This window comes from Notechis scutatus, chromosome 2, assembly GCF_049901735.1.
Source record: "Notechis scutatus isolate UNSWTSFEM ecotype Mainland chromosome 2, rNotScu1.2, whole genome shotgun sequence".
Taxonomy (NCBI): Eukaryota; Metazoa; Chordata; class Lepidosauria; order Squamata; family Elapidae; genus Notechis; species Notechis scutatus.
The window spans coordinates 139,828,610-139,900,698 of NC_142010.1; the positions used below are offsets into that span (position 1 = coordinate 139,828,610).

The 72,089-nt window shown below is 42.5% G+C and overlaps 1 protein-coding gene across 4 annotated transcripts; it reads right to left on the minus strand.

Moving 5' to 3' along the window:
* Positions 1-12,798: 12,798 nt before the first annotated feature.
* Positions 12,799-46,655, minus strand: CALCOCO1 (calcium binding and coiled-coil domain 1). Of its 4 annotated transcripts, none has more exons than XM_087956403.1 (17): positions 46,511-46,652; positions 43,455-43,497; positions 38,133-38,247; positions 34,116-34,270; positions 33,253-33,355; positions 32,568-32,767; positions 31,278-31,436; positions 29,435-29,613; positions 28,603-28,693; positions 28,333-28,488; positions 26,150-26,404; positions 24,113-24,238; positions 22,225-22,320; positions 21,995-22,106; positions 15,318-15,532; positions 14,327-14,433; positions 12,799-13,236 (listed from the first exon to the last, which is right to left on the minus strand). In XM_087956403.1, exons 4-17 carry the CDS (start codon positions 34,254-34,256, stop codon positions 13,041-13,043), a joined length of 2,136 nt encoding a protein of 711 aa, XP_087812529.1. In that variant the 5' UTR covers positions 34,257-34,270; positions 38,133-38,247; positions 43,455-43,497; positions 46,511-46,652; the 3' UTR covers positions 12,799-13,040. The 4 variants fall into 4 exon arrangements, with proteins under 4 accessions (XP_087812529.1, XP_087812531.1, XP_087812530.1 ...); XM_087956405.1 differs by having other exon boundaries at positions 29,465-29,613; positions 46,511-46,651; XM_087956404.1 differs by lacking the exon at positions 38,133-38,247 and having other exon boundaries at positions 29,465-29,613; positions 46,511-46,655.
* Between the last annotated feature and the right edge of the window lie 25,434 nt (positions 46,656-72,089).

The following is a 72,089-nucleotide window of genomic DNA, read 5'->3' on the forward strand; positions in this document are numbered from 1 at the left end:
TAGAACTCAGTCTCCTAAACCGAATTGGCTTTTTAAAAATTATATCACCAACTATAGTAATGATGGGGACACTTTTGGACAACCTGAAGAACCATACTGGGGGCAGGTTGTCCTGGAACTTTATGATCACTAAGACTAGGATCAATCAATATCCCAAGATCTTTTTCCCAAATGTCATTTTCAGTGCAACTGCCTTTTGCAATTGATAATATTTAGTGGTGTATCTTCAGAATTAGATTTTAAGGTAGATCTTGTTTAGCTCGCACTATTTTTCTTATATCATGTGATATGGGGGACAGACAGGGGTGGGATTCTACCAGTTCGCACCTATTTGCTAGAACCGGTTGTTAACATTCTAAGCAGTTCGGAGAACCGGTTGTTAGAAGAAATTACTGGCCTAATCCTGTAAGGAAGGCAGGAAGGAAACATTCTGGTGTTGCTTACAGAAACTGCCTCTCTGTTAACCCTTGTTACATTCTTGGCAGGACTGGACTTTCTATCTCAGGAAGTTCTCTGGAGTTTTTCCCCCTCCTTTGCTGGTACTTTGCTTGTGTGGAGTGACCATTCAAAGTTACAATGGCACTGAAAAAAGTGACTTATGACCGTTTTTCACACTTACGACTGTTGCAGCATCCCCACAGTCACGAGAGGCCAGGCGAGGAGATGCGTGCCTCGATGTGAGTGATGTTGAGTTGGCCACATTCAGCCAGTCACATGACCACCAAGCCATGCCCACCAACTAAGCCACGCCCACAGAACTGGTTGTTAAAAAATTTGAATCCCACCCCTGGGGACAGAGGAGATGAAAGAAATCTACCTAAAGCTACCATTTCAGTCCAGTTTACTTGGGGATTTGAACACAGAGAATGTACCGAGTAGCTACAGATAGGATTGCAAAAGCATCTTGGCCAGATTTTCTCAAGTTCACCTTCAGATACTTTGGGTTTCAGCTTCCATAATCTTCCAGCTAGCATGGCCATTAACCTGACTCTCAAAGGCTTACACTTTGAGTTGTTAAGTAGTGGTGTAATGGAGCAGGAACACTGGTAAGTGCAGAAGCTAATAAATTGGATATTATGATATGTATTTCTGCTCTTTTGCTTCTGATTAAATCTATGTCAAAGTATGCCCTTCAATTTTCAGGGGTTTTCCCTAATCAAAAATAGTTTTGTTTAATTTCTCTGAGTGTTTCAGAACCAACTTTAGTCTTGCAAAGAGGTGGAAAATGCTGTTGCTTATGCCTTTCTTAAGCTGGTAAAACTCAAAGGGAACAATTCCCACATGATTCCTTTGGAATTGAATTGATTTTGTATCTGAAGGTGACAAGAGAGATGATTATACGATAAAAGAAAGGATATGAAATAAAGGGCATTCATACATACTACTTGGTCACAATGTTAAGTTCAGGAGCCCTGCATACATCTGTGAGAATTTCTCTGAAATATTCTTTTTCTTTAAAATATTTTTGAAAGCTCATCCTTTCACATCAAACTGGACAAGAATGACTGGGAGAAAAGGGACATTCTCCCTTCCCCCTCTAGTTTAGACATACAATAGATTTGCACAATTTCTATTTATTAATTTGCTTCCCATCTCGCCACAGCCAGCTCTGGTTGGTTTACAACATAAACAATTGTTTGATTTTTAGACTATCCTGGGGATGCAGGTCTCCAACGCTATCACCTTTAGCTATTGGGAGTACTGAATTTACCTCTAAGAGGCTGGCCACCACCTTCACTTTGTTTCAGAACAGATAATAAAAAGGAAAATACCTCTACTCATTGCAGAATTGTATTATTTCACAAACTCATCTAATTCATTCTGTGTAAAGGCATTCTGTAAGGTCATCCACTTGTTTAATATTTAACCTATGGGGAAAACTGAATTTTGAATGTATTGATTTTGTATCGACCAGGTCCCAGAGTCCAACTTCCAAACAAGTATGCTTAAGTGCCTTTCTCCTTTTGAAATTAGTGGACTTCACTATAATTGTTTTGTGTTTCAGTGGCATTAAGGGACTTTTAGAAAAGCACACTGTAGTGATAAATTATTTTTAAGTTATATTCCTGTCTTCTCCCTCTTCCTAGTTTAGAAAGCAGCTGGTACATTCCTGAACCACCCAAATACCCAAAGAGCAAGATAACAAATTAAATCAAGGAGCAGGCAGGCAAACCCTTGACTCTGTAAATAAATCTGAATCCATTTCTGAGGGAATTCTCTTACAAGTCCAATGTTTGGCACCCATTTCTTATCCATCCATATTTTCCAGCCACTGGATCATCCTTGTAGAAATTTCTTAGCACAACACCTGGCCTCTCTGAAGCCAGCTGACTACCCCTCCTGCCCAGCTCAGTCTCCATCTTGTTCACCCCAGATAATTGCAGCAGCCATGAGTCAGGTTGTATTAATGATCTATAGATCCCAGGTCACCCATTGCGCTTAAGACTTGGATTGCAACACTCCATTACTATTGGCTATACAAGGGCAGAGCTTCCATCCGTACAGCCATAAATCTAGCCTCGTTGGGCCATCACTCAGCCGCACTCTGCCTGTCCATCTTCACCTGCCTGTGGGTCTTTTGTATTTTACATTTCTAATTAAATAAAATTACACACACAGACACCCGACACAGACACACACTGGGAAAGAAAGGGCGGAGGGATAATGAATTCCTCAATGATTTGCTGTTATATTTTAAAGGGTCCATAAAAGCCAAGGGTGATAAAAATTGATTTTGTCGTTATCTGCTCCAGTGCTGGAACAGGAAAAGCTGTTCCCTCCTTCCCAGGCATGCTGGTTTCCCCAGCTGGGATTTGGCTATGGTGAGGAGTTACAGCAAACTGGGACTTACTGGGTAGGAATTAACAGGCACGGCTGAAGTAGTTTTTCTGGACTAGGCCAGAAATACTGCTATGGGCTTCTCAAAATACCAGGGAGCAGAGATGGTAGAATGCACTGATGCTGCATTGATGTGAACTGCACAGATGAAAGAGCAAATACATACTGAACAGAATGCAACTATTGGTTTTACTAATTGGGATTTTATATGTGCTGCTGCCGAGGATGAGGAGGATGGAGATGATCCTGGATGTACTAGATTCCCTGCAGGACATTCCCTGATTCTTTGCCTCCTCCTTTCTGCATGGAAAGTGACTTCCTGAGAGAAGTAGGATTTACCTCACTTAAGCTCCGCTTTCTAACCTCATCAGATATATTAGATGGGATTGCAGGCTATGGGCTTTGCCATGGGCATCACTTTCCCCTAAGGGAGGGCTGCCCTTCTTTACTCTTGTCATCCTGGCTCTTGTTTCTTTCTTTTTTTTCCCTGTGGGAGAGGAGAAAAGAGGGGATGCTACCATTGAGGTCCGTTGGCTGCCATTCTCAGCTCGTCTGTTCTTTCTGTTTGTCGCATGCAGAAACACACGGACCAGGGCTCTGGAGGTAGGAGTGGCCTTCCTGAAGGCTTCCCCAGGGGTCGATCTACCCCATCCACTTCACCTAGCTTGGATTGTAAGACAAGGCATAGATTTCAAGTCCCAAGTTTCCCCAGGTTGGGAAACATTGAAATGGGCAATCTGCAAGAATGACTGATACGGAATAATTTTACTTGCTTGCTTAATTTACTTGCCGCCTGGCCTCAGCGTGGGGCTACTTTAGGTGGCTTACAACAATAAAAAGAAAGAGTGTAAACAGAAGTAAAATAACAGAGCGATAGAATAAACAATGAAATAGAACACAACGAGAATACATCAATATGATAACCAAAGGGGATGGATGGGTGGAGAGCAGAGAGTGTGTAGAGGAGGTGAAGTTTGCCATCAATCCAGCAGCCGCTTCTGGGGTGGAACTCCCTCCATTTGGTCCTCAGGACAATCATCAGAGCCAAGTTTTCAGGCTCTTGCAGAAGGATAGAAGGATGGGGTCAGATATTACCTCAAAAGGTAAGATGTTCCAAAGCAGAGAAGGCTCTTCTTCTGGACTCTGATAAGTTGGGAGTTCTTTTGAACAAATCGATCCGAAGGAGGCCCTCTCTGCCAGCATGAGTAGGACAGGTTTGTTCATTAGGTTCCAAATTCAAGCAGCCTTCACTTGAACCAAAGTCTATTGGCAATCGTAGTTTTCTGTCTGGCTATATGAGAAGGAAAAGGAATGCCAAAAAGAAAAAAAAAAGTTGATGCTCACCCCACCCCCCCACACCTTTTTCCCGTCCCCCCGCAAAGCTTCCTTCAGTCTCACTCACCTGTGGTGGTATTCTACCAGTTTGGCCCGGTTCTGGCATGCTGGTAGCACCAAAGATCAGCTGGCAGAGAACCGGTTCTCTCCGAGCCTCTCCGACACTCTGCAGTTGGATCCACCCGCCTGCCCCTGGCTCCTAGGTCCTGTTTAACCTCTCAGCTGTTTGGTGCAGCAGAGCCGATTGCTGAGCTAAACAGTTGAGAGGTGCAATAGCTTAGTTTTTACTGTTTTAACATGTGTGCAAGTGTTGCGCGAGCAGTGTTGACCCCTCCTGCAGCCACGCCCACCAAGCCACGCCCACAGAACCAGCGGTGGGAACTTTTGAATCCCACCACTGCCACTTGCCATCAGCAATGTGCAGCAGGACCCTCAAAGAGGAAAAAATAATAATCACGTTTTCCAAATCATAAATTTGCTCAACTCAACAAACAACAAAAGCCAGTGGGTTGCAGAAAGACCGCATTTTATTAGAATAGCTGCAACATGTCATATAAATATAAATATATACATATATATATATACACCCTATACATAGACTTGGGAAAGGTCAAGGCTGGGGAAAAGGGTGATTATTGCTCTGAGCGGCTATTATATTTAGAGGGGGGAAAACCCCTCAACTGTTTAGGGAAAGGAGAAAAACAACAACAGATGAGAACATAAAGCCACAGATGCAGGTAACAATGAAAAGGATTTCCAAAAAATAAGTGAATATATAGCTATCAGGCCTGTGCTGTGAGTGTTTAGTTGTCTGATAGATGGCAGCAAAGATACAAAAAAAAAAAAAAAACACCCTCTAACTCTTTGCTACCATCTAGTGGCCATTCTGACTTCCATCCTGGATCTGATAGCTGTTCAGGCATGAAGAGGCATTTTGTAGCATTATACCTTCAAAAGGCACAGTCCCTAGAGAGGTATGGTCTCTCTCCTTCTGTATCGATACAGCAGGACCTGGATCTTACATTCCTCTCTTGTGACTCAAATGAGAGGTCAAAAGGCAGAAGCAAGAAGGAACTGCAATCCACCCATTCCAACTCATAATTGGAAGGAAGCAAATGCAAAATTATATATATATACATACATACATACACACACACACACACACACGGGCTATGATGTCAAAGGAGAGGCAATTAAAGCCAAAGGCGCAATCTCACAGAAAGGAGACACACATGCATCAGTAGTCGCCAGGCAGCAAGTTGAGGAAGAAGCAGTAGATTCAGCACAGCATTGGGAAAGAGCAACTTAAGAAAAAAGGTGAAGACAAAAACAAAACACCAAGTCTACTTAAGGAACTGTGGCTGGTTGAGAACCACCTTCACATTTGCCCCCTTGCACCGATTCATTCCAAAATGTAAATCTGTGGACCCTTGTCTCTTCTGGTATGTCTTGGATCTCATTTACTCACGCAGCCCTATCATGATTGACAGCTTCTTCTACGAAGAACCAAATTACAGATGCCATGTCTCAGGTTAGGTATATTATCCTGGAACCTTTCCCACTGTCCCACTGTGAATTGCCATTATTATTTTTTGCACAGAGGGAGACATGTTCACTGGGGGGGACGGGATGGCTCATGCAAACGATCTGAGTGGGGGAGGAAGCCTTGAATTGTAAATCATGTGTCAGGGAGTAACTACACATTCCCAATAGTTCAGAACTGCAGATATAATGCAAATATATATATGTATGTATGTATGTATGTATGTATGTATGTATGTATGTATGTGGATCTTTGGTTATTCAGGTTTTCTCCCGCGTAAGATTGGAAGTATCTAGGCAACGTTTCGATGAAGTCTCATTCATCATCTTCAGGCTTGTGTCTTCAGCTCTGTGCTTCTCAGCATCCGTAATCACTCTGAGAAGCACAGAGCTGAAGACACAAGCCTGAAGATGATGAATGAGACTTCATCAAACGCTGCTCAGATACTTCCAATTTACGCGGAGAAACCCGAATAACCAAAGATCCAAAAACCCAGAACCTCAAAAACAACCACATACATACATACATACATACATACATACATATATACATACATACATACATACATATATATATATATATATATATATATATATATAACATATATATATATATATATATATATTCTTAAGTTTTCGCGGGTACTTACATGTATGGCATTCAGCTTTGTTCGGGTATTTTCCCACGTCATTGTAGTTGTGCTTTTAGAGTTGTAGCAACGTTTCGGCAGAATCTCATCTGCCATCATCAGGCTTCTGTATAGTGTTCATCTGTGAGTCAGACTTTTACAGTGGTTTCAGATTTAAATTTGGGGCAGCCTATTGAGGTGCCAGAATGGTTTTTTCTTCATCCTGATTGGTTGGGAGTCTTGGTCTGTGTTTATTGGTCTTGGGGTTTGCTGTGTTCTGCTTGATTGGTGTTTCTAATATCTTCTGTCTGTTTTTTGGCTCTTTTTGTATCTTGATTGGCTGGCAACATTGTGTTCCTTTATTGGAGGCCTTTAGTGCAGCTTGGCTCCAGGTAAATGGACGGCTATCATTAGTTAGGAAGCTAGGTTTCATCTGGGTGCCTGGTTGGGGTGTGTTTGAGCTGGAGGTATCAGGGGGGATCCGTTTGTGCCCAGGTGTTTGCCTGGCTTGTGGTGTGGATATTTTTTTGTTTGTGAGTGCAGGCTTCCAAATGATTGACAGTCTGGTGGAATCATCTCTTCTATTCATGCTTTCTGGTCTTTTTTCAATCTCTATGGCTTCTCTGATGATTCTGTGGCTGGGGTTTTCTATAGTGGCTAGAGTTTTGGTGCCATTGAAGTTGATGCTATGACCTGTGGCTTCCATGTGTTGGACTAGTGAGGAAGTGTGTTCCTCACTTACAAGCAGATCTTCTTGCTCCACATGTAGATCTTTGATCATTTCCAAGAAGTGGTATGAGTTTTGTACATGTGAAGCTGCTGTTTCAGCATGGAGCTGTAGCTGTTTTGCTAAGTGTTTAGCTAAGTTTTGTAGTGGTGCTCCTCTGGAGCTGACTATGGGTCTGAGAGGTATGCCTTTTTTGTGTATTTTTGGGAGGCCGTATAGTTTGGGGCATCTGGTAGATTTTTCTCTTGGGATGATCGTCTGTTGGATCTCTTTGCTCATGTGGCTGGTTATAATTTTCTTCTTGGTTAATTTTTCCACATATGTGGTTGGGTCCGTGTTTATGGGTTTGTATGTGGGGTCTTGGAGTAGGTCTGTCAATTTTGTTTCATAGTCTTTTCTGTCCATTACTACTGTGGAATTCCCTTTGTCTGCTGGAAGTATGATTATGCTGCTATCTCTTTTCAGGGTTTGTAGCGCTTTAATTTCTTCTTTCTGCAAGTTGCTTTTGGGTGGTTTGCTTGTGCATAGGATGTTGGTAACTTGGTGTCTTATTCTATCAGCTTCATCTGTATTTAATTTGGTTAGGCTGGATTCTACTGCACATATGATGGATTCTGTGGGGATTTTTTTGGGTGCTTTAGCATAATTGAATCCTTTGGTTAGGACATCTGTTTCTGTTTTGGTGAGTTCTCTGTTGGAAACATTGTATACTAATTGTTTCAGGTGTTGTTGTGCGTTGTTGGGGTTTTTCTTGTCATGTTCTAATTTCTTTAATTTTTTCAAGAGTTTATCATTTTTGTAAGTTGTTTCAGATTCAGCTCTCCAAGTTGTAAGTTGTTTTATCTTGTCCCAAAGTAGAGGGTGGATTTTGCTGCTCAATTCCAGGTGTAGTGCTAGCAAATCTTTGTTTAACTGATCTAATTGGAATCTCTTGCTGTGGAGCTCGTTCCTTAGTAGAGCCATTTCAGTTCTTTTCAGGATACATTTAGTGGCTGCTGTGCTTTGATGAAATGTTAATTTGAAGCAGGTTGGTGTTTTATTGCTGTCTCTGCAGCTGCGTAGGAATTGGAGGTCACATAGTATTCCTGCTCTTTTAATTTCCAGTTTCTCGTAGGTTTTGATCTGGCTGTTTATTTCCTTCCAACACATGGAAGCCACAGGTCATAGCATCAACTTCAATGGCACCAAAACCCTAGCCACTATAGAAAACCCCAGCCACAGAATCATCAGAGAAGCCATAGAGATTGAAAAAAGACCAGAAAGCATGAATAGAAGAGATGATTCCACCAGACTGTCAATCATTTGGAAGCCTGCACTCACAAACAAAAAAATCTCCACACCACAAGCCAGGCAAACACCTGGGCACAAACGGATCCCCCCTGATACCTCCAGCTCAAACACACCCCAACCAGGCACCCAGATGAAACCTAGCTTCCTAACTAATGATAGCCGTCCATTTACCCGGAGCCAAGCTGCACTAAAGGCCTCCAATAAAGGAATACAATGTTGCCAAGCCAATCAAGATACAAAAAGAGCCAAAAAACAGACAGAAGATATTAGAAACACCAATCAAGCAGAACACAGCAAACTCCAAGACCAATAAACACAGACCAAGACTCCCAACCAATCAGGATGAAGAAAAAACCATTCTGGCACCTCAATAGGCTGCCCCAAATTTAAATCTGAAACCACTGTAAAAGTCTGACTCACAGATGAACACTATACAGAAGCCTGATGATGGTAGATGAGATTCTGCCGAAACGTTGCTACAACTCTAAAAGCACAACTACAATGACGTGGGAAAATACCCGAACAAAGCTGAATAACATACATGTAAGTACCCGCAAAAACTTAAGAAAACAATATATATATATATATATATATATATATATATATGTATGTATGTATGTATGTATGTATGTATATATATGGATATATTATATATATATATATATCTCGCATATATAATTATATTTTATATATATTTGACAAAATATATTCGTCATCTTCAGGCTTGTGTCTTCAAAGCCAAAGACACAAGCCTGAAGATGATGAATGAATATTCGTCAAACGTCTCAAAAGGCTTGTTTCTGGAGAAAAGAATAACCTGAAGATCCACATACAAATACCGCGAAAACCTCAGAAAATATATATATATATATATATATATATATATATATATATATATATATATATATATATATACACACACACACACACACACACACACACATACATACATACATACATACATACATATTCTTAAGTTTTCGCTGGTACTTACATGTATGGTATTCAGCTTTGTTCAGGTATTTTCCCACGTCATTATAGTTGTGCTTTTAAAGTTGTAGCAACAGCGTTTGCAGAATCTCATCTGCCATCATCAGATGAGATTGATGATGGCAGATGAGATTCTGCCGAAACGTTGCTACAACTTTAAAAGCACAACTATAATGACGTGGGAAAATACCCGAACAAAGCTGAATAACATACATACATACATACATACATATCTCCCCATGTTTCTAGGCACAGAGCATTCTAGGATTTTAAGGCAAAAGAATCTGAGTAGGACTGGCAAGGTTGCTTTTACTCTCTAATCAATGAGGTTCTGCACACCATGCAGTTGGTGTTGGCACTCTTAATAACTTTATCTTTGGCTATTTGTAGAACATCCCTGCTCTTCATATCATCTAACTCCAGTTTCTGCCTTTTCCTGCAATTGACATTCTTTGCTACATTGGATTTGTGTTATTTTTGATGAGATTTTGTGCTAATATAAATCTATTGTACATATTTGTGCTAATACAATGTATCATATATATATTTGTGCTAAATATAAATTCAATAATTAAGCTAATCTGGGACTCTATATCTTATAGTAATTTAATTTGGTTTTTCTTCTGAAATAGATACGTTTGCTATCTTTTATTCTGGAAGCATAATTTATTTTAGTATGAGCTGACTTGCATAATGGGCCTAATTTATTCTGTGGTGAGAAAATGGAAGTCTGGGGCCAAAGTACATTTACGCACAGCTATGATCAAAAGCATCGAGATAAGCATGCTTCGATGTTTTCTGCAGATGCATTGTCCCTAGCTCAAAAATATGTGTATTTCTGCTTAATACTAATGTCAGGGCAAAATGCTATTCCTGTTGCTAATTCTTAAAGTGAATTATCTGCTGCAAGATTCTCGTGCAATAGCCAATGCTATTTTTTCTGCTCTTTATTCATTTTGGTTCCTTTTGGAAGGAAAATGCACCAATTGCTGTTCTGGTGGGAGATAAAGAAAGTTAACTTGATTAAAATCACTTGAATTAATTTCTAATTTAAAGATACCTCTCATGAATATCCTTCCTCACCATTTCCCATTCCTTGAGAGAAATGGCAGTTACTGTACATCACTGTAACGTCCTTGTCCCTCCTTCTCCAGTTTAAATAATATCATTGGAATACTTGAGAACAGGAATTATAATAGAATAATCTTGCCTTTTGCTATTTATGTAAAGGTAACAGCCACATTTAGGAAAGTTATTGATCATGTTTAAGGGAGAAAAACAACCTTGCCTGTGAATTTGTATAATTTTGTTCCCTCCTGGTGAGGAAACATGCAGAAGAGATTTTATGGAATCTCTTCTCAATTTTACTCTAATTTACATGTCTGCGAGTCTGGTGGCTTTAGCTTTTATTTTAAAAAGCCCACATACAATGCCATATAATATATAAATATAAGCAATAAAATCCTTTGAGGTTTTGTTGGAAGAGTTACCAGTAGCTAAACCAATAAACAGACAATCCGTTCATTTGCATTTCATTTGTTTTCTCTCTTTTTACATATTGAGGAGTTAAACAATAGGTGGGCTACCGAGCTGTTCTATATTTAACACTGAGAAGAGAGAGAAGTCCCCTCTAAGCATGGACATTTTTGCCCCCAGACTCTTTTCCCCAAACATTTGTGTTGTAGATCTAAATTGACCCAACTATTTATAACCAAGGAATTTATATCCTTAATTTGAGAACTTCTCAAATACTGACTTTTGGTTTATTCCAGAAGTACAGAGTCTATACCTCCCCAGGTATGGCTGGATTCCAGCTGAAACCAGTCACAAGGAATCTTATTAGACCTGGAGGCCAGGAATCAGCAATCTTTGTAATAGGAGAACCAGATACGGTGCAGCATGTTTGACTGGAGCCTTAATACCTACACAACTTTTAAAGGCCTTCCTTTCCCATTGATCTCAATACAGCTGCTACTGATAAGGAAACTGAAACCTCTTCTTCTCTGTCTCCCTCTGCCTGTTAAGGAGCAATCGTGGTGGTCCAGTGGTTAGGGGGCAGTATTGCACGCAAATTCTGCCCACAGCCTGGAGTTCGATCCTGAACGGGCTCAAGGTTTACTCAGGCTTCCATCCTTCAGAGGTTGGTAAAATGAGGACAAAGATTGTTGGGGGAAGTATGCTGACATTGCAAACAGCCCCAAGAGAGTGCTATAATACAGGGGTCCCCAACCACCGGGCCGCGGACCCGTACCGGGCCGTGGAGCACTCTCTACCGGGCCGCAAAGATTTTTTTTAAAAAATGGCGGCTTTCTTCACCTTCGGTAAATGCTGCTGGGATCGGGGATCAAGGACACAAATGAAAGAAGGGGAGGGAGGAAGCAACCGAAGCCTGTCCTTCTCTCTGGGTCAGCTCTCAGTCGCTCTTGCTCCTCCACCAGCCCAGGAAGAAACTGCTTCAAGCAGCGGGGGGCTTTTCCTGTCGCCGCAGCGCCTCCGAGCGCCCGTTCTCCCCACCCCGCCCGCCGCGCGCTGTGGGTTCAACCCAGTGCTCAGTTCTGCCTGCCTGCCTGCCTTCGTTAATGGTTGAATCGGAACAGCTTCGGCTGAGTAAAAGGCGAATAGTTATTATTCTCAGCCGAAGCTGCTCCCAAACAACCAGAAACTAAGGCAGGCAGGCAGGCAGGCAGAACGGGACACTGTGGATTGAAGCGCGCGCTGGCGGGCAGGGTGGGGTGAAGCGGGCGCTTCGAATAGCTGCGGCGACAGGAAAGCCCCCCCGCTTCTTTGAAGCAGTTTCTTCCTGGGCTGGTGGAGCAGCGAGAGCGAAGCTTCCTTCTCCCCCGGTCCTTGCAAAATTTTCTGCTTGAAACCGGTCCCTGGTACAAAAAAGGTTGGGGACCACTGCTATAATACCAGTAAAGCACTATGGGGCGATATATAAGTCTACGTGCTAAGTGCTATTATCATATCTCAGTTGCAGTTGCTCCTGATTTTCTATAAAGTTTACAGCAGGGATGTCAAACTCATGTTGTCACAGCATCACATGACATATTGGAACTTCCCCCCCCTTCGCTAAACCAGGCGTAGGCACGGCCAGCAGGTGACGCATCCAGCCCGCAGGACTTGAGTTTGACAGCCCTAGTCTACAGAGTCCTTTCAGGGCAAAGGTCAGAGTATCATTACCTTCCGTAGTGAGATTTGATGGTCACTGGACAGTGTGAAAACAGATGATTTCCTTGCACAGCATAGGGACCATAAAGCTTCTGGGCATATGCGCAGGGAGGACCTACATATAATTTGGTGGGTTTTGCTGATACAAGCATTTTCAAGAATTCTGCAGCACATTGTCAGGCAAACAAGAAGGCAAAGTCATGGTGGATAGCTGTAAAAGATCACCCCAAATGCCTGGACAACTACCACTCTACGGCGATACACAGCCCATCCCGCTACAGTTTAACATCACGTAATTCCCATCCCTGATGCAAGATGGTTCTGACTGTTCTGCCTTGGAAAGGGTCCCTGGAAGACAGCAGGTTTTTTTTTTACAGCCACCAAACCAATGATAGAATTGTGCTAGGATAATTCATTCTTCTTAAGAAGCTCTCTATGGAAGCAAGAAGAGAGAATCCTACTGAAATGACAGAGGGGGAAAACAAGGGGACATGGTGGCGGTGATGGAGGCAAGAAGCTTATTCAAAAGTAAAGGGGTCGTGGGTGCTGAAAAAGAAGTGACCGTCAACATGCGTGTCAAGAGTTTCCTTGTCACTCTCAGGTGGGAAGCGCTCGTGGCAGATGGGACACTCCTTCCAAAAGCCTGGAGAGGGAAGGTCCAAGGGAGATACGCCCATTCCGTTTGGTTCTGACATCTGCCGCCCTGTCAGCCCACTGAGCACGGAGGAAAAAAGAAAAGAGAGAGAGAGAGAGAAAAAAAAAAGTAAAAAGGATGCTCAAAAATTTAAATTTAATAAACTGATCTTCTGAAATGGTGCCGAACATTCTCCCACAGGATTCACTGTGCAAAACCAGAGTAGAATGAAGAACTGCTCGGGCAGACAAGGCCCAAGATGCCTAGGGTCACAGAATTAAGGTCAGTGAGACTTGATCTCCAGTGTAGGCCAAGATACATTCATCACAAATGAAGGCAGGGGGAAAGCTTCATCCTACCAGACACACACGGGGCCCCTTAAGCGAAACAAGTCCTTCACTGAGCATATAGCTAACACCTGTGGCAATCAGACTCAGCAAGGAGACAGGAGAAAAGCAATGGAGGGGGAAAGAGACACCTGTAAGTGTGAGGCTTAGAGGTGCAGAAAGGATGGGAAGGAAGAGGATACAGAGGCGTGATGAATTTACAAGAGAGGAAAATGGGCAGAGGAGAAAGGAGCTTAGATACCAAAGAGGAGTCAGCTTTTATTCTGGAAAAAAATATGGGAAACTTTGATCTCAGGGTTCCACAGCTAAGGCTGTGTATATTCTCTGTGTCATTATATATACAGTTTGGCTGTTAACACAATCCAGTCTGGCACTATGGGCAACTGGAAGATGAAACCCTAATTAAACTGGGTACATTTGCATGCATTTCGTATTTTGCATAATCAGCATTTGCTTTCTTTTTTTCAAGCCATGACCTGTCTGGCTTTGGAATATTTACGAAGTGGCTAGGGAGCACTTTAGGTTACCAAATTTCTGGAACCCTAATTTGGCCAGGTCCCTGGGTTCTGAGCTTTTGACAGGTACCACCTAGAAAAACGTTCAGGCGTTGCTGGTAACACTTTCCCTCCCTGCCCACCCATGAAGAAAGCCAAGATTTCTTACAGAAATAATGGCAGTTTCTGTGTTTTCAGCTTATTCTTTGGCATACTCCCAGATTTGGCACTTGCCCAGAAGCTGGTTGCCAGGAGTGACTCGAGGTATAGTCCAATACATCTGAGAGAGGACAAGGAAATGAAGTGCAAATGGAATAACTTCCCCTTACCTGGCCACTTCACAGAAGCCATTGCCCAGTTCTGGAAGGAGTAGATTGGTTTCTTCACCACCACTCTGGGCAGCTGCCATCAGAACTGCCTTCTCATCTTCAGCTTCCTGCAAATAGAAAGAGAGGCATGTTTTCAGTAGGTTTGACTTTGGCTCATGCTCACGACAACTGGCCTGTTTTTCCTATGCTGGAGAGGGCACAACAACTCCTATGTCTCAAGTTATCTCTAGTATATGCATGCATAGAGACTCCTCCTTTCAGGACACCTGATTTGCGCAGAAAATATCTAGATTCCATCTCTCCAACTAGAAGAATTATGGGAAGCAGATGAAGGAAAGAGTCCTTGCCTAAAATTCTGGAGAGCTGTAGCTAATCAGGCTAAACGGCTTCGGACGATGGGTACAGACCCAGGTCAGTAGGCACTTCTCTTGGTGCTAATCACATTTCTTGTCCCTTTTGGATATTATTGTTTCTCTGAATGTACAAAATTGGAAGCTGGTATCATGGAAAGTAAGCACATCAAACTTTTAACCCAGATGTCCATGCGTGTGTATACGCACGCGCACATATACACAATAACACAGAAAACCCACATTGCTCCTGGATGTGAGAGACACTGAGAAAATAAAAATGATGAGTAGCTATAGACCTGCTATCTTCCTGCCTCCCCAAAAAGATACAAAACTAAATCAGCATGATAGGAAGCATCCTTTAGGAGAGGCTAGTGAGTTGATGGGGAGCATCTTTAAACATGCTGTCTTCCTCGTGGTTGTGCTCCAATAGCAAACGTTTTGTGAAAGTGCCAGGCCTCCTTCGAGGATTCCATGGCACGAAGGCACCCACAGTGCGCTTTCAAAACCTCAAAACAGCTGCGCTATCCCTGGGCCAGATCATCTCTTTGGCTGGATCCCCAAAGCAACTCTCTTGTCCTTTGCCTTGGACAGCTCTACTTGGGCTGAGCTGGGTCCTTCCTTGCTTCTCAGGGCCTCACCGAGTCAGAACTGGAATCCGTGGGCAGCTGTTTGATCTGACTAGCAATAGGAGCAGGCTGGCTGATCACCACTGTGTGAGATGAGCCATGGGCACAGGGAGGCTTGGTGGTCACTGCCCGGGTGTCACACAGGCTGTAAGAACTGAGCTGGGCAGGCAGACGCATGTCCTCGGGGCATTCGTCCTCAGAATCGGACAGCGAGGAGCCCAGGGAGCCTGGAAGATGAAAATGGAGGAGATGGCATTAGATGTGTCTGTGAAAAAAAAACAAATCTCTCCTAGAAAGCAATGATGCTCCCAGTAGAGACTCACCTTGCAGAGAAAAACATTGCTCGGTTCGCTCTAGTTAGCCTCCTAGTGGGGCTTGAAACTGAAACTGGATGTCTGTCTAGGAGGTAAATCTGCCCTCCTGTCCATTGGTGCTCCAAGCACATGTTTATTTTGTTAATGGTTAATCCAGGGTTGCTGGGTGGGATACTTTCAATTCCTGCCCTCAAAAAGGAGCTTAAAAGGAAGGTGCTCTGAAGAACAAGATGTCAACTCTGAAGCAAACCTGGCTGAAGCCATCTTTTGATATCTCATAGTTGCCACGAACTTTGAAGGGGGGAAGGGAGGGGGGAGTAGATAGACTGGTTAACAGTCAAAACAGAAAGTTTTCTTGTGGGAACCAAGGTCATCCCAACAGGTGGCAGTTGAATGAGAAGTGACCAATCAGCCTGCCAGCTACTTTCATTGGACATCTGGGGAAGGAAACACTTGCTCTTTTATTTAGGCTAAAAACCATAGGAACTTTTAGAGTTGGTTTTCACTTGCTGTGCCGATAAGTTGTATCCAATAAACATGTTCTTTGAGGAATCTACCTGCCTTCGAGTTCTGCTTTTGGCGGATGCATTACTCAGAATGCAGACACAAGAAGGCTGGGGCTCTCTAAAAGTTGAAAAATAAGGGCTTTTCACACAGTCATTGCTAGGCCCTGCACATTGGCCTTTTTTGTTTCATCACCATTCTCCCTTCCTCTACTTCTTCACACCCAAACTTGTCCTGATCCCAGAAATTTATCTGACATTTCCTTCTTTGGTTGCCTTCTCCCTCCTATCTTCCTTTCATCAGAACTGAATTGATTTCAGATAAGAAGATAGTGAACCAGTCTGGTGTAGTGGTTAGGATATCAGGCTAGAAACCAGGAAATCATGAGTTCTAGTCCTGCCACAGACATGGAAGCTGGGTGTCCTTGGGCCAGTCCTTCTTTCTCAGTCCTAAGAAGGAGATAATGACAAACCATTTCTGAAAAACCTTGCCCAAAAAAATATGCAGGGACTTGGCTGAGCAGTCCTCAGGAGTCAATGCTGACTTGAAGGCAAGAACGGGAGACAGTAAACATTTCCTAATGTGCTTGGCATGGATTTGGGGAAGGGAAGCAAAAGGTTCTCCTTTTGAAAGTTCCTAGGAAAGGATGTTCCATCCACCCAGAAGAAATATCTCACAAAATCTAAATTCTGACGTTACAGCTTCATTATAGAATACGCCACAGAGTTCCCACAGAGTGAGAAAAAAATGGAAGAATTACAAACTGCACCAACAGAGATAGTTTTTCTCAGTTGTGGCCCTACCCACCAGAGGAGTAAACATTTAGTACTCAAGATTGTCAGGGTTCCAGAAATTATCCATTCCAATCAATGACTCCGAGACAAATATAATCCCAAAGTGCTTTATTAGAACAGAAGCTTGACACATCTGTGGAACTCCGGAACTAAAGTTTCCTCCCAACTTCCCACAAGACTTAGCCTACCCCCACCCCTTTTTATCACATCATAAATCACATGAACCAATCACCCTTTAGCTATATTTTTGATGCTCCATAGAGAATGACCTTGATGGTGTAATGTATCTATTTTGTCTACTGAAAGCTACTCAAACAATAGTAGCCCCCCTTCCATCCTCCGCAGCTGTGTGGCAGCTTTTAATAAGGATTCCAAAGCTGACAGGCATCCCCCCTTGAAAATTTCGCCTCCAAAAAAAACACATAAGGAACAAATACAAACAGGGGTTAATCTTATGTCTTAACCCCCCCCCCCCACGAGGACCTTTTGGTTTGTTGGGAAATTCCTGATGAAATTGGTTAACCAATCTATCTGCATGTACATTCCAACTTTTTACCCAAGTAGCATCTGATATAGGGTAACCTTTCCATAAGACCAAATATTGCAACTGACCTCGGTGTTATTTTGAATCAAGGATTTTTTTGATTTCATAATGTGTCTCACCCTGTATAATTAAAGGTTTAGGGGGAGCAATTGGTATTGGTCTTAGCATTGATGTAACAGCTGGTTTTAATAAACTACTATGGAACACTGGGTGGATTTTCCCCAATAGCTGGGGAAGACTTAATTGGACCATGACTGGATTGATTATTTTCAAAATTGGGAATGGACCTAAGAATTTAGGTCCTAACTTCCTACTAGGAAGTTTCAATTAAGATATTTGGTTGACAAATATACTTTGTCTCCTACTTTAAATGGTGGTTGAAGGGATCTATTTTTGTCCACTTGCTTTTTGTAATCCTTTGCAGCTTCAGTTAAAGCATTTTTTGTATTCTCCCAACCTTTTTTTTTAATGAGTTCATCCATTCTGTTACAGACATGGATGTAGGAGGTTCTCTAGGTAATTCTGGCATAGGGACAAATTCCATGCCAGTGTTCATTTGGAATGGAGTCAACCCTGTGCTGCTATGTACTGCATTACTATAAGCAACCTCTGCAAATGAAGGAATGAATTGTCTATAGACATTGGCAAAACCCAAAAAACTTTGAAGTTGCTTTCGTGTTTTGGGAGGTTGCCAGTCCAGCACGGCTTTCACTTTTCCAGGGTCCATCTCAATTTCCTGGTTGGAAATTCGGTAGCCTAATTAATCCAGTGACTCCTTGTGGAATTCGCATTTTGACAGTTTTACATACAACTTGGCAGCTAGAAGTTTTTTCAGGACTTGTCTGACCAATTTGATATGTTCCTCGATGGTTTCGCTGAATATAAGGATGTCTTTCAGGTATCCAAGGACCCCCCGGTACAGGTGCAGATGTAACACTTCATTGAGGAGTTGCATAAATATTGCAGGGGCCCCCTGAAGTCCGAAAGGCGTGACTCTGAATTGGAAATTACCCAAAGGGCAGTTAAAGGCTGTTTTCCATTCATCTGCCTCTTTTATGCGGACTCAGTAGCAAGCTTCTCTCAGATCTAGCTTGGTGAAGACCTTGCCTTTTGACAGGTGGTTTAATAAGTCCTTCATAAGGGGGAGAGGATACATGTTTTTGACGCACATGGCGTTCACGCCCCTAAAATCAACACATAGTCTCAACCCGCCATCTTTCTTTTCTTTGAACAGCACTGGAGCGGCCAATTTAGATTTGGCAGGTTCAATGAAACCTCTTTCCAAATTACTATCGATGTATTTCCTCAATTCAGTCATTTCAGCTGGTGTCATGGAATACATCTTTGGTTTTGGCAGTTTTGCCCCGGGTTCTAATTCTATGGCACAATCCGTGGGTCGATGGGGAGGTAAAACATTACATTCCTCTTCACTGAATGCCTCAGCCAAGTCTCTATATTGTCTGGGCACTTGGGGAGTACCTGGAAGAAGGTTCGAGGCTGTGGCTGCTGCTTCAGGTTTTGGATTCAAGTCGGGTGGTGTTTTCTTAGTGGGAGGAAGGGGGGGCAATGGGCCCAATCCAATAATGATTTTCCTGAATCCATCCTCCCACTTGATGGTAGGGGTCTATTTATCTAGCCAAGCAAGTCCCAATATGACCGATTCTGACATTCTTGGAGCCACTATAAAGCATATGAGTTCACGGTGACGACCCATTTCCATTTTGATTAACTCTGTCATTTGGGTTGCTGGGGTCTCCCCAATTAATGTCCCATCTACTTGCTCAAATCTGATTGGGCGTTTTAGTGGGTTAGTCTTTATGCCCAATTGTTCAACGATAGGAAGTCCAATAAGGCATCTAGAGCATCCAGTATCAATGACAGCTTCTAACTCCCTAACCTCCCCTGTGTTAGGTACCACTAATTTGACTTTGACAATGAAAGGTATGATGGCAGCACTCACCATTGGGTCATCTTCGTCGGTCGGGTTTTCGGGGAGGTGGTGTTGGTCTGGAAGTTTGTTGTTCCCTTCTGCATAGAGAGGACCTTCCAGGATGTGTCTAGCGAACCGGCTAGTGTCAGGAGGTTTTCCTTGATTTTTCCGACCTCTGATAGCCATGCTAGACCTTGATTGTGGTGCTTGTGGAACAGGTGCGGGAGCCAGATAGTCTGCTGCTCTGTGGCCATCCTGGCCACAATGGTAACATTTTATCATCCTGTTGGGTCGGATGTGAGTAGCTCCAGCAGGTTTGGTCAGTGGTCGTCTGGCCACAGTTCTCTTAGACGGGCCTTCAGGTAGGGGTTTTTTATGTGGGTTGATGTGGTGGTCTAATTTGAGGGTGGTGGCATACCACGCTTGCAGAGTCTCTGGTATTCCTCTAATGTTACAGGCTTTCTTTACTTATGGGTCAATGGCGTTCTTAAAATAGTGTAAGTTCATTCTTTCAGGCCAATCTATGAGATGGCTCGTGACCCTTCTAAAGTCCCAAATAAAATCTGATAAGGGTCGCTTGCCCTGTTTCATTTCCATTAACTTCTCTTCATTTTCTGCCACCCTGTCTGGATTTTCAAATCTGAGTCTCAATAATCGAATAAATCCATTGACATCTTGTAATTCTGGGGCTTGTTCATTGTAGAGCTGGGCTACCCAGTCAGAAGCATCCCCTTCATACATCCCATCCGTTATCGCAGTAACCAAATCGCGGTTTGTCGTGTATTGGTCTCTAAATTGGTCTATGTGGGACCAGATTCGAGTGAGGAAGTAATTAAAATGTTCATGGCACCCATCGAAAATGGCCTTGAACTGTATCTGGTCTGGCCTGGGTCGTGTTGGGGAGGTGGTACTGGCCTGGCACCTGCAGGTTGACTGGAATGAAAGGAGCCTGATGAGGTGTGTATCTAGATTGGGAAGGTCTTCTGAGGCCTGGCTGAGTTGTGTCGCTCTGGGAGAGGGGCCTCTGCAGGGTTGCTCCAAGTGGGGTTTGAATTGGTGGTTGCCATGAGGAAGGTGGGCATTGCCTTGATCTCTGCCTGGGTGGAGGGGTAGTGACTGCTGTCTGTGTAGATCCCCTTGTGGGACAGGGATTTCTGACTCCCTTTTGGACCAGGGCTTTGTTGGCGCTGGCATCCATTGGCACTGAATCCACCCCTGGCCTGGATAAAATCCCCACCCTGGAGGGATACTTTCTGCAGGGTGTAAACTCCTTTCTGGGTGTTGAGTAGGACTTAGAGGTTGCAACATACCTCTTCTAGTCAGCACCTCTTGTCACCGTGGGCTGCCACGCTGGGCCTCTCCACTTGGCATCTGTGTAATTTCCTCTTCCCTCATAACACTTGGGAACGAGAAGATGGGCTGTGCCAGGCTCCAACTTGGCCAGATAGGTTGTGGCTTTGAGACAAAACTTTCCACTTTTAATTGCTGGAATTGTTGTAGTAATTCTGCTAACGATTGGCTTCCAGAATAAACCTGGGGGTTGTCACCTTGAAAGGGTTCCGATTCAATTTGGGCCTCATCCCTCCAGTCTGCCTCCATTGCTGTATGCAGAGGGCTCGAAAAGGATTTTTCCCCAGGCAGTCTATTTAACACCGTCTGACAACTCCCCCATGAGTTGGAACGTCTTGGCCTGGCTCCTAAATCCTGTCTTTCTTCTGCATTTCTGAAGGCTTCCATCATCTCCTCAAAGGGGAGGCTGAGGGATTCAGCCAATGCTCTGGAGGGCCCTCCCCAAGTTCCTTCCGTCTCACCTTCAGTGTTAACTGATTCTTGGACTTTCTCCATCGCTGGGGGGAAAAAAAATTCCCTTGGGGTTTCAGCAGCCCCTTTAGTGGAGTTCCGGAATAATGTCAGGGTTCCAGAAATTATCCATTCCAATCAATGACTCCGAGACAAACATAATCTCAAAGTGCTTTATTAGAACAGAAACTTGGCACGTCTGTGGAATTCCGGAACTAAAGTTTCCTCCCAACTTCCCACAAGACTTAGCCTACCCCCACCCCTTTTTATCACATCATAAATCACGTGAACCAATAACCTTTTACCTATAATTCTTGCTGCGCCATAGAGAATGGTCTTGACGGTGTAATATATCTATTTGGTCTACTGAAAGCTACTCAAACAACAGTAGCCCCCCTTCCATCCTCCGCAGCTGTGTGGCAGCTTTTAAGAAGGATACCAAAGCTGACAAAGATATTGCTGCACTGTAGCTGCCATCATTCCTCACTATTGGCCACGGACTCATAGGAATTAAAATCCATCAACCCTATATTGCCCATTTCAGATTAAATATGGGAAGAAAAGATTTAGCTAAACAACATTCTGGAGAAGCAGCTTAAATCTCAAGGTAAATTCCATCAAGACCCCTGACTGCTCCGTTCTGAATAAGTTTAAGGATGCCTGAACATTTTGATTCACAAGGCTAGTTTCAGAACTCAACAAAGTCTGTTGATCCTTATATTTTTTGTGTGCGTGTGTGTCTTTGTCACTGATAGCATTAAATATAATTGGCTGGGCTGCCAGCTGATAGTAGTGGAACTAACCAGGAGTATCCAGAGCTCTCTCCTCTTCATCAATCAGAACTGATTCGCTCCATTTATCATCTGCTACTTTCTCCAAACGTTCTTCAAGGCGGCGTATATACACCAGCAGCTCCTGAAGGCAGGGAATGGGCAACATATCAGCATTAAGCCCTGAACAGTAGTGTCTTCTTCTCATACTAAATTCAGGCTACGGTCAGCCTTTCTTCCCTCCATTTGGATGCCACACTAACCTGTTTTTCGGACTGCAGTTGCTCTTTCTCCTTCTGGCCAACCTGCAGGGCAGCCCGTAGCTCCCGTAGCTCGCGACGGTTCTCAGAGACTTGAACCTGATGAGATCAAAAGTGACGTTGGCCAAAGCAGAATTTTAGAATAACATATATATATATATAGTTATGAATCCCACTAGAGAACAAAATACAGGTAGTCCTCGACTTACAACAGTTCATTTAATGACTGTTCAAAGTTACAATGGCACTGAAAAAAGTGACTTAGGAGTGTTTTTCACACTTATGACCGCTGGAGCATCCCCATGGTCACACGACCCAAACTCAAGACGCTTGGCATCTGGTGCATATTTATGAAGGTTGCAGTGTCTTCAGGGTCACGGGACCAGCTTCTGAGAAGCACAGTCAATGGGGAATCCAGATTCACTTAACAACTATGTTACTAACTTAGCAAATGCAGTGATTCACTTAACGTGGAGCAGAGCCTCCCCTTCATCACTGGCCAACTCCATTCCTCAAAGGCCTTTTGGGCTTCTTTTTTTGCCCATTTATTGTTATCTTGCCACTCACCTCTTAGAGCAGGCCTGCATAACCCAGAGAGGGGAAAGGGCCACACTGATGAATTAAAAATAATTGTGCGCTGCAAAGCAATACCTGGAGGATCAATCAGCTGCTAGTTGAGAGGAGGCAGCGCTCGAACAAGGGGCAGCAGTGAAGCCAGAGATGCTCAGAAGCACACCTTTTTTTTGAGTGGTAGTGAATTTAACGGCTTTTTAATAAGCAGCATCAAATCACCCAGGGAGGTTTGCAGTGGTGCGATTCAACCGGTGTAACAACCGGTTCGGTGAGCGCATGCTTTGCGTGCGCATTTAGAAAAGACCACTTTTAGCTATAATACAGGGGTGGGCAACTATGCCCCTTTTATGAATTATGGACTTCAACTCCCAGAATTCCTGAGCAAGCCATGCTAGCTCAGGAATTTTGGGAGTTGAAGTCCACAAGTCATAAAGGGTCCATAGTTGCCCACCTCTGCTATAATACTTACCGTCTGCTGCAGTGAGTAAAACAGCCGATGCGTGGCAAACTGTTCTGCTGCGCGAATCAGCTGTGCTCAAAAACAAGGAAATGAAGCACAGGAAAAGGGCAGGGGCGGGTGGGTGGGGCCAAATGATCACTGGAACTATGGTTCGCCTGAACCGGTCTGAACCGGTAGAATCCCACCCCTGGGTGTTTGATGAGCCTAGTGTAGTCCATGGGCCTCATGTGGTCCAGCTTTGTCTTAGAATCTGTGCTAGCAAAGGTTTATCCAGGATAAGAGAATGCTGGATCCCTTTTAAGTCTTTCCTAACTTTAATGGTGGTCTCCTGATACAGTGAGACAACAGTTCTTTGACCTCCTGGCCAGGATGGTCAAGACAGATCTAAAGGAGTTGCAGTCTAGAGGGCACCCAAGTTAGGAAGACCTATTCTGTAGATGCATCTAACCAAATAATGGGGTATACAGGACTGTGAAGGTCTGCGCAAAAAAAAAAAATTCTCAGTGAGAACTAAGGATGACAACAGGATAGTGACTGGCAAATCGAAAAAGAGAAATGAAATGGAAGGATGGGCTCTTGTTAGCCTTTCGCTGATATTTCAAAAAGTCTCAGAAAGAACCATTTATCTTGCAATGGAGAGAAAGCACCAAGAGCTCTTTTCAAAACTTTCTCTGCTGGTGATCCTTGCAAGATAAAGATGCAAGGGAGTTCAACCTCTTCCTGGAAGCTTGGCAATCTTAATCTGCAAACAGCTTCTACTTGTGAGAGGGCAGAAATAATTGCCCAAAGTCTCTGTTTTCCCTCCCGCCTTGAATGATGGAATCCTTTTTTTTCTCCCCCCCAGGAGAGATAGTTTACCAGACTGGCATCCCGTTCCTGTGCCAGGTCCATACGCAACACCTGGCACTGTGCCCGTTCTTCTTGCAAGCAGTTTTCCAGGCGGAGAACCTCAGCACTCAGCTTCAGGATCTTATCTTTCTCTGCCTAACAAAATATACATTTGAAAGGAAGGGTCAGTGCAAGATGACATTACTCCCCCCACCCACCCATCTACTCTATGGAAAGCTATTCAAGAGCTTGGCAAGGTCGGATTCTTCATGAAATATGCAGGGCTGGACAACCCAAGGAAGCCTAGATGCTACTTAACGACAGTAATGCTTCTTATTGCAGTTTTTAGTTGGTTTTAATAAATTATGTAAACTTTGTAAATTTTGTTTTAATTGTGTATGCTGCCCAGAATCACAAGCAAGTCAGATGGGCAACTATGTAAATATGAATTCAACAAATAAATAAACAAATAAACCCATCAACTCCTCAGCAATGACCATGTTGTCAGAGATAGCAAATGTTTTAGTTCAGGGACATCTACAACTCTAAAGAACAGCTAGGTTAGGAAGGAGTCATCTATAGATTTAGTTATCCCAGCAATTTTGTCCCTGTCTCAACAGTAAGGGAAATCAAAGAAAAAAAGGAAGGAAGGAAGGAAGGAAGGAAGGAAGGAAGGAAGGAAGGAAGGAAGGAAGGAAGGAAGGAAGGAAGGAAGGAAGGAAGGAAGGAAGGAAGGAAGGAAGGAAGGAAGGAAGGAAGGAAAGACCCCAAGGAGGGGAGGACTCAACACAGTCAATAATGACAGAATAGTTCTCCACAAGATCCACACTACTGATAAAAGGGATCCCACAGAGCAAACTACATTGCTGAAAATTTATGTTTGTGGTCCTACTGGAAAAAAAATAACACATGTACAAAATTCAAACATAACATGAGATTCTTTCAAATAGTAAGTAAAACACTTTACATTTGAAACTTTTCAAGACAAATCATCAAGGCAACTGGTGTTTGGAACAGCTACTCAAGACTTCACTGGATGTTTCAAAACTGTTTTGACCTTACCAGAAGTGTTTGAAGTTCAAACTAGCCCCATTTTAAGCTCAGAAGGCCAATTCTGTAGGGCTGCTTTAAGTTCAGAACACTTTCAGAATGGTTGGAAGAACACTACAGTCGAAACACCCACTTTCAAATTCAAATGTTCCAAATTCCTACACATAAAATCTGAAATGATGGAAACCTGCACCCTTTAACGCATCCTTCTCAATAAGACTTAGCTTTATTAAGCTTATAGAAGATAATCTAGTGCAGCATACTAGAAAAAGTTTATCCCTTCCTTCAAACATTTCCCAGAAAGGGAATCTGGAGAGGGCACAACTAAATATTGTGGAGTCCTTGGTGCTCTCTGAGCTTGGTTGTTTTCTTGCAGACTTTTCATTACCAAACTAGGTAACACCATCAGCACTAAGGATGTTACCTACTTCGGTAATGAAACATTTGCAAGAAAACAACCAAGCTTAGAGAGCACCAAGGATTCACAGTTCAACTCTGAGCTACTAATATTGTCCTTTAACCCTTTAAAATACAGACTAATTTAGCTCCAAAGCCATATTGTTCTTTTTTCTTTTGAAACTCCCAAACATTCATTCCTGGCATTCAACTGCTTGGGGATTTTTGTTCTTTCTGCATGCAAAACTGATTTAAAAACTTCCCCAGAGTTTAATTTCAATCCAAAACAAAAGATCAATGCATGTCAGGATCCTTTTGCTTTATTCCCTCTCTCCGCTACAAAGAAATAAGCAATGCGTATGTGAATTGGGGAAGGTAGTGCTGAAAATATTGGCCTAGGAGGAAGGAGCTCTGGTGTCGAAATTCCACTTGATTATAAATAATTCCAGACCATTTGCTCCCTCTCAATCCGATCTCAGTCCTGGATTGCTGAGAAGGTAAATGAGATGAGGCTTCCACATACATGGTTTCTTCCCGCAAGACAAAAAGAACATAAATGACGAAGGAAAAAAAACAACACAGAAGTTTGCTCCACCGACTTAGGGGACCACATGCACATACCTCTACATTCTGCAACAGCATGGCCTTCTCCTTCCACCATTGGCCTTTGCCTTCTTTCCACTTGAGGGTCATGTCAGCAAGCTTGATGTTGACCTCAGCCGCCTCAAGGCGGCTCTTGTGGAGATCGGAGATGGTACGGTCTCGGATGGAGGCCACACTGGCTAGCTCTTCCCCTAAGAGAGCCACTTTCTGCTGGCTGGCAGCCAGAACGTCCTGTGTGGTGCGTAACTGTTCACACAAGGACTCCATCTGTACCTGGAAAGAGAGAGGGATGAGAAGAAGAGGCCCAAGAGAAGGTGGGGAGACCAAGTCCAACCTTTACGGCACTAGGAGAGCTCCGGGAAGAGAATAAGTGGTCTATAACAGTGATGGCTAACCTATGACACGCATGTCACTCGTGACACGCCGAGGCACTTTGACTGACACGCCTGTTGGTGCACTAAACCTGCACATTTAGAGGCTGCCTGTGCTCTGCTCCAATCCCTGCTCCCTGCTTGTTGCGTGGAGGCATGGTGTCACCGCTGCCGCAAGATCTTTGCAGCAGAGAACCAGTTTTAACCGCCATAAACTGAGGTTTGTCAGTTTCATTACCTCAGGAACGCTACAGGAGGAAAGGAGATCCATGAGGTTCACAGCCCTGTAAGGTGGCCTTCCGATCCCCACATCCTGCACCTGCAGCCCTGAGACCAGGGAGACGAGTTTCACAGTCCTGTGTGATCACCCCAGCCCAGTCCGTCATAAACCAAATTATTGATATTTCTTGAAGTGACACACGACCCGAGGAAGGCTACACTTTTTCCTGATTTTCGACACACCAAGCTGAAAAGGTTAGCCATCACTGGTCTATAATGTTAGCCATTAGGATTCAGCACACTTTCTAGTCCTGAAGTGGGAACCAGTCCCAGCAAGTACAAGTATTGATTATGGAGGATGGGAGTGTCTTCCAATACTTGATGTATTTCAGGTTTTCAAGCTCTAACCTAATTCTTGTACAAAAAAAAAAAACTTTTCTGATTTTCGTAAAGAGAGAGAGAGATTGATTTGGTTTCTTTCCTTGGGCCAAGAATAAATCCCTGGGTTCTGGTTCCCACCCATCCACTCCTCTGCCCTGCAAGTCCTGACACAACAAGTGGTTTTGCCTAAATCAGGGGTGGCTAATTTTTTTGTCAGTGCTTTCTTGTTCTCTAACATGAAACCACCTCTGTTGTCTGTAACTTTGTTCCAAGACTATTTATGAAACAAAGCCCATGAGTTTAAGGGACTTCATCCATAATTAAATACCTTATTTCTCTAGAATTTTAAAAAAACTAATTCATGAAGTACCCAGGAGAACCTGGTGCCATTTTGTACATGAATCTTCTTCCACAAAATACACGTTTGGAGAAAAAGGGTTGGGCCTGAAGCAACATCACCCTACATTTTTTGTCTATGACATGTTCTGATCTGAACTTTCCTTGTCCAACTTTGGTTTTTTATCAGTCTAAAATAGGGGTGTCAAACACAAGGCCCCCGGGGCCAGATCTGGTCTGGGGGCTGTCCTGGAAAATATAAGGGGCTGGCCCGTATCGCTTTGGCCCAGTCTACCCAATGCAAAGAGGAAACATTAGGCCAGCCTGGCTTTGGCCTAGTCTGCCCAGTAGATGAAACATGCCAGCAGTTTGGGGAGTGGTGTCAAGCTGGCCACACCCACCCAGTTGACCACGCCCATCCAGGCAGCCATACCCAATGAGTGGTGTCAAGCTGACCACACCCACCCAGTTGGTCATGCCCACCCGGCTCCCCGAGGTCAACCACAGCCTTGATGCGGCCCTCAATGAAATTGAATTTGACACCCCTGGTCTAAAATATCATTCTGAAATCCTGGATTCCTTCTTGTTGTAAACTACTACCTTTCTTTTAGTAATGAAAAGTGGGCATAGACTACTGGGTTAGAGATATCCACTGGATGGCCAATTAAGGTTCCATACTCAATGAAATGAGATGGTTACTTTCATTTAGGATAGACAAAAAGAGGTTCCTTGCATAAGGACAGAAATGACTAGGTGCCGGTGATAGGTTATCAAGATTGGGTGTCTTGAGAAGTTCTGGGAGGACACCAAGACCATCCCATTAGAGACAGCATACTGGACTTGATACACCTTATTTTTAATATTCTTAGAGGCTTCCTGTCTTCAGGTGCTTACTGTGCGGCGGTTAGCAGCTGCCAGCTTCTGCTGCAACTTCTGAATATCCTCCTGCAGCATGAGAGCCTGGGAGATTTTCTCACCGTGACGAGTCTTGGCTTCTTGCAAGTCGGAGGCCAGGCTACGGCTCTCCTCCTTGGAAGCCTGCAGCTTGACCTGGAGAGGAGAGAAGACGTTTCCAACATGCCATCTGCTTGGCCAGCGATGTCAGCTCTGGTTTTCCTGCTCCTCTTTGCGTCCCTCTTTTCAAACATGTTGCTCCAAGCTCACCTGGTACTGCTCTTTCTCAGCATTCTCTTCTTTGAGCTGATGGTGGATGTGTTCCTGCTCCCTCACAAGTGACTTCACTGTGTCTTTCACCCTGCAGCAGAAATGATCCAAACAGTATATGCACGTGTGAGGAATATCCACTGTGCTCTTTCTACTCAGGGGCATCTCTAAAATAGGTCTGTCTGTCTGTCTGTCTGTCTGTCGTACATACATACATATTTAGAAACTATCCTTTAATTCATCTTTGCATCTTCCTCAATATAGCATGAGCATCCATAGCCCAGCAGCCTAATTCCAAGATGATATTTTAGCCACAACCTCTTAATTTCAAGGCATCACTAGGTTATTAAATAGATCGGCTTCTCTGTATGAAAACATTCCCCAACATAACCTAATTCACTGAGAGTGGGCTTGTCACAAACCATGTAAAAAATCAGTATTGATCCCTAAACTTCCTTCATTCCTCTACTTCCTCCACCTACGTTTAATTCATGATCTGAATGGTAGTGGACATCCTCTGATAAAACCAAAGATATGGAAACTAGGACACAAGACATTAAATCCTGGGACAATTCCTCGAGATTGAGTTAGAATGGCACAGAGAACTGATCCTATGATGATTCTGACTTTAGCATGAGAGAAGATATAATTCAGTCCATCCCAATCGAATACCCTCCGGTTGTGTTGCTCCTAGAAACTTCCAATAGTCTGAGTTAATAGGAGTTCTAATCAGAACATCAATAGGACTGATTGCCTATCGGTAGCTCAGAAGATATTGTCCTCCCTCCCACCCCTTTTTCCCTCCCGCCATCCCTCTCCCTTTTGACTGTACTTGAGGTGCTTTGTTTGACATGGCCTTGACCTGTCTAATTCCGTCTCCCTCTGAAGCATCTTCTCTCCCATCGCCTGGATATCGCCCTCCAGCTCCTGGATTCGGGCCACTTGCTCAGTGTCTTGAAGGCTTAGAGTATCTCTCTGCTTGGAGATGTCTGTGTAAGAATTTGACAGTTCCTGGTTGAGGGTAGAGAGGAAGAAAAGTGAATGATGTCTATAGCATTTGAATAAAATCTAAAAACCCAGCTACTACCGTGTTTCTCCAACAATACGGACCTCCCCCAATAGGAAGACCCCGCATGTTTTCTAGGCATAAAATGAAATTAAGCCCCTCCCCCCAAATTTAAGCCTATTTTAAAACATGCAAAATGGGGGGAAGGGCGGGGGGGACTTGCCGTTAGGAGCGCCCTGCGGGCAACAATTCCTCGCCACCAGCTGCTCCTAATGGGCAATCATGGCAGAGTGCGGAGAGCTCCCTACTCCTGCCAAGCACCTTTGTGGCAGACCCAAGACCTTCAGCGCCCACCGCTGTTGATTTCCCTTCTGCCCATGCCACCGCCACGTTTGGAGCTGCCACTTCCACGTTTGGAGCACCACTGCTGTTTGGAGCACCGCTGCCGTTTGGAACTGCCGCTTCCGCATTTGGAGCTGCCACCGCGTTTAGAGCTGCCACTTCCGCGTTTGGAACCCCACCGCTGTTTGGAGCACTGCCGCTGTTTGGAGTTGCCATGTCCGCATTTGGAGCTGCCGCCGCGTTTGGAGCTGCCGCTTCCGTGTTTGGAGCACTGCCGCTGTTTGGAGCACCACCATTTGGAGCACCACCGCCACTCCAAACACGGCGGCAGCTCCAAACGTGGAAGTGGCAGTTCCAAACATGACAGCGGTGCTCCAAATGGCGGCGGCACTCCAAATGGCAGCGGCACTCCAAACACGGAAGCGGCAGCTCCAAACGTGGCGGCGGAATGGGCAGAAGGGAAAGCAACAGCGGTGGGTGCCAAAGGTCTTGGGTCTGCAGCAAAGGTGTTTGGTGGGAGTAGGGAGCTCTCTGCGCTTCGCCATGATCACCCGTTAGGAGCGGTTGGTGGCAAGGCTGCCCACGGGGCACTCTAGATGAGGATGCAAGGGGGGGAATTAAGTCACCCCCAAAAAGACGGCCTAGCTGTTTTTTCAGGGCTCAAAAAAATATAAGACCCAGCCTTATTTTATGAGAAACACGGTAGTTTTGCTGACAAAATTGAACACAGCAACATATGAATAGCCCTACTGGATGAAAGTAAGGCTCATTTTGATTCAGAATAGTTATTTCTCATGATGCCCAACCAGACGTAAAATATGAGATGGAGACATACTCCTTTTCTACTAATGTTCTCCTGAACCTGGTGTATGGGAGCATGCTTTGCAGACATTTTAATAATCACTGCATGCATATGAGCTAATATCATGCAAGCATTAAGGGAGAGGGGCATCCCGCTGTACAAAACAGAATAGAACAGAATAACAAGGACCTTAGAGGTCTTCTAGTCCAACCTGCTGCTCAGGCAGGAAACCCTATAGCATTTCAGACAAATGGTTGTCCAATCTCTTCTTAAAAACTCCCAGTGTTGGAGAATTCACAACTTCTGGAGGCAAGGTGTTCCACTGGTTAATTGTTCTAACTGTCAGAAGGGATACCCAGATCTTGCTGCGGGCCTGGAGTCAGATGTTGTACCAAGTTTTGTGGCCAACTGAGCTTTTTTGCTTCGTAAGATGATGGGAATGCAACCCCTCTCCTGAAGCTTGGGAAGAGGTCGGATCTGAAAGAGCTGGCAAGTCCTGCTGCAGAACCTTGCTTTCTGCCTTGCCTTATATTGTGCAGCCAGCTTGGTGTGCTCATCACGTAAGGCGCTAAGTGCTGCTTCTAGATCTGCTGCGCGGCTTCTCCACTCTTGAACCTCTTCCTTCAGGTGGCAGGACTCACGCAACAAGGCTCCTTGTTCCTGACGACTCTCTTCCAGCTGAGTCTGTGAGGAAGCAGAGAGAGATACTATAGCGAAGTACAAAGTCAGGGGACACATTCATTCAGGGGGCTGAGGTTTACCGTCTTTCTACTGCCATCCTAGGATTAAAAGCTGATTAAAAATTAAATCACGACATAATCTTTCCAGGCTGAAATATTTCAAGGCTATTTGTATGCTCCGTTGCTTTTGCAAAACAGCTTTGCACGAGGAAAACTCAACATGCCAGGGAAAAGCATTTATCTCGGCCTTCAAGATACTTAATTTTTTATACAGCGAAGCCAAATAAGGAATGTCTCAGTAGCAGCTTAATGGTTCTGGTTATAGTTCCAGGAGATCGAAAAGCTCTGCTCTCTTAGCTTGATGAAAGCAGAAGGTCAGCCATTTAATATTGGATGGATGGCCCAGGACATCTTAAAACTCTTGCTCCATCTCATTCATTTAGGAGGACAGACTGGGCGCAGAGGTGTTGTTGGACTACTTTCTAGACTGCTAGCCAAGTTAGCTGAGGTGGATGGACGTTGGAGCCAGGCGCACGAAGAAGACCAACTTGTGACACCAATGCTGAGGAAAATGTCAGGTCATAGGTCAAGAGTTTAATTTGTGCCAGGATGCACCTCCAAATTTGAATGTGGAAAGTAGTGAAGATGCTGACTCAAAGGAAGCAACCAGTATATTTTCCACTAATGATTCCCAGGGATAGGGCCTTTCTCTCACTGCTGGTTTTGCTTAACCTTTAATTATGGCAGAAGTTATTGTGCATTTAATATAGATATGATAACATTCCCTTTGTATTAGGTATGATATGGAACAGAATTAAAATCAGCAAGCTTGAGTTTGTCGCTGTTTATTTCTAAGCCATCCCTTCTCTAGAGGGTGCTAAGAATGTCTACAATAACCTCACAAAATAGGTTGGGTTGAAAAAAAAAATGTAAACAGGACTAAAATCTAGAGCATTTCATAGCTGAGTGAAAGCCTGAATTTAGAATTTCCTGAGCCGAGTTGAATGCTATAGTTAGGCAGCAAGCAACTAGTCATACAAAAAAATTATACTCAAAGAAGGAAATACTTCAAGTGGGTTTAGGGTCAAGAATGTTGGCTGACAGCGAGGACCAAGGGTTGCTTAGCATATCCTACCTCAAGTAGAGCGGCCTTGGGAACCACCAACAGCATATCAGTTCCACCTCCGTCATCGCTGGCCTCCTCTAGAGTGACGAGCTCATCCATGGGACGGGGTTCGCTGAACTGGAAAGGAGAACTTTGGCCATGCACCTCTCCATGGCGATCCACATAACGAAAGTGATATTGCTGCGGACCTGGTTTAGGTAAGTAGCTAGCTGTGAAAGGACAAATGTATTTATTGTATTACTTTTCTGACTTCTAAATATGAGGCTTTATTTTATTACTTGGCTCCTAATGAGTCACAGATAAAAGGAAAACCAGAGGTAGGAAATCAGGATCTCAGTTTCGATTAACATTCTCTTTTCTGAATTTCCAATGAACTGTTAAGAGATCTTTTTGCTTTGCTTTTAGTACAAATTGGCATTTTATTTTAATTCACTGCATAGGATTGATTTGAGCACTGTGGACCATTTATTGTTTCCCATGAATTTTTCCCTAAGCTGTTTTGAACAGCTGTTTTGAAAGGGCAGGCCAGATAGATTGCTGAAACCAAGTTCAATAAGACCAGTTGTTCTGTTTATCTACTTTATCTTGTGTCACCATTCTGCTTGGGCAGGAAGTCATTCTTCAAGTATTACTCAAAACATTTAGCCATGTATGCTTTGATGAATCTGCTCTGAATCACTTGAAACATACCTACCTTGGAATTGGACGCTGCAATGGAGGGTTCCTTCAGAAGCTCCACCATCTGGCATGATGCCCCACACAAAAGTATAATAGTCACGTACCGAAGAAGCATCCACCTGAGGTAAGGAATGGGAAAGGTAGCATTAGAAAATGTTGTACTTGTGTAACTCTCCCTGAAGGTCCATTGCAAAGGCAACAGTTTTGGATGGAACCACCTTTGAGTGTGAGAATGTATTTTTTTAATGCTGCTCTTTACACAAAATTCCTATCCTAGCTAACTTTTGTTAATTTTAATTATCTAATGTTTTATACTGTTGTTTTTATCATGTGAAAAGTTGCCCAGCTGCTTGATAGTGAAATGGGTAGTATATACATTTAATAAATAAGTAGAATTCCTTATGAATTACGAAGACAATAGCAATTAGAATATTGAAAATGCAAAGTTCTAGGAGAGCAGTACTATCTTTCTACTTGCAGAGTATTCTGATCATGTGCAGAACAACATATATCTTCTTAATTGAAAGAAGATATATTCTCCTGGTAAATATGAAGGACCCAGGGAAGCTACACAGGTTTAGACTTTGTTTAGTACTTGGATGAGAGACCATCAGAAAATCTTGTCTGGGTCTTTTTTTTCCTACTTTGAATGCTGTTGTTTAGAAAAAGATATGTCCATCCCTTGATGCTACAAAAAGTGGAGTTAGATCTGAATGAGACTCCAGGTTCCCGAGTGCTGTCAAAACTGCAAGTAATAAAAATAATAGGTAACAAAATGTGTGGGGTTCATATAGGCTTGATTACAATTTCTCCAAATGTCCTGAAATGCAACCATACGCATTCAAGCATAATCATCCCATTTGTCCCCGTTTGCAGTACCTTAAAGATGCCAATCCAATCTCTAGTTGACGGCTTCATGCCAGGCGGCAGATTGTAGTAGCACTCCACCTTGGTGTGGGGTACGTAACTTGAGGCCACATTCAGGAAAGCTACACTGGGGTGGGACTGCGCCTCCTCCATCTCAGTAACTTGGACTGTAAAGTAAATGAAAGTAGTTGATAGTTCAAGGAACTGAATCAGACAGATGGACACTTAATGGGCATCTTGTTGTGCAGGTGGATTGTTTTAGATTCTGCCCTTAGTTGAGGAACTGGTATCTTTTGCACAGCAATGTATATTACTTCAGGGATCCCCAACCTTTTCGACGCCGCGGCCCGGTTCCGGCGTCAGCTGGGCGCCGCGGCCCGGTTCCGGCGTCAGCTGGCGCCGCCATCTTTTTGACGAAAAATCACTTCCGGTGGCGTCACGAAGTGATTTTCGTCAAATGCGGCGCCAGCGCTTCTGGTGAGCTTTTTCGGGTAGAAATGGCTTTCTACCCGGAAAAGCTCACCAGCGCTGGCGCCTCCATCTTTTTTGACGAAAAATTGCTTTTTTTACCAAAAAAAGATGGCGGTGCCCAGCAACCAGCGGCCCGGTAAGGCTTGTTCCGCGGCCCGGTACCGGTCCGCGGACCGGCGGTTGGGGACCCCTGTATTACTTAATTTACTTTATGATGTCATAAGGTAGGCCACCTTTGGTTAATTAATTAGTTCTGCTCTTTCTTTGAAGATGGGAATCCTAGATTTCTGCCCCATAGGGTTTGCTCTACTGGCTTCCCTGCAAATGCATCTCAGGACATGACCTGTAATATGAGCAAGGCTAGCTTCACGCACCAAAACAGTGTTGACAAAGGCCACCTCTCAAGCCCTGCCATCTTATGTAGCAGAATGGAAGAAAGACTTTCTTTCTGCTGAAAACCCTTAAAAGCCACTGCTAACTGGAGCAGAAATACAGGATAAAGGAAAAAAAGAATTTGTCTTAGGACATGAAATTATCACCTTCTCATCAGGGATGAGAACAGGACACCTGTAGTTATTATCTACATAGTATCTATAGATTTAAAAAAAAATCAGGAAAAAGCTGAAATTCCTATTATTTCTGCAGAATTAATTCTATTCCTTCTGGGCATAGATAAGGATAGGATGGATATGTGCGAAAATGCACGCATTAAAAGTAAATATGGAAGAGTTTACTATATCTACCCGCTTGTCATTCAGCTTAAATATTTTCCCTGGCATTATCCTCAAATTTGCAGGCATTTTTGCACAGTATTGCTTACAGATGGAAGCCACAAATTAAATTATGTAATTGCATTAAACTGCTTACTGCACATGCATGAGTTTAATCCACATACTCTGGTCCTAAAGTATATATATTTTTTTTTCTGAAACAACAAGGAGCATTTAACAATTTTGGGGAGTTGTTGGGATTTTTTTTTTTGGACAGGAAAGGAAATGTGAATAAGCATTAGGAGTGGCAGTGTATGTACAATGGAACATGGACGGAAGCCAGGAGGAAGGGACAGAGCCAGGATGGCCTTCTTAATGTTTGCAGATTGTATTTCCATCACTGGGATACTTCGGTTAATTATTGATTGTTATAATGATTTATTTATACCACACTGTCAGTTTACATGGTACATTGCAGCGCATATATACAGTAGGCACATAAAAAAGAAAAATCTTTGTCCCCAAGGCACTTACAGTCTAAGTTAATGATGGAAAGAAGCAGCAGAAGGAGGAGAGAGAAAAAGGGTTTTTTTTTTAAAAAAAAAAATGTCAGCCAACGCAGTTCAGAGCTGTAAGAACAATGGCATAATTTCAGCAAAGGGAGTGTTGCAGGGTTCAGGGAAAGGCAGCAGGAGAGCCAACGGTTCAGGGGATGGATGTAGAAGGGACGGAAAGAGAATAAAATCGAAAGAGAAAAGCTCCGGAACCCTCTTTTTCTTGTTTGCATAAAAAGTCTGAACGTAGATCTGCCATCATTTTCACTCCCCAAGCCCTCAGGGACGCTTTCATGCCGAGCTTGTCATCATTCTTATTGCCACAAGACCCCGAGGAGCCCGATAAGCAACCAGTGCTCTCTCCCCAGGAGGACAGCATAACAAACGACAGCGGCAAAACTGCCCACCTCCCCAAATTCCACTGATTTGGTGCTTTAGAGAAACGTAGAAGAAATTCATTAAACAGAAAGGCCACCCTAGCAACATTCTTGTGCTCGCCATTTCACTGATCCATGAACCCTAAAATGATATTTGAATGAAGTATAAGCATCAGGAGGACCCAGTGATGGGGGGGGGGGGGGTGAACCTCCCGTGGCGCCCCTTCTCCCCATTTTTCTGCATTTCCGTGGGATAAAACTGGACTCATAAGTTTTGAGCTGCACTGCATTTGAGCCAGAAATGAACGACCGAGTTGTTAAATAGGAGCATTTATTGTGGGGTCACAAGGGAACACAAAACTGATCCTGGAACAACATGACTTTATTTTATTTCTTTATTCATTTTCTATAGCCACTCATCTCAATCCATGACTCTGGGCAGCTTACATGTGATGTATGGAAGCAGCCACAGAATCTATGGAGGCAGGCTAATCCTATCTGTAGATGGGACGAGGAAAAACAAGAAACTCTAAACCAGGGGTGTCAAACTTGATTTCATTGAGGGCCGCATCAGGATTGTGTTTGTCCTGGGGGGTGAGGCTGGGGGTGGGCGTGGTAGGGTAGGTGTGGCCAGCTCGATGTCACTCTTGTCAGGGGCCTCCTGTGGTGGTCTAAGCACTCTGCCAGCGAAAATGGCCAATTCGGGGAGGCTTCTTGCACTGAGAAAGAGGCGGCTACTGATCTCTGGCTTTGCTCTGCTTCTCCAATGGTCTGGTGCTGCCCTGTTCTTTGCGCCGGCGGTTCGGACTTGCTGGGCCCGGCACATAGAACAGAGCGTGCTTTTTTCAGTGCAGCTGCTGGACTGCAGCCGCACAGAAAAAAAGCATGCAGCAGCTGCAGGCCTCTCATGACAAGGGGGTGAGAAGCCCCGGGACATCTGGGCTGGGCTGGAAGAGGCGCGTCCGCCAGGAGAAGAAAGAAAACATGCTCTGCGAGGGCGGGCAGGCAGGTGGATGTTCCAGGGCTGCTGCACATGCGCACTGCATGTATAGCAGCTGCACACGCAGTGCGCATGTGCAGCAGTCCTGGGACATCCACCTGAGCTGCGCCACGGCCACCATGTGGTAGGGAAAGCTAGGAGAGCGACCGGGGCAAGTGAACGACCGGGCAACCCGGTCGGGGGCATGAGCAGCCAGGGGTCGCTACTGGTTCGGCGATCCAACGCCAAATCACCACTACCGGTTCTTGAATACCACTTCTGATTGGGAAAGGCTGTGCCATGGGATTTCATTGCAGAGGAGGAAGGGGAAAAACAAGTGAGATTTGAACAGTCTCCACTTAACGCAAGGCCTTCTGGATATGTAGGGTTACAACTCTCACCTGGCATAGCCAGCATGGCCAAAGAACAGGGATGATTTAAAAAAAAAAAGCTGCAATCTGAGGGTCCCAACCACCGGTCCGCGGACGTCGTCCGTGGAACAAGTCCTACGGCGCTGGTTTGCTGGCGCTGCCATCTTTTTGATGAAAAGTGCTTCGGTGAGCTTTTCGGCGCGCCATAAAAAGTTTGGGATACAGGCGCCATAAGAAAGGTTGGGGATCACTGTGATAACACCAAAGGACCACAATAGTTCTTTATCTTTGTTCTATAACCTCATCTTATACATGAAAAAGTTTTTTGTTTTTTATTTCAAAACTTAATTGCTCTTAAGGATCCAGCACTTTTTACATTTGGGTCTCCCCTCTTTTGTGTGTGTGTGTGTGTGTGTGTGTGTGTGTGTGTGTGTGTGTGCATATTAGAAGTTCACTGAGCTCTTCAGGAAAATGAGCACATCTCAAAAGGCTGCTTATTGCTGCTTTTGTACAATATCTGTTTCAAAAGGAGGGACAGAGAGACCTAATTTGCCCACCCGCACCTACCATGATCTCGGTGGGAAATCACAGCACAGGTCTGAATCCCATCTGACTTCTAAATAAATTATGGAAAATCATAAGGCTTTCCTTTCATAGAGAAATCAACAGAAGAAGCAGAATCCTGCAGAAATGTGAATGGAATATGCTGAACTAACTTAGGAAGTGAATAAATAAAGGCATCAGGCAATAAATTTAAACTTTGGTTGGACCAGAACGTAGCATGCATGAAAGATCTTCCTTCAAGTTTGTTACTGGGATCAAAAATGAAGTGAGAGGCACTCAGAGGCAAACCTTTCTTCGTTATAGGGCATCCTGAATCTGTGAAAACTTTTCTTAAGAGACCAACATATGGCAAGAAAGGATGTTGCTTTTCCCAAGCAGTTCATAACCTTACAAAGTGCTTTAAAAAGACCTTTTTCCCCCTATGTCTTTCCAATATACACTTGCAATGTAATTTCAAGGCTTTTTTTAATGTAGGGTTTAGTGGAAATGAAACTTTTTGTTGGAACCTCACGTTGAAGGGCAGATCTGTTTAAAGGCCAACCAAGCTGTGGCCCTGGCATTTTAGCACTACAATATTACAAGGACCGGATGAGAAAGATTTGCTATCAACAAGGCAAAGGGATCAGCCCCTCACAATGGGATGTGGCCTAGATACTAGCTGCTTGTTTCTGGCATTTACAACAGAAGCAAAGGGTCACAGCAAGTATTAACAAGTTTGGCCATGAAACTGTAATGGCAACTAGCGTTGTATAACTGCGTCTGACAATCCTTCTCCTCCGTTAACCCAGGAGATCTAGGAGCAAGCAGGCCTAATGTGACAATTTGCCACTCTGTAGTACAGCAGAGCACTTCACTGTTGATATACTGGTGTGTGTGTGTGTGTGTGTTCCACCCCCCATAAGGAGAAAGCGTAGCTCCATCACAAATATGGAAGGAAGTTTGAACACACACACACACACCTTTGTGTTTAAGACATGTACATTTGAAATACATGACTGGCTTTATAAGTCAGTAGGAATGAATGAGGTGGCAGGAAAAATAAGATTTCAGACGTATTGGATATACTCTTTTTTTTTTTTAACAAGGTTCCCAAATCCAGTGACTAGAGGTTCAAAATTATGGTGGGGATAGGCATGAAGTACACAAAAAATAAATGTTTCTCAGCACCATGCCAGATCCAGGACACGACTGCATTAGAATTAATTTTGCTTATACAAAATCCACTTCCGTGCAACTTCCTTTGTTTCAGCAGCCTGGTTTTATGACAGCAGAAAACTATTGTTGTTGTTGCCCAGTCAGGAGTTGGGAAATTTTTGGTACTCTACTTCAAGTTAAGAGGTCTACCGGCAGAGCCAAATCTACCTTCTGCTCACCCTCATTTTAGGCCATCGAAGCCACTCTCAGCTCGAGGCAGGAAACACAGGGCTAGAGCATATGAGCTCACAGGCTGAGCACCTGGACAGACATCTGGCTAATGGGAGCGCCAGGAAAGCCAAACCGAGCTATAGCCTTCGTGACTAATCCACCCATAATCCCAACTGTGGTCTCCATCAAGACCCACTTGTGAAATTAATTTCTCTAGGCAACGCAATGGCTGCTGCTTTAAGAAAAAATCAGCCTACCTGGCATGCAAACATGCATCATCGTTATCCCAGCAAATCCTGACAGGAGCGGATGAGATAAATAAATAAATAAATCTATTTATTTATTTATTCATCCATCCATTTATATTTTACATTTCTAAACTGCCCCCTTCCCTCAAAGAGATTAAAGGTTATAAACATAGGATAAACTCCAAATTGGGGATGGGGGCTTTTCTTGGTGTGTAGGTAAACCACAAGATCAAACACATAAAACAAACTGGAACATCCATGTATATAAACAGTGAACCTTCCATACCCCAAGTTTCCAGAAGCATTCAGTTATAAAAGTTTGGAAGCAGAAACAAGAATAACAACCTTGGCTTTTCCCAGTGAGGCCGTACTTTAAGATTAGGGATTGTTTATCTGAACAATATGCTGTTGTCAGAGAAATGAATTTATCACCTAGATATAGGAGAATGTAATTCTCCTGTCTGTATGCCCACAACTTTGTGGACCTGACTCTGTTTAGCTTTTTCTATATTAATTCTGGAGCATTAAGAGGAATCATCCTGGATGAAACCAGCTACATATCTCGCCCCATCTGAAGCAAGAAATGAGCTTGAAAGAAGCCAAATCAGAACGTGTAATGACAAGACAGCTGTAATTCCTGGCAACTAGCATTCAGAGTAGATATCTGGTGTTTGTGGTTAGCATATATGCCTCCAGAAGTTTCAGAATAGTTCAAAAAGCTGGCTAGAAGTGGTAGAAATTGTAGTTTTAGAAAATCAGGAGGCCTCAAAATTGGGAAATCTATATAATTTTAATAAATAAGGCACTTGAAAATACTTCCTGTTTGTAGATCAGTACACTGCATTGTAGTTGGTGGAATGCAGACAACAATATGTTGATTTGCAAAGTACTCTCTGGACTAGAGATTTGAGCTTGTACTAATAGTCTGGGCATGTTTGAGATGAAAAAAATGTTGGTTGTGTTTATGAGGTAAAATCATAATGTGTCAAAACTAACTGGTACCATACTGTCATTACTGTTAGCAGAGAATGCTGCATGTAGCACAAATATGATTAAAGCTAACATCTTAGGTGAAATTTACTAAAATCATTATGTCAAATATAATAAAAATATTGTGCCAAAGCCATAGTTGTACAAAGTTGTACAAAGCCATAGTGGTAGAAGTCACAGCTACAAATTGGGTAGATGGCCATGACAAAGGAAGAATGCAACTCAGACTGTAAAGGGATACATGTTTAGGAACACGAATGAATGATAAAAAGGAAGGAGCAATATATGGTGTATATCTGTGAAACTTAAGGAAGGGGAAGGATGCAATAGATCTGAATAAGGAAGTGGTCTGTGGAATAGAGTAATGAATAAATGCAAGTAAAAGTGTAGGTTAATTATGAATGAAAGAGCTAAACATATGTCAGAAAGTACGAAATAGTGCTATTTAGGATGTTACAGGTTTCATATGTAAGTAAAACTTCAGAGTTTAGTGACAATTGCATATTATGCTCCAATGAATTATGATAATGGAAGGACTAAAGATGAATTTGAATAAAACCTGTGCAATATTCAGATTTAAAGTAACGAAGGGGAAAAGAAAGCATTCCATTAGGTGACATTAATGTTTTGGGCAGAAAAAGAAAAAAATACAGAAAAAAGGATGGTGCAATTCAGAGAAGAATGGTGATCTTGGAAAATGGCTGCTTAGAAAAAGGACTAAACATATTTGCTTTTGAATGCATAAGCTTGTTTCAAATGAAAGTGTTAAACATAATTGTGTTTATACATCCAGGAAATGAATATAAATCTTAAAACATTATTCAATTATGATGAAGGATTGAGAGAAAATTAGTGAAGGATACAAGGGTGATGAGGGATTCAGGATGCGGGACAGGCATTTTTGGGGTAGAGTTAAAAGTAGATTTTGATGAAAAATAGATATGGAAAACAATGAAAGAAGGGAAAGAAATAAGAGTGGAAAATAAGACAGTAGGAAGAGAATGTAGCATCCATTATGAAAAAGTATTAGAAGACTGATCAATTTCCCAGTAGAATGAACAGAATCTGGATGTAAGGAATGTGGAGTGTCCTTTAAAATAAATTTGTTGCTGAGTACTGCATCATGGAAGCAGGTGGAGTTATGCTAACATTAGTATGAAGAAGTACCTGGTAAAATTATGACATAAAGGAGGTTGTGTTTCGGAAAAACCACTTACAAGAGAGTGATTGCTGCAAAAATGAAGATGAAAGAAATATGCTGTATAATGCATATGCAGAAAATCAGATAGTGCAAAGAATATATCCAAAGAAGGCTAGACATGGTTAAGAGTAAGAAGAAATGCAGAATAATTTTGATTTTAAAATATAGTCTTTTGAAAAGGAATAAAAAATGCTAAACAAAGGGCCTACAACTGAATGACTGAGATTAAGAATTAATTTGGGAAGAAACTGAAGTGAGAAAATACTGGAAGGGATATTTGCCAGACTTAAGCGAAAAGGGTAATATGTTGCAGAATTGAATTGATATAGATACAATCTATGTTTTAAAAAACAGGGAAAAAGAAATCATATGACTGAGAAAGTATTAAAAATGATAAAACTGCAACTGTAGATCAGGGGTCCCCAACCACCGGTCCCCGGACCGGTACCGGTCCGTGGATCATTTTGTACCAGGCCGCATGCTTGGGCGCCGCCATCTTGTTTTGATGGCGCTTGAGAAAGTGCTTCTGGGTGAGCTTGTCGGTCGTCGTTTGGAAAGCGGCGTTTGGGTGCTGAAGGAATCCTCGCGCCTTAGTTTCGTCAGAGGGGGTGGGCTTCGAACGAAGAGCCTCCCGATGGCGGTGGAGTCTCGCGTTACTCAGGAGGAGATTAAGAAAGAGCCCGAAAAGCCCATCGACCGCGAGAAGGTACAAAGGAGGAGTTGAAGGTGGCGGGGAGAAGCGGGGGACGGCTGGCTGGCCGGTCGCTCGGCTCGCCTTGCCTTGGTCTTGCGTGCTGATGCCGGTACCGGTCCGTGGATCGGTCCGTGGATTGTACCGGTCCATGGTACAAAAAAGGTTGGGGACCACTGCTGTAGATGGTGTAACAGGAGATATTTCATGCTTTTCTATAAAAACTTTTTTCTCTTCCAGAAAACATGTATGAACTGATACGTATGGAGCCATCAGTGCCGAAATTTGTGTGCCAGAATTTTTTTATTTATTTTCATCACTCACTTATAGTTCATATCAGATTGTAGTAGTAAATAAATATCATAAATAGGTTGTAAGATGTAAAGGGGATTAGTTGTTAAGCGTGCCTGGGCAAGGCATTTAGTAAAATTCTAAATGAAAAGATATGAGAAATGTCATTGATAAAAATCTGTAAATGCAGTGTAGCTTTATGCATTGCAGGTGGCATATAGATCAATGTTTTGCTCTTTGATAGGTCATTCAGAATTGTGTGAATGTGTTTTGGGCAGAGAGGTGTGAGTCATTGGAGTGCCAGCCTCAGAAGTCAGTGGATAATCAGTTACCTAAGGCTGAATCAGCAGAAAAATCAGTGGGAACAGGTGCTGAAGAAGTCAGGTGATGAAGGTCAAACCCTGGTAAAATCCAGTCCCAAGATGAACTGTAATCTGAGCAGCCATGAGCAAGGCCATGCTTCCCTATATTTTCTGGAGCATTGCATGCACTTGCACTGGCCACACTGTGCCTTTGTTATTTACTGCAAAACTACTCACCAGTAAACTCCTTGTAAATCAACCAGGCATATGTGATGTAAGTCTGAAACAGAAAAAAAAATGAGAATGCCCATGGATGATTGAGAGAAAGTGTATGATACAATAAATAGGCTTCAATTATAAAGTAAAACATCTAATAATATAGAAGAATATATGAAATACTTATTCAACATTGAGCATGGATTAAGACAAAATGGTTGATTACATTTGTGGACAAATGTATAAATAATGCATGTGATGACATCAGGAGTATGTTAGTTGAGGATGTGAAATATATATAGACCGGTATGCAAATGATTCCATATTGCTAACTACTATACCAAATGATTTACAGAAATTTCCTGACCTACAAAATGGCAGGCCTAGGAATATTTTAGTAACACCAAAGTGAGAAGGGCAGGTGAGGAGAAACACAAAAGTTTAATGTTGTGGGAATTCGACTTCCTGAAGAAGCATGTACAGTATAGGAAAACATGACTAAAAGATAAGGGGTCAAAATAAACAGGTGACGAATGAATGTGGACTAAATACAAAAATAAGTGACCGGTATGAAAGAAGTACATTGTGGTAGCTTGGTTATATAGAAAGAATGAATGTGAATCAAATTAAAAACTAATATAGGAAGAATGAGTTGAGAAGGGGAAGACCCAGAAAGCTGTTATTTGGATAGAGCTGGTAAGAGATGAGAGATGTAAGAGTACACAATGCATGTACACAATGAACCAAGCATTGTATGGATATGGCGAAAACAAAGGTGCTTTGTAAGATAGAGAGATCTGCAGTTATTTACCTCTTTCTTATCTCATGTTTTCAATTTATTTGGTTTGCGGCTTATTCCTTTTCTGGACTTTGCGTAATACTGCTTGCTTTGAAAGCAAATAATATTAAAATTATTTGTGTGTGTGTGTGTGTGTGTGTATGCATGTATGTATATGATAGACAGGGCATATGTGTGTGTACACCCCCTATCAGGATAATTGTTTTCTCTCAAAGAATTCTGCCCAATCCAATGGGTACTATGAGGATCGCATAATGTGCTGTTGGTTCTGTTGCATCCTACGCACATTTATTAGGTATCAAGAATGGCTTTTCTGCTCAGACTCCCATCCTGAGAAACAGCCCACTCTTTTAGAGGTTTTCCCTGTTATTAAAGTCAAGATGCATAATGAAAAATCATTTTAATTCACATTTATTCACATTGGCATTTTTGACATTCAATGATAATGACTTGGGCCCACTGATCCTTTTATCGGTTCTATTATTCCATTTTTATTAGTTCAATTTGTACAGCTGCCCATCCCACATATGCAACTCTAGGTGGCTCAGTTTCATTGTTACTTGCTGTCTTTCTTGAATGTTAACATTAATCTCCGCCTGGAGGTGTTTTTCCTAACTACTCATGATTACCTTCCCTGAACCTAATTGCCTTTTCAAGTTACTAGGTATCATGACATCTTGTGACAACCAATGCCTCGTTTGGAAATGCCTCAGTGGTGCTTCTTTCTACCTTTCCTCAACCTTATGTTCAGATTCTTGTATTATTTCAACCGGCAAAAGGAAGAGTTCAGTGTCAACCTCCTCAGTGGCAGTATTCAGCTGAAAAGACCAACCCTCCTGCTGTCCTTGCAGGTAACTTATATTTACAATGGGGGATGATCTTACATAGGCTGAGAATACAGTAAAGGGAGAAGATATTTTTCTATCTAACCTTCGGAGGGACGGAGGAATCTTAAAGGTTCAGATTTCCCCCCCCCTTCAGATAAATAAGGGCGTTCTTCTGAAGACCTCTTTGGCTTCCATATGACTAGTGTAAACTAAGTGGGGGGTGGGGGAGAGAGAGATCGGACGTGGCAAACCTCCCTCACAAGAGAGGCCTGTTATGAAACCAGGTGGAGCCGGGCCTGCCCGCACTAGACAGTCTCTCCTCCTCTCCGCCGCATGCCAAGGAAACGCGCTTCCCCCCGCGTGACCCAGACGAGCTACGTGGGCACGAAGCCCAAGCCTGGCACCTCCCAGCACCGCTGCTACATTCCTTTCCCCGGGAGCAACTAGAACCCCGGAGCGGGGCTTCTCCAAGGCAAACGCCAATCAGAAACCGAGAAGGGAGCCCAGCTAAACAAACCAGCGACCGCGGAGCCGCTTCTGGGAAGAGACGAGCGGAAGCGTGGGAAGAAATGCTGCGCCTCGCTGGCCTGATGCGCAAAAACCAACCCCCCTCCCTCCCTTCCCAGATTTCTGATGGACTTTTAGGGAATGGAGGCGGCTCTTCATCCCCACCTCTCCTTTTTGGGGGTGGGAAGAGAACTGTAACTCTTCTGCTGCAAAGGCGCCGTCCTCTTGGCGTCTCGCGGCTTAAGACTTGGGCAGCTTCAAGCCAAACAAAGAACATGACTGTAAGCTTGCAAGAATCTACAAGCCTCATCCCGTCCTGCCTTCTCCCGCATAACCACCAAATTGTACGAATGTCGAAGCTTCGTCGCAGTTACGTTTAGGGTTTAGGGGGTGGGGGCAGACTTTTGGAGTCAAAATGGATCCCGAACTTAAAATTAGTAGAAAGGAGCGAAAGATCACAGGCAGCGAATATTTCCAACAGTTAAAACAGGAAGAAAAGATTTGGGGTGTCCCAACACTGAACAGTGCTTGTCTGTATAAAGGAAACGGGGAGGTCGATGTGAAACAGAGGTTAGGGTTTTCACGCTTAGCGGGTTAGAAATTCCCTTTTTCAACGGGTGCTCTTCCCAATTGCCTGCTTTTTGTGCTGCAAGTTCAGACTTTCAAGGCCCACTGAAGCCTTTCGTACACTTCTCTCTCCCCTTTCATGCCGGGAGAAGTGAAAACCTGTGCATCCAAAGCCTCCTTTTGGATTTTGATTCCTGTCCCGACGGGAAGTACAGTTGATTAAAAACTCCTGAACTCAAAAGAGAGAAGAAGGGAGGGGTGTCCCCCTCCCCAAATACACCCCAAATCTGATGCTTCCGAGCAATTTAACAAAGATAAAGCAAGGAGGAGAGAAAAACAGAAAAGCCCTTTTCCCCAGTACCGAAGACGTCTCTTACCCAGAGAGCAACCAGCTGGTCCACTAATCTTTTAGTAACAACAATAACAGCCTTCAAGCCAGCTGAGAGAGGCGGAGGCCCGGTGAAGCTCTAAGCGCTGTCGGGAGTTGTAGTTCTTTTTCCCGGCTCGTAAATTAAAGATGAGCGAAGGGGTAAGATACAAGCTGCCACGGAGGGCCGAGAGAACGCCTGGAATTGTGGGTTTGGTAGTTCCGAGACCCAGCGAGACAAGGGGAAATAGTGCCAGTGGGACTCCAAGATCCAGGGAGCATCTGGATTTCAGGGAGATGGGAAGCAGTTCCCGGGGGGAAAAAAAATATTGAGAAGGGGGCTCAAGTTGCCAAGGTGATAAATCTAAGATTCTGAGAGTTCGTCTCAGAATATATTCTGAGGTTATTTTCCTAAGTACTATGAGCGATTTTCCCCACAAAATCCTCTGGGATCTGACTAAACCTACTACATAAAAAATTCAGAGATGACAACAACAGGGCTATAAAATGCACATGAACATTTGAATATACACACAGGGCAATGAATATGTAGAGACATTGTATACAATGATCATGATCCAAAGATAAAAATAGGAAATTAATCATGGGCATCATGCCTAAAAAGATGTTCCAGTGAGTAACATCAAAGTCAGGAAATCAATCTCAAATGCATAGAGAGCAAATGCATCGAGGAAATCTCTATTTTCTGTTACATCATTGTTATAAAAGTCCAACTGCAGGTTTAATAACGACAGCCTAGATTTTTGTGTACAAAACAGCACTACTTGTCCCTAGCTGTGTTGTGCATATTTTAAATATTTCAATTATACAAATATTTATATGCTGCAAACTCCTAATACTAGTACAAGAATAAATCACCTGGAAAGCCACAAAACAGACAATATTTAAACAGTATCAAATAAGCCATCCCAGCAGCCACTATCTCAATTAGGGGCTGCCATTGTTATGGATCCCTTTCCTTTCCAAGTACTATACTACTCTGTTGCACTGCTTTCAAGAAGAACAACACCAGGCCATTTTAACCTTGGAGGCAAATTGTTCTAGAGTGAAGGAAATGTATCGGGGGGGAAAAAGCCAGGTCCTTCCCTTACCCCTGGGGGTAGAAAGGTGGCACATGTCCTCTTAGCACGTATTGCACAGGCAGATTATAGTTGGAGCCATGGTCCTAAAGATAATGAGGACTAGAATCAAAGCTTTTTATAGGAAACAACTAGTACTTTGAATTAGTCTCAGAAGCCTCTGAGCAACCAATACAGTTACAATATCTGATTTAATGAGAGCCAGTTTAGTTCACCAGCTAGAAAGCGGAAGATTGTCAATTCAAGTCCCGCCTTAGGCGTGTGAATGTCAGTTGGGTGACCTCAGTCCAACCCAACTCACAGGTTGTTGTGGGGAAAATAGGAGGAGGAAGATGTGTTGGATATGTTTACTGCCTTGTGTTATTTGTAAAAATGATTAAAGTGGGAAATAAATATGTATCTTCACTGTACCAAGTTCCATCGTCAGTAACAATACAAGAGTACACAAACTCAAGGTAAACTGCACCTAACTTGATTGCAGGAACTATGACTTCAGCAACAGAGTGGTCAGTGTCTGGAATACTCTACCTGACTGTGGTTTCTTCCCCAAACCCCAAAAACTTTAACCTTAGACTGTCTACTATTGACCTCAGCCCTTTCCTAAGAGGTCTGTCTGTAGGGGGCGTGCATAAGCGCACCAACGTTCATCGACCATTTGCTTGCGGTTCCCACATGGAAACCTATACAGGTCTTGCAGTCTGCATTACTTGGTTGAAGTTAGAGCAAGAGGGGGGTGGTATTTAACCTGCTGTAAGTTGTGCCAATATTGTATGCTAACATTCTGTCTCTTCCAGATTTCATTTCCTTGCCTCTCCTGATGGTTACCTGTAACCCTACATGCAATCTTCCTTCACGGCAAAAATCTGTGTGAGGGAAGAACTCTGATCATTTACACAATTGGGCAGTTCCTTAATTTCTCTACTTCAACAATGGTTAGCATAATTCTTTTTTCATGCCTCCTGAAAAATCTTAAGAATAAGTAAAGTAGCTCTTCGTGTCTATCAATCAGATCGTGAAAGAATAGGGTGTGTTTTTGAGTGATTTGCAAAACCTACAGAGACTGCGGAAGAGCATTCTCGAAAGTTGTTCCAGAATGAAGGCCTCGTGCGGTCCAGAGCAGCCTCAAGTAGCTCCCAGGAGCCTGTCAATAGAAAGAGAACACCAGCTGAAGGTACGCGGTACACAGCAAATCCTGGGGATTGCCGGGTTGTGGGGACAATCACACCATTTCCTAAGGTTTGCGTGTATGGTGGACTGACATTCGAAAATGAGACACAGGGAAATGTCTTGAGAAAATGCCAGCCCTGAGTGAACTCAGGTAGCAGTATTTATTGAGAAAAAACACAAGCAAAAATACAGTATGCATATTCAGAAAACAATGACCTCAACAGGAGATTACTTCACCAGCATGAGAACACACAATCTTGGAAAGTCCCAGATGTTACCTTGCTAGGATGAGATCATACAGCCACGGAAAGTCTCATGGGAAAGTTTGGAAAGTCCCATGAGAAAGCACAACTGTGTACCTTGAACTTTCACCCATTTTCCTATTCCTTCTAAACTTGCAGAATCAAACAGGATGAGACACTCATGAGCAAAGGTACTCCTACCCCCACCAAGAATGCCCACATCTCCCTAGACTTACTGCTAGTATTCAAAGGCCTTACAGAAAATGATAAAATGATTAATAAAATATATTACCACATTCCCTCCTTTTTTATTTATTCAAAGATAGGGGGTGTTTTAGTGGCATAGTACACAGTTCCCTCATGACCTGATCCCACACGCCGGAAGACTGAGGTACACATTTGTAATAGATTAGGAATACATTGAATAAAACAACATAATAAGATACATATAGCAATAATAATAACAACCCCTTGCAATAAGGAGCAAAACCATGATCCATCAGGAAGCCAGGACCACAGACTGTCCCAGAATGATGCATTAAACCCATCGGCTCCAGATTGATGCTGAGCAATACGATCTTCCATGTCCTGAACAGTCTTTGTAATGTTTGGCTCATAATTATGTATAAAAACACAGCAATGCGAATGAATTAAAGCACAAACTCCTCCTTGAGCAGCTAACATAATATCTAAAGCATATCGATTTTGCAAAGTAACTTTACGAATTTCAGACATTTCTACATTAATCATCTTAATATTCTTTATAGTATCATTAAACATAGCAACAGTAAAATTATTTAAAATATGAATATCCCTATAGTTCATAGCAATTCCCAAAGGCGGGATAAGACCTCGAGAAATTTGTGTCCATAGATTACCTCCCATGGTTAGGATCTGGAATTGCTCTGTTGTAGCACAAGACAACTGTTTTCTCCAGGTTGCATTCTTTATTAAATCTTTTTCCTCAAAAGGCACTCCATGCAATGTTAGTCCTTCTCCCACTCTCCCAGGAAGGTGCATACACAACCAACAATTTGGTGATGTTCAAGTTTTTGGCAGTTGTGCGCAAATCTTTAATGTAATTATTATCTGTCCACAAATCATCGCCCAAATCTCCGGCACGCTGAACATGCTGTCGCTGCTCTCTCCGCACCCGAGCAGCCCAGGACAGATTAGGCAGAATCAGCAGGATCAGGAACCACAGATACACCATCTTGCTCATCCGAAACTTCCTTCACGGGTGCCTGCGAATGATCAGGTCGAACACACCGACCAGGAACCCAACGAACTTGACCAAGATGTTCAACTGCTGCATAACCACGTCCCCACGTTATCAGCTCAGCAGGAACCCATGCTGGATCCGGAAGGAACCGCACCAACACCCGAGGTCTCACCGCATCTGTAGAAGGAGAAGAAAAATGCCTGCTGGCCGCGCCGCAGGGGGTTACCAGACAAATTTAAAAAATTTAAAGTATATAAAGCTAGATTTAATTGATCTTGAATCGCCGGAAGCCCCAGGAGCTTCCCTCCTTTTTTATTAAATTTAGTCAACATGGTCTTGAGCGTGGCATTATGACGTTCTACAATAGCTTGCCCAGTAGAATTGTATGGAATCCCAAATTTATGTTCCACGGACCATTGTTTGCAAAACTGATCAAAAACGGTGCTCCGATAAGCCGCACCATTATCAGTTTTTAAAGTTTTAGGTGTACCAGCAACTGAAAAAGTCTTAATGCAATGATTGATGACATGTTTAACCATCTCACCTCTTTGAGGGGTAGCCATTAAAAATCCTGAGTAAGTATCCACAGTCACATGTATATATTTCCAGGGCGCAAATGGCGGATATTGAGTAACATCCATTTGCCAAATCATTGAGGGTTTCAACCCTCTGGGGTTAACTCCCATAGGTATAGTCGTGCCCTGCTTTGAACAAGTTGGACATTGTTGAATTATGGCAGCAGCTTCTGCAGTAGTAAGTTTGAATTGCTGTGCCAATGCTTTAGCGTTTTGATGAAAATAACTATGGCTGTCCCATGGCTGGACAGTGAGAACTGAAGTTACAGCACTGTCAGCTTTGGCATTACCTTGTGATAAAATTCCAGGCAAATTACTATGACTACGAATGTGAGCAACAAAACACACATTCACACGCTGCTCCAAACATCCTTGTAACAGCAAAAGCAATCTTAAAATATCAGGTGATATTCCAGGAGACAAATAAGAACCTGCTACAAAGGGTAACAAATTATACACATACAATGAATCCACTATTAAATTAAAATCCTTATTGTGAAAATTTTGAAAAGCCAAAACTACAGCAGCAAGTTCTGCCTGCTGGGCAGACTTCTGCTCTGAAGTCACTTTTGTATGCCAAATTCCAGATTTATCTTTCCAAACACAAGCACCAAAAACTTTCCCTCCATCAGTAAAAACTGTAGGAGCATCTGATATGCCCAATGGTATCCTTTCTTACATTTCGGACATACTGATTTAGGACGAACACCCTGTCCCAATGATCTCTTATTCTGCTGACTTTGACCTCCTCCAGGAGCCCGACATTGCGCTTTAAAATGTCCAGGCTTCCCACAATTGAAACAATTCCCCTTTTGAGCATGTCCTGTTTGTAAAGCCAGAGCTAAAGTCTCCATGTTAAAAGACTGACTCCCAACCTTCCTACATGCATTAATCAAATCCGCGATTTTCGCTCTCCACTTGCTACAAGTGGATTTAAAATCTTTCTGCAATCTGTGTTAGCTTGTTCTACTGCTAACTTAAAAAGCAACTCTTTCTGGGAATTGATTATCAATTTGTCTTTCTATAGCCAATTTCAGTCTGCTAATGAAATTTTCATAGGGTTCATTGTTCCCTTGTTTGATGTTAGTAAAGGTCTTCTCACCACCTTCGCCGTCAGGGAGAGCCCCTATGGCTTGAAAAATTAATTGTGGGAGAAGAACGAACCCCTCATCAGGCATACCATCTCTCTGTTGTTCCACTGTTGTAAAATTACCAGCTCCGTAAAGCTGATCTGGGGTAACATTTGCTGTTCCCCTCTGGACTGCCAGCTGTTTCCATTTCTGGTCTAACACCAAATATTGAGCTGGAGTTAAAATCATATTTAACAGAGCTTTCCAGTCAGCTGGAATCATTTTATTTCCATAACCAACTGCTTCTAACAATGCCTGAGTATATGGCGATCTAACACCATATTCTTTTGCTGCTTGCTTAACTTCCCTCAAAATCCTGAGAGGTAAAGGCTTCCACTCCCGCTGCGGATTCAATGCAGCGTCCATGACAATTTCTACTGGATTAAGTTGAACTTACTCCAAACTCCACCAAATCATCTCCTGATAATTCCTCTATTCTTTGCTTCTTGAATAGCTGCAGTAACTGCATCCACCTGAACCCTTAAAGGTAAACTCTTATCCTCTGACAAAGTATTTCTAGCGCCAGACAGTCCCCCAGGTTTATCTGGAGGTGCCGTCGGCGGCAACAAACGTACCGCATGGTAAAGCGGCAAACCTTCTTCGGGGGTGCTAGGAGCGGTTGTTCATAAGTAGCTAACGCATCCATAATCACCCTCCAGGTTAACAAAATTGAAGAAGGGCACGAGGTTCCTCGTGCAAAAAGTTCCTATCTTTTCCAGGACTCTACTTTAATACCTCCCTCTGGATATGACTTAATATTTTTCCAAACATACTGTAGTAAGTCCTCAATTTCTTTTCCTACAGCACAACCCCTACTGCCAATTCCAAACCCAAAACTATTCCCAATGATCCCTCTCAATTCCCTGATGTGCTCTTTCTGAGCCTTCGAGAGATCTCCCCATACTCACGAAAGAATCTATCTTCGTCCAGCGAAGAAGATGAGGGCCCAGTCGACGTCCGCGACGATGAGTATAGGATGCGGGAAACGTATAGCCTTCCAAGCTATCACGTCGGGGTCACCATTTATGGTGGACTGACATTCGAAAATGAGACACAGGGAAATGTCTTGAGAAAATGCCAGCCCTGAGTGAACTCAGGTAGCAGTATTTATTGAGAAAAACACAAGCAAAAATACAGTATGCATATTCAGAAAACAATGACCTCAACAGGAGATTACTTCACCAGCATGAGAACACACAATCTTGGAAAGTCCCAGATGTTACCTTGCTAGGATGAGATCATACAGCCACGGAAAGTCTCATGGGAAAGTTTGGAAAGTCCCATGAGAAAGCACAACTGTGTACCTTGAACTTTCACCCATTTTCCTATTCCTTCTAAACTTGCAGAATCAAACAGGATGAGACACTCATGAGCAAAGGTACTCCTACCCCCACCAAGAATGCCCACATCTCCCTAGACTTACTGCTAGTATTCAAAGGCCTTACAGAAAATGATAAAATGATTAATAAAATATATTACCACAGCGTGGCAGTTTTTTTTGAATGGCAGCAGTGTTACTAGGGCTGAAGTCATGGCCCAGCCCTCTGCTTCATGCCCAGCATCTATGTTGCTGCTGAGTGCCACTGTTCAGGGTGGCCTCGATGGGTTGGAGTGGAGATAAGAGAATTGTTTCCCTTTTGTTCAGTGTGTATGTGTGGGGGGGGAGGGAGAGGGGGAGAGGAGGAGGGAGAGAGAGGAGAGGATACCAGCAGAGTCAACATTACTCTTCTAGACCAACAATTTCTAAATCTCTTAACCAAAATGTAGGGGTACCTATTGCATTCCTTTTCTCCCCCTCCATGACAGATTTTCGGGAAAGGCAAAAAGGCTAAAACAATGCTTACAAAAAGGAAGACAACGTTGTATGAAAGCTCATCTCTTCCCTATTCGTGCCTCCATAAAATTCTCTGAATGTGAAAGGACGATTAGATATTAAAAGCCTCATCTGAAAGCACCCTCTCTCTTTCTGGAGTATTGCCAAAGCAATTTCCAGACAAATTGTTGGAAATTTCTGCCACAGGCAAGTGGGTTACCTTTTAACTAGCTTGCTCACCTGTTGGCCAGGATATTAAAAATATAACAGTTGTACCCGACATCACAATTGATTGATATATTCTGTTAGAAAAGGCCCCTTGGCATTTAAATGAACCCACTCGCTTCCTCTGACTAGTGTATAGATAAGCTACTGTTCCACCTTGTCCACTTCTGTTGGGAGGGGAAGGGATGGACTGCTACTTGCCTGACATATTAATAGAATTTAGACAGCTGAAGCTTCATGCATTATGGTATTTCCACGCTAAGAAGAAGAATAACTTGTTTGGTTAAACATCAAGGAGGTAGATTGAAAGATAAAAGTACAGCATGTCAAATATTGCAATAATGTTAGACGACTGGGAAGGGGAGAAAACGCTTTTAGGATTGCATCTTTGAAAGAAATAGATCAGCAAACAGCTTCTATCCAGCACCCCATTCCTGCATGTGTTACACTGTTCTTTATACAGTACTATATGCATTCAAGGGAGTGAGACAAATTTTATTTTTGTATTTATGTGGTTTATATAGCCACCCATCTCCCACAAGTGAATTATAAAAATTAAAATACAGAAAACCCACCACATATAATCCTGTAATTTATTTATTGATAAAAAAGATTAGCTTGTCTTACCTCAAAGTAATGGTATGTGGGAATGATCTTGGGAGGTAGGAGGAAGAACCACAGACTTGGCAATGGTCAGATAATAGGCAGACGAGCTGGGAAAACGAATGGAAGATGGCAAAGGTCTCGGAAGGGAGCCTTCCTAGTTTCTTGGAAGTGGAGAGATATAATTTTAGGCCTGCAAGATTCTGTCAATGTAACCTTACAATAAAGATATTGCTAATATCCTGAGTGTGTTTCTAGTCTGGAATCTCACAAGACTAACACCCCCACCCCACCCAATAATAACAATACCCCTTTTTTAGTAAGCCGCTCAAAATCATTGTGAGTGGGCGGCTGTATACATTTTCTTAAATAAATAAACACCACTTATGAAAAATGCACATCATTAACAACAGAGCTCATCTACCTGCCTGAGTCAAATAGCCAGAGAAACATCCAAATCTTCAATGCCTTGCAAAAAGCTAACAGTGGCTTGCCTGCACTGAAGTGTTGACTTTGTTCTTAGGCCTTTCAAGCGAAAAAATTGTTTTTGCCATCTGCTTCAAATTGCATAAATTGGTCAGTAATCTAAATTATTGATTTTAAACCAATATCTGGTCAATGTCTGGTACTTCTCAAAATCATACTTGTTACTGAATGGCCCAAGATGGCCTCTTAAAACATAGTACAGCATACTGATTGAGGTTGAGGCCTACCTGTACAAGCGTAGTATTAAAATAGCTCTTTTGTTCCCTGCAAAGTGAGCTTTGTTAGAAGCATTCTAAGAAAGTAAGAGAATATAAAGCACTAAGAGTGAGTGGGGGAGAGAGAGAGAGGGAGCTTGCTTAATATTTTGGTCCCAAAATATGAAAAACCTCCTCACGTCCTTCTTTGCTGTGTCCCACCAAAGTTATTCCAGTGTGAATGATACTTGTTTGTGCAGTGGAAGGGAAGGGAAGCACAGGAGGCAATGTCTGCTATACTGAGCCTTCACTTTTACAGCTACTTGGGGCTTCGTAACATAAAAAGCAACAAGAGTCTTATTTGATTTAAAACGGGAACTGAAGTATCTTCAGAGCGTGTTTTTAAGATCCCACGGAGCCCCATGTCAGCAAGTTTCTCAGTGGCATGAATGCAAGTGTGACAAGAATGCATGAATCTGTGAGCGTCCTGTAGTGCGTGGGTGGGCGGGAGGTGGGGGGAATCTGAGAATGTTGTTGCTTGCGCATAAAAATGTTTTCTGTGCCCCAGCTTGCTGTAGCCATTTGGAGGATGGTGACGCTGCACAGTGCTAAAAAAACAGAGACCACTGCTTGAGAGGGACCTAATTAAGTCTTCGATCCGGCTGGCTCATCTGCCTCTCTGATGCCAGGCCTGGCATTAAAATGAACAGAAGGGGCTATTGGCTCGGCATTCTGCGGCCAGCCTCGTACTGTGTGCCAGCCCGCCTTGTCGCGCCAGGCTGATTTTCTTCTCCCCCTGCCTGCCAATCAGTGGGTCTAAAGTGAACCTGCTCATCAGAAGAACATTTGGCTCACACACACACACACACACACATCCATAACTTCCATTTGTGGCTCGCACATACACACATACATCCATAACTTCCATTTGTGGCTCGCACATACACACATACATCCATAACTTCCATTTGTGGCTCGCACATACACACATACATCCATAACTTCCATTTGTGGCTCACACATACACCCATAACTTCCATTTGTGGCTCGCAACACACATACATCCATAACTTCCATTTGGCTCACACATACATCCATAACTTCCATTTGTGGCTCGCACATACACACATACATCCATAACTTCCATTTGTGGCTGCTACACACATACATCCATAACTTCCATTTGTGGCTCACACATACATCCATAACTTCCATTTGTGCTGCATACATCCATAACTTCCATTTGTGGCTCACACATACTCCATAACTTCCATGGCTGCACACACATACATCCATAACTTCCATTTGTGAGTCAGAGGATTTGTTGTTTTTCCTCATCCTTCATGAAAAACAAGCGCAAAACGGCCTAAGTGCAATTCTGCTCTTTATACTGCTTTCATCACAGTTCTTTTCAGATCTTGTTTATGTTACTCTTTTTGACTTGTCTCCCTTGAACATCCTTCCTTTGTTCACCCTCTCTTTACTGAAGTATTGATCGTAAGTGCCTTGGGAACAGGGAATTCTTTTGGTGGCTATTTTTTTTTAAAGTACCATTGACAGCAGTGGTCTCAAATTTGTGGTCCATAGGCAATATATACAGTAGATTCCAAGTCATTTTATTTGGGCAAAGCTGGCTGAGGAATTCTGGGAATTGAAGTCCACAAGTTTTAAAGTTGCCAAGGTTGAAGGCGCCTGCTCTATAGGTTTTAAAGTTACCAAGGTTGAAGGCGCCTGCTCTATAGGTCCTGAGGATACTACCCAATGAAACCTGCATAGATACACAAGCTGGTCTATAAAAATGTTCCAGGAAAGGGAGCAAGCTAGAAGAGGTGGCCTCAGATTGACTCGGTGGCTTTCTTGACCACATCAGAGTACTTGGCTGGTAGCTGCACATTTTATGTCCTGAAGCATCTTACATCGAGCAGTGCTGCCCTCTGAGTTGCTCCTACCTACTTTGGGATCTCCGGGCGTCGACAGTGAAGCTTGGTCTGGGAAGGCAGATCATGGTGCAGGGTGAGCATGGGGGGGTGGCAATTTACTACCGGTAAATAAAGCCTCCTACGATCAGCTGAAAGGAGGAGAAACAGCCTGGGTCTATCAGCTGAAAGGAAAAAAAGAGGAGAGCAGGATCGTCTCTTCCACCCATCCCTGCGCTTTTTTCTCTTCTTTACCCTCTCAGCTGGTTGGCGCTGCAGGTCACACACACACACACACACACACACACGTTGGCTTCATTTTTACCTGAACCCATACTTGGTTTGAATCGTAGTTCAGTGAATTAGTGAATTACTGAATACAAACATGAATCATGATTTAGAAACCATTAACAGTTTAGTTTAATTTTCATAATCGTGTTTTGCAAATCCAAATAACTTGACCGCCTGCCACATCTTGCTAACCCAAAACAAAGTAAACATGACACCTTAGCATGATAAGCTATTGCTGTAGCTCACCTTCTTAGCTCTTGGTTGTGGCAAAGAGAGGCCAGTGTGGTGTGGGAGCTAACAACGCTAGGCTGTACTTGAAATGTGCCTCTTGATTTGCCCTTGACTCCTACTGACCTTATGGCCATGTAGTTTCCTTGGCAACACTATGGAAGTTGCTTGGCAATGCTATCCTTTGGGAAACTACTACGCTCCTAACTGATATCATGTTGCAAATGGGGAACCCTCCAGATCTTTATTAGAGTGATGCTGTTAACCAGCTATCTTGGCCAGTAGTCAAGGATATTGGGATTTACTCTATTTGAAGCAAATCACTTTTGTCTCTTTTTTATTTTTATTTTATTTGGTTTGTCAATTGCTTACAAGATAATAGGTATAAGTAAAAACATAGTTATGAATACATGGATACATATAAGAAAAATAAAGGAAACAATAGGACAGGGACAGTAGGCACATTGGTGCGCTTATGCACGCCCCCTACAGACCTCTTAGGAAAGGGGTGAGGTCAATAGTAGAAAGTCTAAGGTTAAAGTTTTTGGGTTTTGAGGAAGAAACCACAGTCAGGTAGAGTATTCCAGGTATTGACCACTCTGTTGCTGAAGTCGTATTTCCTGCAATCAAGTTTGGTGTGATTAACCTTGAGTTTGTATCTATTGTTTGCTCTTGTATTGTTGTGGTTGAAGCTGAAGTATTCATTGACAGGTAGGACATTGCAATGTATGATTTTATATACTATACTTAGATCGGACCGAAGGCGGCGTAGTTCTAGGTTTTCTAGGTCTAGAATTTCGAGTCTGGTGGCATAAGGTATTCTGCAATGAGTAGAGGAGTGGAGAACTCTTCTTGTGAAATATTTCTGGATTTTCTCAACTGTGTTAATATCAGATATGTAATGTGGGTTCCAGACTGATGAGCTGTATTTGAGTGTTGGTTTAGCAAATGTTTTGTATGCTCTAGATAGTAGTGTAATATTACCAGAGGAAAAGCTACGTAAGATTAGGTTAACAACTCTTAATGCCTTTTTGGCTATGTAGTTACAGTGGGCTCTAGCACTTAGATCATTAGAGATGAGTACTCCAAGATCCTTGACAGAGTTTGGATCATCAACAAGGTCTTGACTATTCAGCCTGTATTTTATTTTCTGATTTTTTTTGCCAATATGTAGGACAGAGCATTTGTTTGTTGAGATTTGAAATTGCCATTTGTTTGACCATTCTGATACATAGTCAAGGTCTTTTTGAAGGGTAGCAGTATTGTCTGTGGTGTTGAATAGCTTTACATCGTCAGCAAAGAGAACGCAGTTGCTTGACCTGTTTTAACAGCAAAAAGTGGTTCCTTATATCTGTTTCCTTGAATTGTTAAAGAAAGTCTCAAAGTACACATGAGAGAAGTATTCAGTCAACAATGGTTAAGCCAGGGCTCTGAAGGTAAGAGATGTGAGGTTTTTTTTGGCCTACAAACCAGACTGATAGCATCATAGAATAGCGAGGAATCAGTATTATTGACAATGAATATCCGTGCTACATTATTTGGGAATATGTGCTGCTCAGTCCCTTATTTTAAAGTAAATGTAATAACACAAACAACTAGAAGCTAATTCTTGATGTTGGGTCTGTTTTAATCTGCCCCTTCACCTCCCATTTTCACAATCTGCAATCCCCAGCATGCCTCTTAAGTGTACCAGTGGGCCGTGAAGAGTTTCCTTACCAGCTCTCCAGACCTCTGGCCCCCATTTTACTGTTTAAACATTACTAAAGTTTTAAAAAAACTAAAAAGGAAGATGACACGCAAAGCAAAAGACCACTTCGAGAGCTGTCTTTGTTCCCATAGTGCTATTGATTTCTGTATCAATCCTGGTAGGAATTGTTAGAAAATAAAAAATAGGTTGTTATACTCCTGGTTTTGCTTGTGAAAGTGGTCCCAGGGAAAAAAAGGGGGGGAGACAAAAAAAATTGTGAATGACCCAGGGTGTGACACAAAAATAACACAGTCAGTAGAATTAAAGTAGAATAAATTCCCTTTAATGCCTCCAACTTGGGCCTCAATGTCCAATTATCCTCGACTTGATATCAAACTCTTCCAAAAATAGTCTACGAAGAGAGGAAATACAGTCTGAACCAAAAGTAAAAATAAGTAGAAATAAAAAAAACCAACACAAACCACACTGGAATCATTAACACGGCAAGCCAGGATGATAAATTGCAGACTTCCGCAAGATAACGCATCAACCACAGTTGGGAAGATGCCAAAACTCAGATAAGCCATGACCAAGATAAAGCACCTTTGCTTCCAGCAAAGAGCTATTTAAAATGCCCCACTTATATCCTGTTCTCCCAGCTGCAACTAATGAAAGGGATCAGGGCCTTTTCCTCTCCCATAAGACATGTTGCTCCTTTCTCCATTCCTCCCTGCGTGCCCTAGGATGAAGAGGGGATGGCCCTGGGTCTTCCTCTGAATGCCCAGCCTTTAATTCAGAGCTGGCTAGGGAATTCTGGGAGTTGAAGTCCTCCAAGCTTGAAGTTGCCAAGGTTGGAGACCCCTGCTTTAATTAACAAAGGAATCTCATGTAGCCTATCTGTATCCGTGCAGATAGTCTGTGACTTTCAGAAGTTTCATTTAGTGACCGAAGTTACAACGCCACTGAGAGAAGTGACTTATGACTATTTTTCACACTCACAACTGTTGCAGCATGGTCATGTGATTTACACATTTGGATACTTGACAGCTGGTTCATATTTACGGCGGTCCAGGGTCATGTGATCTCCTTTTGCAACCTTCAGGCAAGCAAAGTCAATGGGGAAGCCCGATTGACTTAACCGTGATACTCATTTACGAACAGCAGTGATTCACTAAACAAATGTGGCCAGAAAAGTCGTAAAACGGAGCAAGACTCACTTAACACATTTCTCACTTAGCAAACGAAATTTTGGGCTCAATTGTGGTCGTATGTTGAGGACTCCCTGGAGTATATTTGGAAGAGAATTTTGGGGTACATCCTATTTATATATATGTAGTTCATTGCCCCAGGAGATTTTTTTTTTCCTAGCATCTTTCTTATTGATGTTTCCATGCATCTATTTTAAAAAAAATCCCTCCTAGTTTCAGTCAGCACTTAAAGTTTATTTAGTGGACTCTTATCTATTACCCTATTCACATTTATTTATTTGTTTAATATGTGTGTTGGTTTAAAAGATTAAATCAACATGGAGAAATTACTATTTGCTCAATGTTCAACAGTACAGTATTATATTTCTATCTCTGTTGTTAATTGCCAACGGTACACAAGATCTATATTTTACACTGGCCAAAATGCATAGCTGCATTGCAAACACCTTGGTTCTGCAGACATTGTGATCAGAAGCTAATAGTGCTAAAGAGACCCACGAATGAAAATGACCAAAGCCACACACAGTTTACAGTAGGGTTCATGCTCCTATGAGAATTTAATGCCTGGTGATTTAAGGTAGAGCTGAAGCAGTGATGCTACCTAGCTCTGGGTAGTGGCTGCAAATACAGATGAAGCTTTGTTCACTCACTTGTCGCTCACCTCCAGGTGTGAAGCCTGGTTCCTAACAGGCCATGGACTGGTACTGGTCCATGGCTCGGGGGGTTGGGGATCCCTGCTTATATTAGGGAAGGATAGTGTGTGTTTCTTTTAGGCACTGGTACTCTATGAGTAGACCACATAAGAGTCTGATTTTCTTGATCTTGTCCTTTATGGTTACTGTGGAACAGAAGAGAGATTGTGCTGGGTGGAGTTCACACAAAGTGTATGCTTTGCCTGCAAGAGGTCATATATGTTTATGGCATGGTTGGAAGAAGGAATGTCTACCCGGACCCTGTAATTTTTGGCTCTGACAATACTGAATTAGATGGATCAGCAGAAGACAGTTTCCTATGTTTCTTCCGTACAAAGACCAAAACAATTGGACCAAGATTCTGAACTGAGCTACTGCATCCATGGTGCTTTTTACTGAAGTCCCATGCTAGTTGTTCACAATGGAACATTCTGCTTTGTAGCCTTCCTAAAAGCTCAAGTGGGATAGGAGCATGTCCAAGAATAGCATTGTCCCTAGAAGTCTCTGGTATTTCCATTTCATAGGGGCTACTGAGTTGGAAAGAAAGGCTAGTTCACAGAAGTAGCAGACTTCATTTCTTTTTTAATAAAAGTTTTTTTTATTTTTGTTTTTTACACATCTCTTCACGTGAGCAACGTGATTCCAGATTACAACATTTATACATAATTATACTTACATTTTCAACTTTCTTATTTAATATCACAACAAATTATTCCATTTCATATTTTAATTCATTAATTCAATATCAAAATCATTTCCTCACATATATTTTCAATTCTTTATCCCCTATTATTTCCATTTTCAGCTTACCACCTAGCAGACTTCATTTCATGAGGGTACTTGATCCGTTGCTTCTATCTCCTTGTCTTTCTCTTCATTCATTCTGGATGCTAGGAAGGCCCTGAACCCCTTCAACAGAGATACTCTTCAAAATTCAGGCACTGAGAAATGTCTTTAATTGGAGCCACGCAGAGCTGTCTTTGGCTGGTTTCATTGAAGGCATCTGTGCTAAAATTCATAAGGCTCCATCGCAATACCAAACTTGCTGGCATGTTCTCATTTGGCCCAGCTGGTCTGAGCAGACGGCCCTGTGACATCCCATTTTGGCTGGACTATGTCAGTATGGTGAAAGGAAGATGGGACCCATGCCATAAACCAGACTTTATGGAGGTGGAACTAGACTCCAGGAGTGTGCACATATGAACCTGTTGCAAAGCTCCTGTCTCACATAAAGTCCCTTCTTGGGAAGAGTTTCAGATCATAAGAGACAAAATGATACAATCAAACAATTGAATGGTGGGGGATAAAACATCCAATTAGTGAGTTCCTTTACTTGAAATCCTGCCTTGTTTTGTTGAGCTCGTCATTTAAACTACAGCGATTTAGAAAAAATTTTCTCCTTATAAAGCAAAAGGACCATAATTTATACATAATAATACTTAATACAGATAGATAAACCTTAAGATAATTTGATTTTATTTGTATTTACAGTATGACAAATGTATTCTATCTAATGCATTTAGATGAACATTTCTAAGATCTATGCTTATTCTCAGAACATGTGTCTCAAAGTGTAATTCATTCACTTTTCTACATGTTCTCTTATTCTGTTATCTTACTAGATAAAAGCAAGGTAAGCTCACCCAGTTTTTCTGCTGTTTAATTAATGTGGGCTTTAAATAAACTAGACTAGGTACGCAGACTGCCCTCATTAAAATGGATAAACATAGTGGAGTGAAATATATGCTATTTTCTCCCCTGAGTCAACATTTAAACTTCTGGGGCTTTTCCTATCTCGCTACTCTCACTTTTCTTTCATTCCCGCATAAATTTATGTGGTATATTCCGTGTTCTTTCAGGGCTGGGGATACTTACAGACTATTCAAAGCTGCTTCTCTAAGTGGGATATAAATCAGGATAAACACGCCGCTAAATAAAATATGACAACATAAGAGTGTTTTTGGTTTAAAATAGATTTTGAATCATATGATATGAATGAACTCTATGATATGACAGAGATGTATTGACTCATGACTCTAGACAGCTGGATGGGGAAGAAGCCCAGAGAATGATACGGTGCAGGTCTCTTGCAGAAATGAAACAGGCCTGGTCTTTAAATAGCACTCATTTATAATTATATCCAAGTTACTCAAAAGCAATGATATTGAAAACTATGGTAAATTGCTGTGATTAATACTCATTCTCTCTTGTGCCTTTTTTTACCTTTTAAATAATTACTGTTATATATTATTTAATTAATTATTGTACACCGTTTACATTCATTTTTTTGTGAGATGCTCAGTCAAATAAATTTGACAGGTTAGTTTTGCAGAGTAAATCTGCTTATAACTGTGAGCCTAGTTTAACATCTTGTTGCCTCCTGTTGTATTATATTTTATTAAACATTTCAGCATATTAGTGGACATTGACATATAGAAAAAGAAAATTCTTCTAAAATGAGGACTGCACTTAGCCTTTGAAACTTGTGCCTAGGACCATACTTCAAAAGATAGGGCATAGTGCCAGACAAAAACGATGCAATTTGATATATAATTATCTTAAAAATCAAATGTAGTTAAAATGATTACCTTCTATCTAAATTTTTATATTTAAGGATTTCTCTTTCTGTTATACACTAATAAACTTTTATTAACAATTTTTTGGAGGACGTACCCAAAGACGTTTGGGACCAATCCAGTCCTGTGATCTTAAGTAGGTCATTTCTACTGAACATTCATTAAATTTACATTACTGGCACTTCTCAAAAATGTGACTCTATGAAAATAATAGTTAAAACATTATTTGATTGTGGAACCCAGCCTACACTGGGGGTCATCTTATGACTCTGAAGATGTTGTACCTAATATGTTCAATGATAAAAGTGAGGGATAGCAATGTTTGAAATTCAGAACAACCAAAGATCCCAATCCCATTGTGAAAAAAAACATGTAAAGAATGAAATTGCTGTGAATATTCAAACTGTGGCCTCCATCTGGTCAGCTTTGGATGCATCATTATGATTGTAAAAACCGCCTTCCCAGAAAAATATGACACAACCTTGAAGAATCTCTATCACATATGTACTTACTTACTTCTCCCTTTAATATGGAACCCAATGTCCAGGAGGTTTCCTTCTCATCATTCTAGAACCTCAGAGGTCTTCCTTGCCCCCACTACTTTCTACACTCTTGGCCAGTTAATGATCAAGCAAACCATTGACTGGATAATTGCAAAGCCCATGAGTGGCTGCTATTATCTCTGGGACTCAGCCTGTTATTGCTGAACCATTGTGGCAGGTAATGACTCCATTGCAGCTGAGTGAACATACTAATTATCTGGAGTGAGAAATGTTCCTCCAACAGGATAGGATAGATGCTGAAGACCAGCTTGTGACAAAGCTCTCTTGAGATGGTTTAAGCAGAAGTCACAGTCTTTAATTTTCTGAGTTTATTCACCAATGTCCTACCAAATTACATGAGGTATGTTCACGGATTCATGCTTGGATACTCTTGAGATTTAGGTACTGAGAAGAAGGGTCAGCCTTGATATTAAGCATTGTGGAAACTGTCTCAGGAAGAGGATGAGTGCAGTGATGGCATTTCCTAGTGGTCCTCTTGTGTTCTCTGGACATTCCCTTTTTTTTTTTTTATGTGGTACACAATCTTTCCTGCACCTTCTAAACAGACTTGTGTCCTTCAGGCATGTTGGAGGACACAACTATCAACCAAATGGCATCTGCAGAAAGAAGGGCCTCAGGCCATCCACTTGTCTTGGGCCAATTCTGCTGGTAAGCAAATCCTATTAGATACAACAGGCCTGAATACAGAAATTTAGAAGTAAGCATCCTGCCATTTTCAAGTGTAGGACATATCTGAGGGCACATTTTTAAAAGAAGGAAAAATCTGCTACGCAGAACAGAATAGAATGCAGTTCATCAGAGAAAAATGCACAAAGAGGAATGAAACCAGCTCTGTTTAATATGACGCCTCTGGAATGGACTTCAGCTACAATTCTTACCATCCCTAGCCAACCTAGGTACTGACTTTGGATGATGGGTGTTTCCTTTTAACGTATATGGAACATATAAGACAGCGGTGGTCTATTGTTACCCTTTTCAGTGCTGTGAGGAATGGGGTGGATGGACGAGCAGGGACATGTTGTACAGCAAGGCACCAGATATCTTATCTTTGTTGAATAATATGCTTTTGGTTGCACAATAAGTGCAACCAATGTCATGCACATTACCAACACTGACCACACAGTAGAGGTATGTCATTTCCTGTTGCTGCTCAAGTGATAGGGATTATTTAAGACAGGGGTCCCCAACCTGTGGGCCGTGGCCCACTACCAGTCCACGGTCTATTTGCAACTAGGCCGCGTGAGTGGCCGGTTGGTGCTCAAATGTTGCGGATGCTCAGAGCCCTGCTTGCTCGAGCATCACAGGCGCTCTTGGCCCCACTCACATGAACAACAAATGCTTACACGCGCCTGTCCCTCCCACAAAACTCCTCCCCTCACTCCAGGCCGTTAACCCAGAAGGATTGGAGAACTTTGATTTAAAGCCTCTTGCTCAAGGTTAACTATGTCCCTGCTTAAAGATTTGGTCTTCAATTTCTGATTTAAATTTAATAGTTTGTTTGCTTGTCCTATAAAAAATACAAAGTTGGCTCTGTTGTTGCTTGGCCATTTTGTTTAGCCTATGGGATGAAGAACCCTATTTGCATTCATTTAACAATCACCAAACATGCTCCTTGATAGCTGATAGGCCATCTGAGATCATGTGACTCAATGACTCATATAGTGGCTGTTTTGCTGGCACACCTGGGAAGGGACAACAGGATCTATCAATCTAGCCATGTATGAAGGCTAGCCATGCTTGCATTTTGAGTGTTGTACTATATATATTCATACTCCTCTCTCCCTACCCCTAAATAAGTAACATAAAGGGTAGTTCATATGCTTCTTGTTGTATATGTAGTCTCTCTATTCTGCTATGCTACCCCTCTAAAATAAAATATTGATTTTGAAAACAAACTACCCCCTTCCAAAAAGCTCTCCCCCAAAAAATACAATTCTCCCAGGCAGTGATAAAGCCAAACCCATCTCAAGGTAGGGACAAATGCACCATTTCCCTAAAGGATAAGATCACAAAGAATTTTATGAACTATAGTTCACTTCTGTTTGAATACTTGTGAGGCTTTTTAGTAGGCAAATGTGCTACTAAAATGCCCATGTAGCAAATGCACTAAAAATACTCATGTTAAAACAGTTGCAGTTCATTGCAGATAATGCTGATTTGTAGAAGTGACAGGATGGAGTGTCCTTGCAATGTCTTCCTCCCACATCACTTGTTATCAAGGTTACAGCACAAATTTCCTAATGGAATATACTCTGGGGAGGAGTAAAGGTTCAAAGGGGACACGTCCTTTAATGCAGCCTCCTCAGCCCCCCTGAGCTTCATTGGTAACAAACATACCTGAGAATCAGACCAAACTAGATATGATGTAGAACGGGTGTCAAACTCGTGGCGTCATGGTGGCATCACGTGACGTATTGGGACTTTCCCTCCTTTGTTAAACCAGGCGTGGGTGGGGCCAGCACATGACGCATTCCCGGCCTACTAGGAATTTGATCAGAGCAGTGATTTCTCCCAGCTATTTTCTGTCCCACAAACATTTAGATTTAAGGAGAGGGAAGGAAAGCATGTTGTCAGAATATGCTGTTCTCCCCTCTGCTGAGAAGAAATGGATCTAAGCCAGGGGTGTCCAACCTTGGCAACTTTAAGTCTTGTGCATTTCAACTCCCAGAATTCCCCAGCCAGCCATGCATAGCATTGGGAATTCTGAGAGTTGAAGTTCACAAATCTTTAAAGTTGCTAGGATTGGACAACCCTGATCTGGGCATTTGAGTGGTTCTGTCTGGAGAAATGGCCTGTTTAAACATTCTTGCTTTTCCTCCAGTCAAAAATCATAGCTCTCGACAACTATGTTTTGGATTAAGAAATCTAACACGAGCCTGGATCTTGGGCAACTACAAATCATAATTCAGGCACTGAATAAATGTTTACCAACATCAAATTAGACCCCCCCCCCCCCACTTTCTGGCATACATGGAATCACTAATCAAATTAGGAACTTATTAATGGGCAGTCTAACAGAATAAAAGTTGCAAAGGATCTTGGAGGTTTTCCAGTCCAACCCCTTACTCCCTATATCAGGGGTCTCCAACCTTGGCAACTTTAAGACTTGTGGACTTCAACTCCCAGAATTCTTCAGCCAGTTCTTCAACTTCTGGGAGTTGAAGTCCACAAGTCTTAAAGTTGCCAAGGTTGGAGACCCCTGCCTATATTATTCCAGAAAAAATGGTTGTCCAAACAATTTAAAACCAGTTTAAAAACCTCCAGTGTTGCAGCACCCACAACTTTTGGAGCCAACTCACAATTCATTCCACTGTCCGGAAATTGCCCAGTTCATCCTGTGATTGGGTTCTTGCTGTGTATTTTTGCTACATACTGTATCCTTTCTACATACTGTATCCAAGACTTTTTTTGGACTGACTTCAGAATGAAATACTGAATTTTGATTATTTTCCTCTTCCTTCTCCCCCACCATCTATTGTTACTGTTTTGTAAGATAGATATAGAGATAGATTAGCAGACAAATAAATAAATAGAATGCTCATTTATTCCATATAGTTTTTGTAAGATGTTAAGATTTATTTTGACTGAAATGGTATACAGACACTTGTAAATACATGAATAAATACATTTACAGAATTATTGTCGTCAAATGTCCTGTCTTGTCTTTCCTCTGAGGAATTATAGCTGACATTCATGCCCTCGCAAATTATATGGTTAATAAGAACCAACCAACAAGATTATGTTGGCTTTTAATCTGTGAACTGATTTGTGTAGCCCTTATTGATTTTAAATCAGGCTAATTATGCAAACTGGATACCAGTAATATTGGGGAGCTGTTAATTAGACAGTGCCTTAAAAGATCCAGAAGGATGGTCCACACACTGAAGATTTTTCTTTGGAGGTTACTGAAGTCCAAGAAAATGACCTTTCAGTGTGACCCCTAAATTGAGAAAAAGCCAAAGTACACTAATCAGTTGATTAGTGAGAGAGAGCAACTGCTTTGAGCCTCCTTCACTTCTTTCCTTAATTAGTAATCAGCTTTTACCTGCAGATTGAAAGATAAGAAAACATAGGAATGTCTGAGAACTGAGTCAGTAATACTGGCATAGCTTTCCATCCCAAACAGTGGCTATAGAGTATGTGCTAATTGTGGAGTCCTCAGGTACTTAGAAGTTGCTATAGGACAGGGGTGTCAACTTTAGACCACAGCGGTATCACGTGATGTATCAGGACTTCCCCCCCCTTTGCTAAACCGGATGTGGGCATGGCCAGCATGTGACGCATCCGGCCTGCGGGCTGGGAGATTGACAGCCATGCTATAGGACAACTGAGGCTATCTTCCTTGATACTGTTATCTGTAACTGATACCTGCTTTCTTGGGATTTTGACACCCAAGGGCAGACTAGGAAACCCATGTCCCAAAGGTGCTTTTGCAAGAGGCAACTGGACTTAGTGTATTCTTGGGTTTAAAGTGTGCATGCATACTGTGTTGGCTGAAGATCCTCCTGAGCTTTTCAGATATTCCTGCAGAATCTTGCAAGTCTGAATACGCTTTCCCCTCCCTCTTGATCTCTGTGGGAATTAGGGAAGGTGTTTTTCTCTACAGTTCTGTCTCGGACACGGGTTTCTTTCATCGGACTATTGTCTCAGTATGGGCTCTTCCTCCTGTCCTTCAAGGCCATCCCCTCACCCACCTACAGATTTTCAGGTGGAGGTCTTTAAAAGCTCTACCTGAAGATACTACGGATTGGATCCAGGTCTTTTACATGTAAAACTCGTATTCTTCTATGTGGTGGTGCCAGATTGCCAGCTCTATACTTTTGTTGTGAGTCTGTTTACAAGATGTTGAGTGCTCCTTAGGTTGGGGTCAGCCACTGTTCTGTATTGCACATTAGCATTCTTGTAATACCACGTCCTGATTGGCCAGGGCGCGCGGCAATCGGATTGGCCGAGCGAGCCGCACTGATTGTCCCGCTGCGAATCCCCTGCAATTGGAGGAAACCGATCGCGGGAGATTCGAAGCGGTGTCATTGGCCGCGGCTGGCGCGGCCAGTTCAATATAAGCCGCCACCGATCCCCAAGAACCGAGTCGATCTCGGGACTAATAAAGAGCTGAAAAATAGTCAATGACTCCCGCGCCTCCCTCCGATCGGCATACATGACAGCCACCATGTGTAAGATCATCATATAAGCTAGTGCAACATCTGACCTCCTTCCAGCTTTCACCATCCCTTCTCTGGAGATTTTAGCTGCATTGGCAAAAACACAAGTTTGGAAGCAGCTTTGATAGGGCTTTCTTGGGTCCCACCCATCTACCTCTTCAAATTACTAAGGCATTCAATTGTTAAAAGACAAAATCTCAATGCCCCTACAAAGGCAATGCTGGTTGTAATGCTGAGGTCCCAAGAGCTCATTTCATGAGTGACCTTACCTAGGATTTGAACCCAGCCTCTCCCGAGGCAATTAGTGGAGTGCATTAGCACAAGATGTCACTAGAGCCCAATAAGAAAGCAACGGCAATTTGTAATGGGCACAACATTTTCACGAAAGCTTTATGCCTGGCAATTATTTTTTACGATTACACCTTTAACGTGACTTATCCTTAAGGACAAATTGAAAAAACAACAACAACCACCTTGTAACTAAGTGCCCCTCCTCTGCATCCAGACAAACAAGGATCCCGTCTCTTGGGCTCTGGAAACAGGATGATGGGATTTGAGCTTCCTTGAGCCAACCCTCAAACAGCAGGAGCCACAGATATTGTTTAAGATTTTCTTTTCTTGAAAAAAAAAGGCAAAGAAAAATAAGCGATACAATTAGGAACGATAAAATTCTACATAAAGCCGAGATCTACATCTACATCTAAATTGCCGAACCATCTGCTGACTTGCTTTACGTAAATTACCAGCTATATATAAGTCTCTGTGCCATCACAGCCTTTCGGTGGCATAGACCTGATGACTTTGAATAGAGCTTGGGGACTCATTAAGCCTCTTTTACGAAATTTTAATTGTTTTCTGCCTTATTCTGGGAAAGCAGGGATACAGGTGAAAGTTTTTCCATTTTTTCCTTTACTAACTGCCCCTAAACATATTTTTGATTATTTTGCTTCTAGGTGGTGGGATGTGAGGTGGGTGCCAATGGAGAAATGCAATTTATGTTGTAAATCTTGCTTCCTGCCAAGAATATATTCAGAGAAAAAACATTTTTTTTCTTTTCACTCATGCAAGAAAGAGGGATAATTCTCTTATCAATTCTTGCAAGAAAAAAATGAGAGAGGATCTTCATCAATCTTAAATGACAATAAATGAGCATTTGACCTATGTCTTCAACTAAGCTTGTCTACATCACTTATTTAATGATGATATAAGATGTTAGTGCCCCCATTCCATTTTATTGGTTTCACTGTCAGGGCAGAACTAGGAAATGCAGAGTGATGACACATAATAGATACCTCTGCTAATTCAATTCACTTTCATACCACTGCTTATTCTAGTCCCCAATCTCTGAGCGAGCAATTGGCACCTGTTCTACAATTCACTTCTGCATCTCTCCAAACACTTAAGAACATTCAGAAAAAGCAGTCGGTCAATTAATACACTCCCCCAGTTGATCAATAGGATCCTGCAAATGATATAATTTAAATATTACCCTACTATGAGCTTTAATAATCCTAGAGAAACAAAAATTCCCCCTTTAAGCAAAAAAAGGAAACAAGAAATTGCTGGAACCCCTCTCTCATCTATTGGCTATGCAGTTTTAATTTATTTTTCTAGTTGTTTGCAAAACAAAACAAAATCAGTCGTTGTTCCGAGGGGAAGCTTCATGGCTGCTTAGTGCCCGTGCTTATTGCATTGAAAAGCATTGCAAACTGGAAGGGCAACATAATATTGTTGACAAATTCAAGTGATAACATTACAATATTGCTTTTTGCTGTCGTGTTGGATGGGAGAAAAGGAAGCTATAGTAATGCCTATAGATGAGCAACAGGAAAAAGATGGTGAAGCACTGAGGGAGAGAAGGAAGGTAAAGTTTGCCTTGAGTTGACTCCTAGGAGACAAAATGAGGCAACAGCTCCCACAAGTAGGATAATAGACCATCTAATAGTGCTACAAAGATTTTGCAATTTAATGGCAAATACTACAGTAACTTTGCAGTTTCAGATAAATTACTGTATGTATGTATGTATGTATAAATTGTATAAATTGCTATATGTATATATGTAATTTATTTAATCTGCATGATTTACTATGTGCTCATTGTAACTGTGAATACACATTCATACGCATGTACTTAGATATTATGCACATCTTTCTACATTGAATATTTGTATAGGCTTAATATGTGGTTTCTATGATTTAATACTGGTGTTACAGAGATTAGAAATAAATTAAATGTTTGGTGATATCACAAAACTCTTCAAATGGTAGCCAAGCTATTAAGGTGGGAGCGAGGCAGCCCTTCTACCTGATGCGAGGGCCACCTTAGCAAAAAGCTGTGGCAGCATTTTGTAAATATTTTGGGTTGTGAAAAATGACATTGGCAAACATCATGCTGGAGTCTAGGAGCTATGATGTTGAGAAGTTACGTATTTACTAGAATAATGTGGGAAAGAAGGCAATATATTCACGGTTTTCATTATTGGCATCTCCTTTTTCTATGGTGTGCTGA

Excerpts from the sequence above, each read along its gene's own strand:
- CALCOCO1 (XM_087956402.1), bottom strand. The coding sequence starts at position 34,256 with ATGGAGGAGGCGCAGTCCCACCCCAGTGTAGCTTTCCTGAATGTGGCC. Across the intron at positions 32,768-33,252 it reads TTGCAGCGTCCAATTCCAAG|CTAGCTACTTACCTAAACCA; the intron begins GTAGGTATGTTT and ends GTCCTTTCACAG. Across the intron at positions 22,321-24,112 it reads AGGAACGGGATGCCAGTCTG|GTTCAAGTCTCTGAGAACCG; the intron begins GTAAACTATCTC and ends TGATCTCATCAG.